This window comes from Zea mays, chromosome 2 (genome assembly GCF_902167145.1).
Source record: "Zea mays cultivar B73 chromosome 2, Zm-B73-REFERENCE-NAM-5.0, whole genome shotgun sequence".
Lineage (NCBI taxonomy): Eukaryota > Viridiplantae > Streptophyta > Magnoliopsida > Poales > Poaceae > Zea > Zea mays.
The window spans coordinates 240,218,490-240,289,609 of NC_050097.1; the positions used below are offsets into that span (position 1 = coordinate 240,218,490).

At 45.6% G+C, this 71,120-nt stretch overlaps 2 protein-coding genes and 1 long non-coding RNA gene across 8 annotated transcripts; 2 read left to right on the forward strand and 1 right to left on the reverse strand.

Annotated features, from left to right (window-relative positions):
• Window positions 1–7,360: 7,360 nt before the first annotated feature.
• Window positions 7,361–29,259, forward strand: LOC100383827 (Ubiquitin carboxyl-terminal hydrolase 13). Of its 2 annotated transcripts, none has more exons than XM_008670235.2 (32): window positions 7,361–7,597; window positions 7,891–7,969; window positions 8,750–8,897; window positions 8,993–9,150; window positions 9,268–9,533; window positions 9,617–9,835; window positions 9,937–10,045; window positions 10,127–10,242; window positions 11,306–11,404; window positions 12,802–12,911; window positions 14,414–14,488; window positions 14,586–14,664; window positions 14,743–14,889; window positions 14,964–15,044; window positions 15,131–15,250; window positions 21,920–22,042; window positions 22,824–22,901; window positions 23,250–23,338; window positions 23,430–23,538; window positions 23,703–23,771; window positions 23,853–23,963; window positions 24,540–24,595; window positions 24,684–24,861; window positions 24,945–25,046; window positions 25,125–25,196; window positions 25,294–25,359; window positions 25,473–25,538; window positions 25,622–25,705; window positions 26,405–26,521; window positions 28,462–28,536; window positions 28,635–28,718; window positions 28,800–29,259. In XM_008670235.2, the coding sequence occupies exons 1-32, from the start codon at window positions 7,571–7,573 to the stop codon at window positions 28,839–28,841; spliced, it is 3,354 nt and encodes a 1,117-aa protein (XP_008668457.1). In that variant the 5' UTR covers window positions 7,361–7,570; the 3' UTR covers window positions 28,842–29,259. The 2 variants fall into 2 exon arrangements, with proteins under 2 accessions (XP_008668457.1, NP_001349086.1); NM_001362157.1 differs by having other exon boundaries at window positions 7,432–7,597; window positions 7,888–7,969; window positions 28,800–29,227.
• Window positions 29,260–29,668: 409 nt separating this feature from the next.
• Window positions 29,669–30,833, forward strand: LOC111590838 (uncharacterized). The gene is made up of 2 exons (XR_002749997.2): window positions 29,669–30,424; window positions 30,512–30,833. It is a non-coding gene; the product is annotated as an uncharacterized lncRNA (long non-coding RNA).
• Window positions 30,834–30,933: 100 nt separating this feature from the next.
• LOC100194398 (uncharacterized) lies at window positions 30,934–51,579 on the reverse strand. 5 transcript variants are annotated; one of them, XM_020547460.3, is made up of 27 exons: window positions 51,204–51,484; window positions 51,029–51,113; window positions 50,195–50,321; window positions 49,286–49,377; window positions 49,096–49,190; window positions 48,397–48,488; window positions 47,245–47,298; window positions 45,341–45,393; window positions 45,096–45,163; window positions 44,776–44,851; window positions 44,564–44,647; window positions 40,829–40,977; window positions 40,262–40,379; window positions 40,060–40,176; window positions 39,712–39,932; window positions 37,777–37,866; window positions 37,551–37,662; window positions 36,036–36,146; window positions 35,813–35,950; window positions 35,666–35,716; window positions 35,482–35,594; window positions 34,434–34,581; window positions 34,236–34,340; window positions 34,043–34,144; window positions 31,807–31,879; window positions 31,564–31,730; window positions 30,934–31,467 (listed from the first exon to the last, which is right to left on the reverse strand). In XM_020547460.3, the coding sequence occupies exons 4-27, from the start codon at window positions 49,361–49,363 to the stop codon at window positions 31,345–31,347; spliced, it is 2,538 nt and encodes an 845-aa protein (XP_020403049.1). In that variant the 5' UTR covers window positions 49,364–49,377; window positions 50,195–50,321; window positions 51,029–51,113; window positions 51,204–51,484; the 3' UTR covers window positions 30,934–31,344. The 5 variants fall into 5 exon arrangements, 2 of the variants coding, with proteins under 2 accessions (XP_020403049.1, NP_001350209.1); XR_004855861.1 differs by lacking the exon at window positions 34,043–34,144 and adding an exon at window positions 33,467–33,990 and having other exon boundaries at window positions 30,993–31,467; window positions 49,286–49,369; window positions 51,204–51,579; XR_004855860.1 differs by having other exon boundaries at window positions 30,993–31,467; window positions 33,467–34,144; window positions 49,286–49,369; window positions 51,204–51,579.
• Window positions 51,580–71,120: the final 19,541 nt, after the last annotated feature.

Here is a 71,120-nt window from a genome sequence, read left to right on the forward strand (position 1 = left end):
ATTATGTTCGCGCCTGGGTCTCGGTACCCCGAAATCCGGGCGTGACAGAGAATATGAGAGGAAAGTACTTTCGGGATATATCTATTGTGAGGGTTGGTGGAGACAACAACGTCCCTGCCCCTGAGGAGAATGAAGTTGTGATTTTTCGAAGCTTCTTCAAGGCTGGGCTTCGGTTTCCTTTGAGTAAGTTCGTAGTTGACGTGCTGAAGACCTACAAATCTTTCTTCATCAGATCACCCACGAAGCCATAATAAGGATGGGGATTTTTGTATAGGCAGTAAGGAGCTAGGGGTTAGAACCAAGCGCAAAGTGCTTCTGCAATATGCACGAATTGCTATACGAGACGAAGGCCACGGGTAAAGAACAGTACCACAACAACTTCGGTTGTTATGGATTTATCGCCCGTCCCAACGCAAGTCATCCGGTGCCGACATTTCGGAAAAGATGGCCCGAAGCTTGGATGGAAGAATGGTTTTATGTGAAAAATGATTTGAAAGCAAGGGAAGGTATTAAGGAAGTCATTATGCGCCCCATCTGGTCCCGCTTCGGCCTCCGAAGGCCGAAGGTTGAAATTGATGACATCGCTGAAGCGTGTCAGAGGGCCTTCAACACTGTTTGCTCTTTTATTGGGACAAGAGATCTAATTCAAGAACATATAGCCTTCAGGGTGTGGCCGCTTGTAGAAAGCTAGGAAATGCCGAAGGAGACCATCACTAACTCTAGCGAACGTGATTTGGTCCGGCTGAAGTACACATTCAGGTTTGGGGATAAGTTCAATGAACCAAATGATGATTGGCTGAAGTGTATCGAAGCTACAAGTGATGAACTGCTTGGAGCGTACTCCAAAAAGGAAGATAACGCCTTGTCCGCAGTCTTCGGGGGTCGGAATAAGAAAAGGTTAAACAAGTATTTGATGATATTGGCTTCGTATACCCTGACTATTGTTACCCGCTGCGAGGGCAAGGGGTAAAAAGGAAGATTGCTGCTGTTGGAAAGGTTGCTGCTTCGGCCATCACGGCTGAGCCGAAGAGGAAGAAGATGAAGGTTCTGACTCACCGGCCGCGTTACATCGAACCGGCTGCGATACCTGAATTTGGCGAAGGGGCCTCGTCGGCCGCCAAGACAAAAGAAACTGTTTCTCCTGCACAGAGGATTGAAGATCTAGCTACAATGTCGAAGCTACCTTCAGCTGAGCTAGTTGAGACGAAGGCTGGTAAGGGTAAAGCTGAAGAGTCAAATATTGAAGAAATAAAAATGCCAGAAATTTTGAGCCCTTCATCGGAGGTAACAGTGTCGAAGGCACAAAAGAGTTCTGCCACAACTTCTAAGAGGAGAAGGATGGCAAATGTGCTAGATGTTATGCTGGAAACAACAAAGACCTTGAGCTCTACTCCTTTAAGAAAACTTGTCGAAGCTTCGAAAGCGCAACCCGAAGCTGAAACAAAGCAGGTAGAAGTCGAAGCTAAAACAAAGCAGGCAGAAGTCGAAGCTGTAGAGCGCGAGAGACGCATAGGTATTGTTTTGCGGCATCTGGCTTCGACATTTGTTTTTGTGGCTTCGGACTGATTAATTTTTTCCACTGTAGCTAAATTATCTCCGCCACCGGAACCGTTCGACCCCCTGGCCAATCCAGAAACGAAGGAAGCACTGGAGATCATCAATATGGCGAATCTATCGTTGACGAAGTTGTCAATAAATTGCTGAATGAAGTTGCGGAGAAGGTCCTGAAGGAAGACTAGTACTTATTATAAAAACATTTTCAGATGGTCAATGTGGCTTTGTTGTAAAAAGACTGTAATATTCGATGTGTATATCTTTGAATCTATTATGTAAATTATTTGTAATTGACTTCTTTGCGATGTATGAAACTTTTATGTACATACCGTTTTGAGCCTTCGACGAAAAAACACCTTCCCTTCTTTTCATGCTTCGTAAAGAAAAAGATCCATGCTTCGTGAGAATATCCATGCTTCGTAGGAACATCCATGCTTAGTAAAGACGAAGGATCCCTTCTTTTGCAACAGAGCTAATGAAGCTTTCTCAGCTTACTTTATGCCTTAGCACATTTTCATTTTTATAAAGCATTCTCTGAAGATCGACTTCGTATTCAATTCGTGTCATTGGTGCGATATGATGTATGATGTGATGATATGCGAGATGGTGTGATGATATGATGCAAAGAATGATGCTAATGCCGAAGACACACACCCACGCTGAAACACACAGTCTCTGCGTCCCCTTAGGAACGATCGGAATCTCTTTGCCGTTTATTTTTCGGCTTCACCGCTTATTTTTCGGTGTAAGTTCTGCATCCCCTTAGGAACGTCTTTTGAACTTCTTCGCCTTCTATTTCGGTGGTATAAGTTATGCATCCCCTTAGGAACATCTTTTGAACTTCTTCGCCTTATATTTCGGCGGTATTTGGCTCTGCATTCCTTTTGGAACGACTTTTGAGCAGAAAACATACACTGCGCTCCCTTAGGAATGACTTTTTGTAGCTTCGACAAAACTTACGCTGCGCTCCCTTAGGAACGACTTTTGAGCAGCAAACTTTTTGTAGTTTCGATGATTTTTAGCTCTGCATTCCCTTAGGAACGACTTTTGAGCTTCGACAAATTTTGAGCTTCGTAAGTCTATGAAGAAGATATATTTCATTCTGATAGAAGCAAAACTATTACAAGAAATTAAAACTAGATTTACATTAATTGTTCCTTATTCAAAAACAAAATAACATATAACATAAAAGTATTTCGGGGGTAGGATATCGCTCAATAAATGTGCTTTGATTCTGGCACAATACTATTGACTGTGCGAGCTTCGGATTCCTCCCTGAATTCATGTTGCTGTAGAGAGTGTTGGCGCCCTTCTGGCTGCTGGCTTCGGGAATAGGTCGGTTGTAGTGGTGGTGGGGGGTGTGAGTTGTGGCCAGGAAGCCTGTGAGTGGCTAGCCGAAGCAACAGAAGCTGCAGGATGATTGCCCACATACTCTAGTATGTAGGGAGAGTGGCACGAAGCAGTGTGCAAGACCTGCTTCGGTTGATTCTGCCGAGCTTCGGCTTCTGCGATCTCCTTTTGCTTCTGAATAGTGATTTGGCACATTCTTGTAGTATGACCCTTGTCTTCACCACAGAATAAGTAGTAGATCTTCCTAGGTTGATCCCCAAATCTTCCTCCAAAGAGCTTTGTTGTTGCCCCGAAGATTGTGAGGTGTATTGTGACCTCTGAGGCTGGCTCCCTTTGTCGTCGTTCTGACTGGAGCTGTGAATCGACCTGACATGCCTCGGGTGGATTCGTCCTCCGAAGCCCCTGGTCATCTCAGAGAATCTGTACGCTTCTTCCCTTCTTTGGCAGAAGTCCTTGTCAGCCCGAATGTACTCATCCATCTTCTGAAGCAGCTTCTCCAGGGTCTGTGGGGGCTTTCTGGCGAAATATTGAGCAGTAGGTCCTGGCCTAAGACCCTTGATTATGGCCTCAATGACAATTTCATTGGGCACTGTAGGCGCTTGTGCCCTCAGTCGCAAGAACCTTCGGACATATGCCTGAAGGTATTCTTCGTGGTCTTGCGTGCATTGGAACAGGGCCTAGGATGTGACTGGCTTCGTTTGAAAGCCTTGGAAACTGGTAACCAGCATGTCCTTAAGCTTCTGCCACGATGTGATAGTCCCTCGCCGAAGAGAAGAATACCATGTTTGGGCTACATTCCGGACTGCCATGACGAAGGACTTCGCCATGACTGCGGTATTGCCCCCGTACGAAGATATAGTTGCTTTATAACTCATCAGAAACTGCTTTGGATCTGAGTGTCCATCATACATGAGAAGCTGGGGTGGCTTGTATGATGGGGGCCATGGGGTAGCCTGCAGTTCCGCTACCAAGGGAGAAGCATCATCAAAAGTAAAGGTATCCTGGTTAAAATCATCATACCATCCATCTTCGTTGAATAAGCCTTCTTGACGAAGCTCCCTGTGTTGGGGCCTTCGGTCTTATTCATCTTGAGCAAGATGACACACTTCTTCAGTAGCTTCGTCGATCTTCCTTTGAAGATCGGCCAGCCGCACCATCTTCTCCTTCTTCCTTTGCACTTGTTGATGGATGATTTCCATGTACCTGATCTCTTGGCCCAACTCGTCCTCCTAGAGTGTTGGACTGGTGGCCTTCCTTTTCTGGCTTCGAGCCTCTCGGAGAGAGAGAGTTTCCTGATTTGTGTCCAGTGGCTGCAGCGCAGCAGCCCCTAGCGCTGAAGCTTTCTTCGGCGGCATGACGAAGGTTAGTGCTTGTCGAAGGTGGTCGAATGAGTTCACCGGAGGTGGGCGCCAATGTTGGGGACTTGTTATCAAATGCTATGAATTAAGAACAAGGCAACACAAAATGATAAATATTAATGCCCTTCGTCCTTCGAAGCATTATTTTCCTTAGGATATAATGATCTTCAGACGAAGGTTATGAAAGACATATCTTCATCATCACATTATATGTTAATAAAAGAAGAAGTATATGAAATATGGAAAACAACATAAACAATCATATAACACTATTAATTCATTCTCATTATATTACCATGGAAAGACAGAAGCTATATTGAATTACAAATGTACCTTCGGCTTGATAGAAGATAAAAGTACAAGCATGACACGCAAATGAGTACAAGTCAGCGTGAACAGTACGAGGGTATTGTTCATCTATTTATAGGCACAAGACGCAACTTGTGCAAAATTACATTCATGCCCTTCATGTTTACTATTGACATTAGGACAATCTATCAAGGACTAAATAACCTTTTCCTCTTTAAGTCAGTTCCTTTTCTGCTACTGAGCCGAAGCTTCCTTGCACATAGCTTCGGAACTGGTTCGACCTTCGTCCCAACCATGCTTTTCATACTGTGGACAACTTCATCCCAAGTCCGAAAGTTCCTGTACATATATTACACTTGGAAAAACATTGTTAATCATGTTTTTGAGGACCTTCGGAAGACGAAGGCCCCCGACATGTAGATTAAACCAAGCCAAACATGTCGAGGGGTAAATTAAACTAAAAAAATAGTTCAATGGATTATATGAAAATCGTCCATAGGTGAGAGGAGCAATTGAATGTTTTCCTTTTCAATATCACATATGTCAAACATGTTTTAAACTTTTACAATGACTTATGCTCTATTTAAAATGATCATTACGTCGATTTCAACTTGTTTATTGTATAACAAGCATAAATGTATTTTATATGTCGAGTGAGAAATCACAATGTTGTCTCCCGTGAAGTAGCTCGGGCGACATCAATCCCTAGCCACTGCCCCTTACTCCCTTCTCCACCTTGCAAACACTAGAGTAAGCAACCAAAAGTTCAAAGCAGCTTTGCGAGGATGGTGGTGACGAGTCCTTCTCATGTCCTTGCAACTCCATGCATGCAGGCGGAGACGCATCGACGAATGCCCACGCTGACGCTCCTCTCCTTAGGTTGTCCATTATAGATCATGTAAAATAAGTGATTTAGGCTATCTCCAGCAGATCCCCTATCCCACCCCCTATTTAAAACTTCTCTATACAAACAGTGTCAAACAGTATCATCTAAAGTTTAGTGTTCCCTATTTTCCACACTCTATTGGAGATAGTCTTACACTGTAGATTATAATGCATGTATACTAAAGTTTAAAATAAGGGATAAGTGTAGGGGAACTGATCCCCGTCCCCAAAGGGCCCACTTATTAGCATGAGAATGAAGGAAAGGTTCACTCGGAAGGACCTGCCCCTAGATAAACCCGAGGCGCCGAGCCAAGGACTAGGCGAGGTAAAGCCGCAAGGGAAGTCAGGCGCATTGAGAGGAACCCACTCGAGTGGATTCCGTGTTTGGCCAGGACTAACCCGCCGCGCCGCATTAACTGCACATGGCGTCGAGTCACAGAGATGACTCAGCCCACCTTCCACTCACAACCTACGGGCCACTAGGACCGCGGGCCACTCATGGCCTATCAAGCCTATGCCTGAGTGCGCTGGCCGTCTACAGACTTTGCAACATGAAGAGCTGAGCCGAGACCCAGGCTACGACAACTAGGGGTCGACACAACACATGACGACAATGATGGCACCAAAGACTCTTCCCCTCACGCCGCCCATCATAAATGAGCACGATCAAAGATGACCGGACGACCAAGACACATACGGACAACATAGCCTCACCTAGATACAACACTCAGTTTTATCTCGGCATAACATCTCCTTCTCGAGGAAGCTATCAGTGGCCGACCCTCGTCGAGGCCTATAAAAGGAGGAGGTCAGCCGCATGAGGAGGAGGCCGAACAGAAGGCAAAAGATAGAAGACGCATGCTCGACGAGACTAGAAGACCCGGAGGCTGGAGCCCAGGCATGAACCACCGTAACATCCAAGGCTTAGTCAGGACCCCGGTCTCGTAGTCTTTAGGTCTACCCACGCATAAGAGACTTGGGAGCTCCATCCTCTCTCGCCCGCTTGTAACCCCTACTATGAGCATTGATCAACAAGGTGATGGTAGATCAAGCCATCGAAGACTGGATGTAGGGACGTTCTGTCTGAACCAGTATAAATCCTACGTCCATTGAGCACACCGTCCAGACCACAGAACACACACAAGTTTACTTGTCGGATCTAGGTTCGAAACACCAACAATAAGATACAGAATGTAATATGATAGCTGCTAGAGACAACCTTAACCATACAGTTGGTAGTTGGAAGTCCGACTAAAAACTATGCAGAGTGAAGTTTGAAATAAGCGATATGGTAGATGATGAAATATGATAACTTCTAGAGACAATTTTTTATTCGGAAGCTCAACTGAAAACTAGTTCGACAAATACGCAAATTCGATGGTGAATCGCGTGCGAGAAGGGGGTAGGGATCCTATCCCTATCTTTTCTAGTGGCGCTATAGATGTACAACAAGCCCGAAAGCCAGTTCAAAGCATGTTTTTTTTGGACCGGTATAAGCTCGATCCGACACGAATAAGCGGACCAGACCTAGACAGGGAATCAAGCCCGACGCGCTGGCCTGACACGATCTGTTTAACGCTTGACGCGCTTCACCTTTTTTTACTAAACCGTGTTTTTCAGCCCGCTAAGCCCGTTTTTCGGTTCTCTTTTTTTCGTGCTTACCTCGTGACGTGCTAAACCTATTTAGAGAAACAAGTCCATAAACCTATCATACACGATCCAATTTTCTAATCGTGCACGGCGGACCGGGCTTAAACTTGGCCGCACTTTATCGGACCCGTGCCGAGTGGCAAACATCACTACTTGCGCCCAGGCGAGAGCCCATAATATCGCGGCCGTCCACTCAGCATGCCCCCTTGATCCCAGCCGTCCTTGATCCGGAAGCCTCCGCAGTCCGCACGAGGCCTGGAACTTTCCACGGGTCCAAAACCCCTCTCTCTCTATCGCTCCTCTCCCTTTCTCTCTCCGCCCCCCATCCCCTCGCGATTTCCACCTCCTCCCCCACCCCCACCTCCGTAACCCACTTCCAGGTGGGCCCCCCACATCGCCGCCGGTGACACGCACCTCCCTCCCTGCCTCCCCCGCTACCGACCACCACGTCCACGCCCCCGGTCATGACGACCTCGCCGCCGCCCGCCGAGGTAAGCGTGTGCCAGGGGGAATGTCCCCCGCCTCCGTGCATTTCCCGCCTCCTCGCGCCGGACCTGCCCGCCGCATCGGTCTGCGATGCCGCGCGCATCCCGGCCGTCAGGAGGGGCGGCCGCCGTCTCCCTAGGGCTCTGGGGTCGGTTTTCCGGGTCTGAGTTCTGGCGTGGGGTGTAGGGCTGGGCGTGCCCCCGCGCGCCCGTACGGGAATTCTAGGGTTTGGGGTTTTGATGGCTCCGCGGGAGCAATGGATCTGAGACTGTGCTTCTTCGTGTTTTTCTCGCAGCAGGAACAGCAGGAGGAAGAGGAGGTGCTGGTGCCGCATGGCCCGCACCAGGAGCTGCCCAATGGAGCGCAGCCAATGGAAGGTCTGGTTGGCCCATCTCGTTTAGCGACTAGTTCAGTTTGCCCATGACATTATTGCGTATGGCCTGTCAACTAGGTTGTTGATGTTCTGTGCCTTGTGGTGTGTAGATACTCAGACCAGCTGCCTAGATAGGCTGCATTTTGCTGTCTCCTATTTGCTACGACTTTTTATCTGATTGCTGTTCATGTGTGGTGTTTCTGCTACCCTGTACACTGATTATTTTTTAATCTTTTCTGCAAATGGCGTCCTTGTAAGTGATGTGGCCAGAGTTGTCACTGTACAATAAACATCATGATTGTTTATTTCCTTGTTCTACGATTTGGTATTGCTATTCTGTATGGATTTACAATGTCTTATGTAGTCTGTCCATTTTGTTATGCATTCATTGATATCTTAGATATTGTGTATGTAGGTGTTACTAGATTATTATTGTACTATTCCCGAGGTGTTAAGCTGGGTTAAAGCTGGATAGAGTGTGTGTACTCACACATTTGATGTCTTTATGTTGATGGAAGCTTTTTTAATTGCCATACAGCAATTGCAGGATTGACCGTAGTTGTGTTTGTTTTCATATGCAAAACCACATTGGCATGAGAACTCTGAGCGTGGGGGTGCATTTTGCAGTAGGTTAGAGTTGTTTCTGCTTGTTCTGACAAAACGATTTTGAGCCTTTATGCACCATAAACTTGGACTCCTTTAATTGTTTTCTTTGCTGCTTTTGTTTTGTGATATTGCATTTGACTTCATCAGCTATTTATGGTTTCTTCTTTCATTGTTCCAGTTGTGCCTGCTGAGCCAGCTGCTACCGTGGAGAACCAACAGATAGAGGATCCACCAATCTCGAGATTTACTTGGACCATTGAGAATTTATCAAGAGTTAGCACAAAGAAGCTCTACTCTGAAATTTTTGTTGTTGGAGGCTACAAGTGGTAAGTGCCTATTGCTTTCCATTTTACTCCGAATTAGTATCTCTGTTACCTTTTTTTTGGTATTGGTAATTGATGGAGTCCTTTCTGTTTTGCAGGCGAATTTTGATTTTCCCTCGGGGGAATAATGTTGAATTCTTATCTATGTATTTGGATGTAGCTGATTCTGGAGTCTTGCCCTATGGATGGACTAGATACGCACAATTCAGCCTCTCTGTGGTTAATCAGATTCACAACAAGTTCACAATAAGAAAAGGTCCATCCGTTTATCACGCCCTTGTTTTTCAACCTAGCACATTCCAAGATATCAATTGGATTCTATACTTTGGGGTTTCAGCAACAAACTTAGGTGTCTCACTTTTAATTCTTGCAGAAACACAACATCAGTTCTCTGCTCGAGAAAGTGATTGGGGTTTCACTTCATTTATGCCGCTGGGTGAACTCTACAACCCAAGTAGGGGTTATCTTGTAAATGATACTTGTATAGTGGAAGCTGAAGTTGCTGTGTGTAAAGTTGTTGAGTATTGGAGTTATGACTCTAAAAAGGAAACTGGCTATGTTGGTCTTAAAAATCAGGGTGCTACCTGCTATATGAATTCTCTTCTTCAGACACTCTACCACATTCCGTATTTCAGAAAGGTAGAAACGAGAAATCACATGCCACTGCCCATGTGCTCAACCTGTTCTGATAGATACAGCTAACTACAGATATCTCTTGCCAGGCTGTTTATCACATGCCCACCACCGAGAACGATATGCCCTCAGGAAGCATCCCACTAGCTCTACAGTCACTCTTTTATAAGTTGCAGTATAATGACAGCAGTGTCTCTACAAAGGAGCTCACAAAATCGTTTGGGTGGGATATGCATGATTCATTTATGCAACATGATGTACAAGAATTGAACAGAGTTCTTTCCGAGAAGTTGGAAGATAAGATGAAGGTTTGACATCTGTAAGGTCTTTTCTTTTTTATATCCTCCGGTGTTCTTTACTGAACCGTTGTAGCTCTGACTGAATTATGCTTGTAAAATGTTGATTCAAGGGAACTGTTGTGGAGGGAACGATACAACAATTGTTTGAAGGGCACCACATGAACTACATTGAGTGTATCAATGTGGATTTCAAATCAACAAGAAAGGAATCCTTCTATGGCAAGTGATGATGATGTTTCCACACGAGTAGCGAAGTTCTAACTGGACTGTTGTTTTACCTTGTTGTATATTCTAATGCAGATCTCCAGCTTGATGTCAAAGGTTGTCAGGATGTCTATGCTTCATTTGATAAGTACGTAGAAGTGGAGCGTCTGGAAGGTGACAACAAGTATCATGCCGACAAACATGGCCTGCAGGTTAGCATTATGGATCCTGTGATAGTCATACCCTCTTCCTCTCAGGCAGCATGACTGTATAATCACAAGACAATTGAAAAATATCAAGCTGAATCTAAGCAAGCTCGCATTTGGTTAACAATTAGTACCTAAATAGAATCCCTGAGACAAGGACAAACTTTGTCCTTAAAGAAACTCAGGGAATGCTACTCAACACCACAAATCATTCAAATCATATTTATACAGTTTGTGTTAGAATGCATCTGAGGTGTAAAAGGGGACATTGAAAATGCTAATTATTGACAAAGCTGTTAAGTCAAGGGAGGGTAAAGATCATCTTGTGCATCCTCAAAGTTCAAACTTCTTGACATTTCAAGGCAACCGTAGCATGCCATATAACATTATCCAGAGTGGGTAGATTTGTGGGGTAGTGTAATCATATCACATACTCATACTTGTTTCTAGTTCTGTTGGTTAGACTTCATGATGTTAACATTCAGGTCCTAGAGCCCTCTGAGGTCTGAGCACCTGTTTCCATAATTTTGCTGAGTGTATGCACATACTCCTTAAGAATCCAGAAATTACCAAAGCTATCCACCCGATAAAAAACTTGACCAACCTAAGTTACTAGGTTGAATTGTAAATAAATAGACAGCCAAAATTGAGTTTGAGGACTCAAACCTGGGTTGTGGCTATGTACAGGCGTCTATGGACCACAATGGGAGGCAACATGCTCATCGCTACTGGATGTCTTCAATTCCTTGTAGGTGTGTTAAGGTCTAGCGACTCTAGCGTGGATCCTAGTGGCGTGTGTTGATGTGCATGGGTTGTGTGTGGAGTGTGCTTGGATGTACGTTCAGATACTAGAACTTGTACTACCAGATCTGAGGAATAAAAAAGACCTCCCACTAGCTGAGCTAGCTTTGTTCCTAAACTAGTCCACCCTTATTTTTTATCTTAAACCAATATATACTAAATTAAGTTACTGCTATGGCACCCCTCCAATATCTGACAAGCTGGAACAAAAAATCTGTTTTGTCATTTCACTGTATGGTTTTCTTTTACAAAAGTTATGTTGTTTCAGGATGCAAAAAAAGGAGTTCTTTTTATCGACTTCCCTCCTGTTTTGCAACTTCAGCTAAAACGTTTTGAGTATGATTTCATGCGTGACACGATGGTGAAGGTTCGTATCACTGGACTATTTAGTTTTCCTTTTCTTCCATTACTTTTGCTTTTCAGGATTTTAGAAGCTCTAAAGTCATGATTATATGTGAACATGTATTCTTAGCTTAAGCAGAAATCTTAAGGGGCATTTAATATAAATAGAAATACTGCATAATGTGGGCATTGAGTTATTCTATTTTGGCTTAATTTACCTGCTGTAAAATTTTTTGGGCATCTGGTGTCATCCGGACTGAACACAGTTTGTTGGAAGTTTTTTATTTTTACTATTGGTTCCTGCTATGTACTGGATGGAGTGATGCTAAATTATTTTGGGCTAGTCAAACATAAGCTGCCACAAAAAATGACTATATTGTGATATATTGCATCGCACTGCTACCTGGGTAAGTGGGTATGCTACTATTCACAAATCACAAGTAACAATGATATCTTCTATTCTTCTAGGTCGACTGATAAAATTATTTTAGTCAATATTAGCTGGAAAATCTGTGCTGATTAAATACTAACTCGTGCACCTGTCTGTTACATTTGGAATCCACGGTAGCCATATGGAAAAGCCTAGCCTTTGTATCTTTTGTTTTCTTTGAAGTTATTATTTTTGGTGATTTGTTATTTTGGACTGGTGTACCACTGTTAAGTTACTTTTTAGATGACGCCAACAAGTGTGCGCTTGAAACTGAAGTTGCAATAGTACGACTTTATTCAAATGTTGTTCTTTTTAGTTAATGCAAACCTGAACTTATGTTTATATGCACTAACTTCTCAAAAAGCGCATTTCACATTTCAAACATCAATAAAGCCTTTTTGTTACAAGCAAGTCGAGTAGGCTAGAGATTAGATCCAACAAGAGCAAACACAAAAAGAGAAGGATAAAAGGATCTTAGGCCCTGTTTGGCACAGCTGGTGCTTGTTGAAAAAGCAGCTTATCTGAGAAGCTGGTGAAAAGCAGCTTCTGCTTATTGGCTGCTTTTAGTGTATTCTGAGAAGCAGCTGAACTGATAAGCTGCTGCAGAAGCTGTCTGTTTGGCAGAACCTCTGCTTAAATTTGTGAAGAAGCTGAAAATAAGCTGTGCCAAACAGGGCCTTAAAACCCATGTATGCAGAGCATGTCAGGTCATGGAAGCTGCAGAAGTATATGCTAAAATATGATCACAGTGCAAAAAAATATGCTCAATATTTTGTTACATCCTACACTTGCCAAGATATAGATTTTTCTTCTTTTCTTTTGTATGTGAAAATATTACTCCATCTTGGGCATGCATAAACATAAATGTGTTTATATGCAACAAAGGTCCTAACATATTTTGTTTTATTATGACCATATGATGTTTATCCTTTTAATTTTTATCTTTTAGCATAATAGCATGTTAAGGTCCTTACCATCTGTTGTAACCACAGATAAACGATCGTTATGAATTTCCACTCCAATTGGATCTTGATAGAGATAATGGAAAATATTTATCTCCTGATGCTGACAGGAATGTGCGTAATCTTTATACCCTTCACAGGTTAGTGATATATTTTTCAGACAGTTTTATGTTTACTTACATTCATTAAGATTTCAAATCTCAGTGTTTAGACGTGCCAAGCGTAGATATACTGGCTATCTGTTTCCAGAAGTGGTTTTTGTGAATGTCTGGCCTTGATTTTGCTTTCCCTGGACTCTGATAATCAGAAAGGAGATGTTGTTGACATAGAACATGGTTATTGTCATGTGTTACTTGGATTTTGTAGCTTGTTAGATGTTGATGATATTTTAGCTATTAAAGCTATAAGATGTGTAGTTGTTGATCTGATAGACAGCCATGGTAAAAAAGGGAGGTCCAAGTGCTACAATGAGAAGAGATGCTAGATGATTCAGTTAAAACTTAAAAGGCGTTAAATGGATGCATTTTGTGGTGATGCATTTCTGTCGATATAGGACGGCGATTAGACCTGCTATGTTGTATGGTGCAGAAGTTTGGCCTGCAAAAGACGACATGTTCAACAGATAAGTGTTGCAGAATTGCTTATGTTACGTTGGATTTGTGGCCATACAAAAAGGGACTGTTCCAGAATGATTGTATACGTGATAGGCTAGGGGTAGCACTGTATGAAAAAAAGTTTGTTTAACACCGGTTGAGATGGTTTGGACATGTTCAATGAAGACCTCTAAAGGCACCAGTGCGTAGTGGGATCTTAAGGCACGATAGCAATGGGAAGAGAGGGGTAGGGGAAGGCCGAAGTTGACACATGGGAAGAGACAGTAAAAGAAGATTTGAAAATATAGAATATACCCAATATTTAGCCTTGAATAGGAGTGCATGAAAAACAGCTCTTGGCCTCCAGCTGTAGTTTGCTGCATTAGGTATAATGTTGGCTGGTTTTAGGTTTTGTTGTTTTCGGCCGCCATGAGCTGGTTGGCCACAGACTTTTGTATTGGTCTATTTTATACATGTTTCTTCTTAATATATATGATGCGTAGCTCTCCTACGCTTTCGAGAAAAAAAGAATATGGGCTCCCATGGAACATAGGAATTTCACAGGAATGGTATAGTAATTTCACAGGAATTAGTTCAAAAACACAGGAAAAACGCAGGATTCAGGAATTTTTCCTTTGTTACAATGGAGCAGGTTGGAGAAGGGCGAAGGTTGTGAGAGATGGCAGGGGCTAAGGGGCTTATTTTCCTGGCAGCTAATCTTCCTCACAGCTAATTTCTGTTCAAGGGTTGTTTTTTTTCTGTTTTGAGGGGTTTAAACCTCAGTGTCATGGCTTGTAAGGGCTTCGGCCCAACTTTTTTCTTCTTCATTAAATATAATGATATGCAGCTCTCCTGCATATTCGAGAAAAACAATGGGGCCTAGGAGTGCATGAAAAACAGCTATTCATGTGCTGCACCTTGACTTGGTGGTTTCCGTTGGGTTTTAACTCTAGTCTACCCCAATTTGCTTGGGACTAATAGGCTTTCTTCTTGTTGCATTTCTGTTAATATTTTTATATCGATGCAGCTCATAACGATTACTCTTACAGTGTTCTTGTCCATAGTGGTGGTGTTCATGGTGGACATTACTATGCTTTCATACGACCTACACTTTCTGATCAATGGTATGCCTGCTTTATCTTAGAAACATCTTGCACATACTTGTTTGACGATTAGTTCATTTGTTCATGTCAAGTATTGACTGGAGCAAAAAAATTCCAGGTTCAAGTTTGATGATGAGCGTGTGACAAAAGAAGATGCAAAGAGGGCACTAGAAGAGCAATATGGTGGTGAGGAGGAGGTATGTTTCACTTTCTAAGGCTACTATTATTGACTTTGGTATCTTATAAACATTGAACGTATCAATTTCATGTTGCAGCTACCTCAGACAAATCCTGGCTTAAACAACACCCCATTCAAGTTTACTAAATATTCAAATGCATACATGCTTGTGTACATTCGTGAAAGTGACAAGGACAAAATTATATGTAATGTGGATGAGAAAGATATAGCGGAGCATCTTCGGGTAATTTGTCCCCCTAAGACTTGAGTTTCATGGTGTCTTCTTTTGTAGGCTCTAATGCCTAAATCTGCTCTCAGATTAGATTAGAAAATGACCGTGAAGAGAAGGAACGTCGGAAGAAGGAAAAAGCGGAGGCACACCTCTATACTATAATCAAGGTGTCACAGTCTACCTTTTGTGCATAGAGCATGAATTGTCATAGCTTCAGCATTTTTTTTGGTTATCTTACACCCATGTTATATAGGTTGCAAGGGATGATGACTTAAAAGCTCAGATAGGGAAAGACATATATTTTGATCTTGTTGATCATGATAAAGTCCCAAGCTTCCGTATCCAGAAACAGATGACCTTTGCTCAATTCAAGGTAATTACATGATGTGAGGGCATATCTTAGCATGTCTTATCAAAGGAATATGATATATCTTCAATTTGCTGGCTGCTACTCAAGGACTCAAGTAGGTTTACCAGTGTTAAAAGCACATTTTAGTTTTTTCTTAGGCAAGCCAACTGCTGTTCATAATTCACTAAAAGAAGAATTAAAGTGCTCCTAAACTTTAAATGTTGCAACAATGGATTACCTTTAAGAAATGTGTTTTGTTGCCCCATTTCACTCCTTAGGCCTTGTTCGGTTATTCACATTACATATGGATTGGAGTGGATTGGTAGGGATTGAGATGGATTTTGACTTGCTATGGATTTAAACCGACTCAATCCCATCCAATCCACATGGATTTACGTCAAAACGAACAAGCCCTTAAGGAATCATTCTTATGTTGATCTAAATGGCTAATAATTTTTTATTGTTTATAAGATATTGTTAGGAGAATAACCATTGGATTAACAGGGCCAACCCTAGAGGGTGGCTATATAGAGTTTATACATGGGCCACATGGGCTTAGGGGGTGTTTGAATGCACTACAACTAATAGTTAGTTGGCTAAAATTTGTTAGTGGAATTAGCTAGCTAATAAATAACTACCTAACTATTAACTAATTTACCAAAAATAGCTAATAGTTGAACTATTAGCTAGGGTGTTTGGATGTTTTAACTAATTTTAGCCACTAACTATTAGCTCTAGTGCATTCAAACACCCCCTTAGCCTCATGGGCCTAATCCATATACTCTAACACCCCCCCGCAGTCTGAACTTCCGTCGCAACGGAGTTTACAGGCTGGACTCGAAAAGAAGTACATCACACAATAGGATCCCTCCACAAACTCAACTAGCCACTACTGATGTTGAGGCTGGAGCGGAACTCGGCGAAGGTCGAGGACGGAAGACCCTTGGTGAAGATGTCGGCAAACTGGGAGGTGGTCGGGACGTGGAGGACCCGAACAGCACCGGCGGCGACATAATCGCGGACGAAGTGTAGATCGATCTCTACATGCTTGGTCCGCTGGTGCGGCACTGGGTTGGTGGAGAGGTAGACCGCGCTGACGTTGTCGCAGTAGACCAACGTGCTCCTGGGGAGAGACTGTGAAGCTCGGCGAGGAGCTGCCGGAGCCAGGCAACCTCCGCCACGCCGTTGGCCACGACACGGTACTCTGCCTCGGCACTCGAGTGGGAAACGACCGGCTGGCGCTTCGACGACTAGGACACCAGGTTGCCGCCTAAGAAGACGGCGTAGCCGGAGGTGGAGCGCCGAGTGTCTGGGCACCCGACCCAGTCAGCGTCGGTGTAGACGACCAACTCAGAGGAGGTAGACCGGTGAAGAAGCAGCCCGTAGTCGACGGTGCCCCAGAGGAGGCGCTTGAGAGCCGCGAGGTGGGGCTCCCGGGGATCGTGCATATGGAGACAGACCTACTTCACGGCGTAGGAGATGTCCGACCTGGTGAAGGTGAGGTACTGAAGGGCACCGACAAGACTCCTGTAGCCCGTGGGGTCCGCGACTGGGTCACCCGTGGCCTTAGAGAGTTTGGCCTGCGTATCGACTGGGTGGAGCAGGGCTTGCAGTCACTCATCTGGGCCCGCTCCAGAATGTCAAGAGTGTACTGTCGCTGGTGAAGGAGGAGTCCTGAGGGGCGAGGCTCAGCAGTGACCCCCAGGAAATGGTGAAGCATGCCCAGATCCTTGACCGAAAACTCCCGCTGAAGTGCGTCGACGAGGCGGCGAAGAAGTGACGGACTGGACGCGGTGAGGACAATGTCATCCACGTAGAGAAGCAAGCAGGCAGTCTCTACTCCATGATGGTGGACGAACAGAGACGTGTCTGACTTGGCCTCCACGAAGCCCAGTGTCAACAGGAACATAGCCAGTCTGGAGTGCCACGCCCGGGGGGCCTGCATGAGGTCGTAGAGGGACCTGTTGAGCCGGCAGACCATGTCAGGGCGAGAGGAGTCCACGAACCTCGCCAGCTAACAGCAGTAGACGGTCTCGGTGAGGGCGCCGTGCAGGAAGGCGTTCTTGACGTCGAGCTGGTGAACTGGCCAGGAGCGAGCGAGGGCCAACGAGAGCACCGTGCGGACGGTGGCCGGCTTCACAACCGGGCTGAAGGTCTCATCGTAGTCGACTCTGGGGCGCTGAGTGAAGCCCCGAAGAACCCAGCGAGCCTTGTACCGCTCCAGGGTTCCATCGGACCGCCGCTTCTGCGTCCAGATCCACTTGCCGGTGACGACGTTGGTGCCGGGCGGACGGGGCACCAGATCCCACGTCTGGTTGGTGACGAGCGCCGCATACTCCTCCATCGCCCGACGCCAGTGGGGGTCCAGCAAGGCGGTGCGGACGGAGGAGGGTACCGGAGAAACCTGCGAGTCTCCGGTCGTGGCCGCCAGGACTCGGGGCGGCAGGGTACCAGCCGCGTGTCGCGTCACTATCGGGTGGACGTGCCGCGGGTCGCGGTGAAGGAGCGGTGGGTGGTACACCGACGTCTCGACACGTGCCGCGGGTGGCCGCGACGGAGGTGTAGGTGTCCCTGGCGGGACTGGGCCACCGGCGGTGCCGCCGGAGGAGAGGTCACCGGTGGGGACGACGGCGGTGGAGGTGAAACCCGGTGGCGGCAACCAGCGCTGGTAGACGCGCACCGGCTGGGCGAAGCGTGCCGGAGGGACCGGCGGTGGCGGTCCCGCGGCCGGCGACATGGGCACCGGGGGCTGGCGCTGGTAGACCCGCACCAACTGGGCGAAGCGGGACGGAGGGGTCGGTACCGACGGCCCCGCAGGCGGTGCAGTCCCACCACCCCCGCTCGGCCCGGGGGCGATCGAAGACGGGGCCCCGCGGAGAGGTGACACCACCGTAGGCGACACCACCGGACCCGGGCAAGGCACCGGGCCGGGAGTAGGACCGACAGGCGGTGAGCGAGTACCTGCAGAGAGAGGAAGGATAGGTGGCTCGACCACCACGTCAGTCGGAAAGAGAGAAAAGAGGTCAAGGTCAGGGTCGGAGGAGGGTGGTGTGGTGGAGGAGTAGGGAAATACGGACTCATCAAACACCACATGGCGAGAGATGAGGACCCGACGAGAGGAGAGGTCAAAGCAGCGGTAGTCCTTGTGGTCCGGGGAGTACCCGAGAAACACACAGAGGGTGGAACGAGGTGCTAGCTTGTGAGGAGCAGTGGCAGCAGTGTTCGGGTAGCAAGCACACCCGAAGACACGGAGGTGGTCATAGCGCGGAGGGGTACCGAAGAGTGCCTGGTGAGGAGTGGGGGCCGGGCACGCAGTGGAAGGGAGACGGTTGAGGAGGTAGGTAGAGGTGTGGAGGCCCTCGGCCCAGAAGCGTGCCGGTAGGTGCGCCTGGAGGAGAAGAGTGCGGATGGTGTCGTTGGTCGTGCGGATCGTGCGCTCAGCCTTGCCATTCTGGGAGGAGGTATACGGGCAAGACATACGCAACTGCATCCCGTGGGAGAGAAAGAAGTCGCGGGAGGTGGAGTTATCGAACTCCCGACCATTGTCACACTGAACGACCTTAATGGTGAGGTCGAACTGAGCGGACACCCAGGCGAAGAAGTGGCGGAGGGCGGGGAAAGCCTCAGACTTGGCACGCAAAGGAAAAGTCCACACATAATGAGAAAAATTATCAAGCACCACAAGATAGTATTTGTAGCCTGACATACTGGTAATAGGTGAAGTCCACAAATCGCAGTGTACAAGATCAAATGCATGAGTAGCATGCGAGGAAGAAGAAAAAGGAAGACGAACATGGCGGCATAACTGGCACGCATGACAAAGATGCTCATCATGTGATCTAGTACATGGGATAGTGACACTACGAGTAAGCTGCATCAAGGCATCGCGTCCGGGGTGACCAAGGCGACGATGCCAGGTGGTAGAAGACGTGGTGGCAGCAAAAACAGCAGCAGTGGTAGGTGACGAAGACGAAGAAGAGGTGGCGTGCAGAAGCCGAAGGGTGTAGAGGGGGCCGGTGCTGTCACATCTGAGGAGGGGGCGCCGAGTTGCCGAGTCCTTCACAGTAAGACCAGAAGAGTCAAACTCGACAGAACAAGAATTATCAGCAGTAAAACGGCGAATAGAAAGAAGATTGTGGACCAAAGAAGGAGCGACAAGAACATCGGGAATGCGAAAAGAGCCGGGAGGGCCTGCGACACCCACATATGTGACAGGAAGACACGAGCCATTCGCCATCATGATGGACGAAGTGAGAGAGGAAGGAGGGCGAACAAAGGTGAGTATACCAGGGTCGGGAGTGGTGTGGTAGGTAGCACCGGTGTCCGCGATCCACTCGGGACCCATTGGTGGAGTCAGAGTGGGAGTCTGGAAGGCAGCCGGGGCGGTCGCGTCCCAACCAACCAGCCCGGACGGTGGAGCAGCCGGCGGCGTGGGCCACGACGAAGCGGCAGGCGTCGAGAGGTCCAGGGCGACGGAGAGGCGAAGGCGAACCCCGGCGACGCACCAGCGAACATGGCCGCCGGGGGACGAGCCTCAGAACCTGGCCCCTGGAACGGCCACATGGAGATGCGCCCTGACCACATGTGGTGGAAACTGGGCCAAGGCGCACCCTGTTAGGGTCCCGACGTCGGTGCGTTGCCACGGGCACCACTGCCAGAACCACCACCACCACGGCGGCGACGGCCACCACCGCCCCTGCCTCCGCCACCTCGACCCCCGCCCTGCTCGGCCCGGGTTGATGAGGGCCAAGGGCAGACTGTGACGGAGTAAGTGGACGGGTCGGGGTGATAGCCGCCACTGCTGTCGAGGAGGACGAGGACCCCGGGCCGGAGATCGATGCTGACTGAGCACCCAGAGTGATGTCCTCCAGGGCAAGGTCGTCGCGGACCAGGAGGAAGGTAGGGAAGGGGCGCTTGCGCATGATCAACGACCGGAGGTTGGTGTAGCGATCGCTGAGGCCGCGGAGGACGTTGAGGACGAGCATGCGGTCCTCCACGGGGCAACCCAGATCGCCAAGTGAGTCCGCCATGGTCTTCATCTTGCGGCAGTACTCACTGACGCTGAGGTCCCCCTGGACGAAGATGCGGATGGCCGCGTCGAGGCGGAGAGCCCGGGCCTCGGCTTTGTCCAGGAACTGGCCCTCGGTGGCTAGCCAAGCAACCCGAGCGTGAGGAAGGTTCCGAAGGAGGCTGTGGAGGTCGACGGAGATCGTCCCCACGATCCAGGTGGGCACGATGCTGTCGAGGCGGACCCACGCGGCAGTCGGCGCCATGCCGGTGGGGTCGCAGAGGACGTGGTCATCCAGGGCGTAGCGGCAAAGGGTAAGGAGGAGTAAGTCCCGCCAGCGTGTGTAGGACGGCGACTCTGGCTCCAGGATGACAGGAACCATGAGGCGAATGTTCTGGACACTCCCAGCCTGAAGGTGGAGCTGAGCCACGAGCGGGTTAGTCGGGTCATGCCAGAGCACCGTGGGGATGGTGCGGGGCTCGGTTCCGACGGTCAGTGCGGTCGGGACGCCGTACACGCCGCCCACGGTGTCAGAGGAGGTGGCCTCGCCGTCGTGGGCCGCAGGCGAGGCAAGGAGCTGTTCCGCCGTGGCAATCTGAGCAGCGATAGCGTCGGCGGCCTCACGCTCGCGCTCCCACACGAGGGCCGCTTCCCGCAAACGTGCCTGTCGCGCCGCGTGCTCCGCGCGGGCAGCGGTGAGGGCAGCGACAGTGTATCCCTGGTGGGCGACCGGTGGAGGAGGCGGCTGATCGATGACAGGATGTGGATCGACGACCAACGGCGGGGGGATTGGCGGGGGAGGGTCCTCCGGATCTGCAACCCCCGCGGGAACCGCAGTCGCCACAACAGTAAGGGCAGAGGCGGTGCTCGCAGCGGTGAGGGCCCCACCGGCGGCGCTAGGTCCTGACCCCCACTCCGGCCCGAACGCAGGGGAGACCGGGGGAGCACGTGCGACGTAAGGGGCGCGGGGTGGAGCAGCGGCGGCGCGGGCCCAAGAGGAGGAGAGGGGAGGGACGACGTGGAAGTAGGAGGGGGGAGGAGGAGGTGGCTGCTCAACCATGGGGGGACGGGTGGCGGCGCGGCAGCGCGGCGGGCAGAAGCAAGGGGGCTTCGGCGCCGGCGAGCAGAGGGAGTTGGGGCGCGGCTGGCACTATCCACCAGAGAGGGGCGGAGCTGAAGGGGTGGCCGGAGCAGGGGACGTGGCCGGCGCTGAGGAAGACGGAGGTTGGGGCGCGGCCGGCGCTATCCACCAGAGAGGGGCGGAGCTGAAGGGGCGGCCGAAGCAGGGGGCGCGACCGGCGCTGAGGAAGACGGTGGCGGTCGGGCCGACGACGGTGGGCGCGGCCGGAGCAGGGGCCAACGACGGTGGGCGCTACCGGAAGCAGCCGGACAGCGCAGGGCGCAGGGCGTGGGCCGTGCGGGAGCTGGGGCGGCGGCGGCCAATAGGGAAGAAAACGCTAGCCGCCAGCGGCTGAGGGGTGAGGGAGGAGCGAAACCCTAATCTGATACCATGTTAGGAGAATAACCATTGGATTAACAGGGCCAACCCTAGAGGGTGGCTATATAGAGTTTATACATGGGCCACATGGGCTTAGCCTCATGGGCCTAATCCATATACTCTAACAGATATATGATATAATTTCATAGTTGCTGTACTGATTACTCATCCATGAAGTGCTTTACAGGAGGAGGTAGCAAAAGAGTTTGGTATTCCTACACAGTTTCAACGATTTTGGCTGTGGGCCAAGCGACAAAACCATACCTACCGACCTAACAGGCCATTGTGTCCTCAAGACGAAGCACATACTGTAAGATGATTTCGTTACACATTGAGCTGCTCAAAACACAAAAGGATGTCTTGCAATTGTTCCTTCTAGTTTCTTTTTAATATATATATGCTCTGCTGCACTCTCTGGGATTATAAGGTCCTGATTTTCTTAGTTTGATTAGTACTTATTATGGTTGAAACACTTCACTTGAGTACCGCCAATGTAGCATCACCTGTTAAATGGTATACACTGGGGGGGGGAGCTAAGTTGCTCTATATTTTGTTCACTTCCTAACACCTATCAGGTTTGGTTCAACCATTTAAGATCCATATGATAAAATCTTTACCATCCATCCTACTCCAACATTAATAATTCACATCGCAAATGAGATACTTTGACGCTGTTCTATCCATCGTACAAATCCGTATGCTTTTTCTTTGTTGTAATATAAGTAAATTGCAAACCTCTCTCCACCACTTTAAGCTTTTGGGTTGAATTGGTCGCTGCATGCATCTTAATATTGTATGGAAGCTAGAGGTCTTGAGTTAGCGTGTTTAAGTAAAATAATTGCTGCTCGCTCTTGTTCCACGTCTAAAGCCTAAGGGAGCCTCCACGTTGGGGGGGGGGGGGGGTTGGAATAGAAGTGAATTGTCCACCTCTCCTCATTAGCTTAAGCTTTTTGGTTGAACTGGTCATTGCATGCAGCTTAAGATTTTCTTGAACTCAATTTACTGTGGGGTTTATTGTTGAGCTGCTACTTCTATGCCTTTTCATCACTGTAAAGGAGCATTCCGGTTCTAAAGGAGAGCATGTTATGTAGGTTGGGCAGCTAAAGGAACTGGTGAACAAGGCCCACAACGCAGAACTGAAACTGTTCTTGGAAGTTGAACTTGGACTGGTAATAGCTTCTTTCATGATTCTAGGTGCGGAGGATGTTTGGCTGCCAGCTGCCACTCCTCCCTTAGGTTAGTTTGATCATACTAGTAAGGTGTTTGCTTGCTAAACATAAGTTAGGGATGCCGAACTTGTTTCCAGCTTGGCCTCACATATGATAGGTACAAAGAATTGTGTCATCATTTTTTTTCGCTGCACTGTTGGCAAGTTAAGCAGGAAATAATGTTTGCCTCACTTGAACATCGTTAGATATGAACAAAAGGGTCTACATTTTCACACTTTTTATTTCACCAACCATTAATATAGTTTGAAACTGATAAGATCTGTTCTCATTCTTTTGCGGGCAATGTAGGACCTTAAACCTCTTCCTCTTCCCGACAAGACTAGAGAAGATATATTTCTTTTCTTCAAACTCTATGAACCTGAAAAGGAACAGCTGCGGTACTTTTCATAGATTCCAACTAACTACTGTTTGACACCCTCGATACTTTATTTTTTGTTGCATATTTACTCTACTGGATGGATTTTTCAGGTATGTTGGTAGGCTTTTTGTAAAGGCTTCAGGAAGACCACAGGACATTCTGCTGAAGTTAAGGATGTTGGCAGGTTTTTCACAGGATGATGATATTGAACTTTATGAGGTTAGTCTGTTTTTTTTTGGAAAGCCTACATTGCCAATGCTTATGTGTATGCACATTGTTCTTGTTCATTATCTTATTCTTTGTCTGTGATGATATTTATGTTGTTTTCTTATTATTCCATATTTCCATTTCATTATCTTAACACATTTTTTCATCAACCTTAGGAAATTAAGTTCGAGCCCAATGTGATGTGTGAATACATTGACAACAGGCTTCTGTTTCGATCTTGCCAGGTAATGCTGAGTGTCAGGTTGTTTGTACTTAAATCATACTTGTTGTGATGCTTTCTAACGTGGACCCATTCATGTTCGCAGCTTGAAGACGGGGATATAATTTGTTTTCAAAAGCCTTCAAAACCAGATAGTGCAGACCGATATCGATTTCCTGACGTCCCATCCTTTTTGACGTATATACGTAACCGGCAGGTATCTAGGGTGCATTTATTTTGTTTTACAGATGTTAATATATTTTTGTATAAACTTGGTCAAATATAAGAGAGTTATTTTTTAGGACAAAACTAAAACAACCTACATTTTGGAATGGAGTGCTATAATTATGAATTCAATGCTATTTGAGATTTAATGCCCACAACATTGTACATGAAAGTAGGCCCACAACATTTATTTTGTTATACTGTGTTATGTTTTCTTCCTTCTGCTAATGAAATGATACACATCTCTCCTGCGTGTTCGAGAAAAAACATTGTACATGAAAGATCTAAAAGACAACATTGTGCTAAGATTTTGTGCCTATTTACCTGTCGATGGTCAATTACAATTTACAACTCAAAGTTGTGGGGAACAATACACCATTTCTCCAGAAAAGAAAACAAGCACTTTATTTAGCATCTTTGTGATTATTTTTTATGATTTTGCTTGTAATCTTTTTTGCTACTTTTTGCATACTACTGCTATACTACTGCGCTCTAAATTTGTCTGTGATAGTGTGATTTACATCTTAATGTCATTATATAATATAATTCATTCTGCTGTAATATTTAGGTGGTGCACTTCCGTTCATTGGAGAAGCCCAAGGACGACGAATTTTGCCTTGAGATGTAAGAACTTGGACTTGCTGTGATTAGCATTGTGTGATATTCTGTACTGCTAATGAAACCTTTTCCTTTCCCCCTTCTTTGTATATAGGTCAAAGATTTTCACATATGATCAAGTCGTGGAAAAAGTAGCTGAAAAACTTGGCGTGGATGACCCATCGAAAATTCGTCTTACATCACATAATTGTTATTCGCAACAGCCTAAGCCTCAACCAATAAAGTACAGAGGCGTTGAACGTCTACTGGATATGCTGATTCATTATAACCAGGTTGCTACTCTGAGTTTTGATCTATGTTACAATTGGTTTCCATGCAAGTAAAGTGAAAAATAACGTATCTTTTCGTCTACCAGACTTCTGATATTCTGTACTATGAAGTATTGGACATACCACTTCCAGAATTACAAGCGCTGAAGACATTAAAAGTTACCTACCATCATGCCACAAAAGATGAGGTTATTTTCCTGGATTTTCTCAATTGTGGTTGTTGACCTTTGTATGTTTGTTTGGCCTAAAATATGTTTTATCATCAGGTGTCAGTTCACAGTATAAGATTACCAAAAAACAGCACTGTTGGCGATGTGCTGAATGATATCAAAACGAAGGTATCTATTTACTACCCTTATTTTGTATTTCGATATACTCTAATTATAGGGCCCTTTGCATTTGTGAAGTTAACTTATGTCTTCTATATCATATCAGGTTGAGTTGTCTCATACCAATGCTGAGCTAAGATTACTTGAGGTCTTTTATCACAAGATATACAAGGTGCTAAGTTGGATTTAATTATGTACTAGTATGCTTTATGTATGTGCTAGTTAGGGGCATGCAGGCAAAAAGAGTATAGGCTATTGTTATTTAACCTGTAATAGTTCCTTTAGGTATTTGCACCAAATGAAAAGATTGAAAACATCAATGATCAGTACTGGACACTGCGTGCAGAGGAGGTATGTTATTTCGTGCTTCACAACTAGATTGGATTTCTCATTTGTCTTCTACTTACACGACTACTTTTGCCTTCTATTTCTAGGTTCCAGAGGAGGAGAAAAATCTTGGCCCCTTCGATCGTTTGATTCATGTATATCATTTTACAAAAGACACTCAAAACCAAACGGTAATGATGGAAACTTGGCTAATGTCCATCTGAATGTCACAGTCCTGTCATTATTTCTAACATGTGTGTGTATGTGTGTGTGTATAATCAATACAGCTCGAGTTATAGAATCTAGTGGTGCAATTCTTTTGGTCACATTACCACATTTAGTCCATAGTGTTAGAGTGGACGCCCTAACTAGTTCATCCCAAAAGCTTAAGCTGTTACTGTTAGGAGAACGTAGGAAATCCACTTATACACTTCAACACCCCCACTCACGTGCAGCCAAAGAGAAAGAAGCAAACGTGGAAATAAAGGGGCGGATGCATAAATAAAGCCTCTAGGTTTCAAACTCGATACCTCTGGCTTTGGTACTATGTTAGGGTAGACACACTAACTTGTTCAACCCAAAAGCTTGAGCTGTTAGAAGGTAGGAAATCCACTTATACACTTCAACATCAAGTAGTGTTGGACGACTTTGGTTACATTGCTTTTCTCTAACTCTGTTACCTCAGTGGTGTGCCTTCAAATATCCTTTCGGAGATGGTCTCAATACTCTCATTGCCCTGGGTGCCTAGGTGCTATGGAATCATAGAAATAGATATGTGTTCGATGGCCTCTCTCCTAGCCTCTCTCATAGAAATAGATGTGTGTTCAATATAGGTTCAGTCTTGTTTATATAGTTAAAACTGTACTGAATATTGGCCTTGTTCTCAACAGCAAGTTCAGAACTTTGGAGAACCTTTTTTTATGGTTATTCGTGAGGATGAGACCCTATCTTCTATCAAAGAACGTATACAGAAAAAGCTTAAGGTTCCAGATGAGGATTTCTCAAAGGTAATTCTTTATATGTTTCCATGTGTAGGTTCCCGACTTCCCGTTATGTTTTGTTCTTAAACCATTTTAGCGAAAGGGCCTCTAGCTGAGTTGGTTATGTGGTCTGAGTAGCACTTCTCGGGTCTCGAGTTTGACTTTCTAGTGAATTTTAGGCTGTTATTAGGAAAAAAAATCCCCTCGGCTGTCCCACGTCAAAGCATAGGTCTAAGACCTGGCTCTGGTCACAATTGTCCTCACATAGGCTATTGTGCCACCGTGTATGGGTGGGGCAGGTTTTCTCGACCTATGTGATATCTTACCTCCACTGGTTGAGTTCTTTTTCTTAAACCATTTTTGTCTTGCTTGATCTTGTTAAGAAGTGGCAAGGGCTGAGTATCCCCGGACCGCAGGGCCTCGACTACGCAGTTCGTAATCGCGACCCGTCTTCTCCGGCGAGGTTTTGCCCCTCGGCCGCATGCTTTGTTGGTGAGTGGAGAGGAGAGATTAGAGAGAATAAACTTTGCTTCCTTTCTCCAGCTGGCTGGTTACACATATATATATGGCCGATCGGCCCTAATAAACTGGAGATAATTACTCCTTAATTCTAGGGATAGCTATCTTATCTTTCCTAACAACCAGCCCCCCCAAATCTTCTCCTTAATTCTAGGAACTTGAAACAGATAGTAATCCTATCTATCTAAAACAAACCAGTTCGCGCGCCTAACTGCCCGCGCGTATAGCGCGCTCTTCTGACCGGCGCACGTCGCGGGCGCGCGGGCGCCTGGTGTAGGTGCGTCCGCACATGACATCTCTCCCCCCTCGAGGTCTAGCTCATCCTCGAGCTGAAAGTCAGGAAACCGGGAGCGGAAGTCGTCGAGATCTTCCCATGTAGCTGATGAGGCCTGCTCGCTGCGCCAGTGCACGAGCACTTGGCGAACTCCGCGCGCCAGGTGAGCTCACTCGACCCGGATGGGTTCTGGAACCACTGCGCCATGGTGGACTGCGGGCAGGTCAGGCGGAGTCCCGACGAACTTCTTGAGTACGCCAATATGGAACACATCATGAAGACGCGCGCCGGTGGTATTTCCAGGCGAACAACGACGTCGTTGATCCTCTCTAATATATATGGCCGATCGGCCCTAACAAACTGGAGATAATTACTCCTTAATCCTATGGATAGCTATCTTATCTTTCCTAACAACCAGCCCTCCAAATCTTCTCCTTAGTTCTAGGAACTTGAAACAGATAGTAATCCTATCTATCTATAACAAACCAGCGTGCACGCCTAACTGCCCGCGTGTATCGTGCGCTCTTCTGCCCGGCGCACGTCGCGGGCGCGCCGGCGCCTGGTGTAGGTGTGTCCGCACATGACAAGAAGTGATGTTGAAACATGCATGCTGCCCAAGTGGCAAGTTTTCAACACTGAATTTTGCTCTCTAGCTTGCCAAGGTTTCAACCTCTGGAGACCACATAGGTGTTAGGTGTAGCCCACAATACCTAGGTGTTAGGTGTAGCCCACAAATCCACAATAATTGCTGCCTAGGTAACTAGCGCCTAGCATTTCTATCCTTTTAATATTTTCAACTTCTCAGAATGCTGACGATTAAAAGATCTGGTAGGACTAAAGAAACGTCAACAGAGAAGTCTTCGACATTTTCAGCTTGGTGTCGGTTGTCTAAACTTATGCGATTAGGTAGCTAGCTTAAGACTCGAGTCCTTATCTTGGTGATTTTATGCATGTGAAAGCCACAGTGTCGGCAACCTCTGTGGTCTTTGTCGGTCAGAGTTCATGGTTTTCTGCTCCAACCTTGTGCTTCGATTGTCACGTTACTGGTTCACAATTACTGAAGTATTATGCACTTAGTGTGAACCATCTGGTTCGGTAACGTTGGTTGGTTTCAGTGCTGGTTAACATTTGCTTGGTAACATTCTCTAGTAACCAAACTTTGCTATTTGGACAGTGGAAGTTTGCATACATTTCACTCGGTCGTCCTGACTATTTTGAAGATTCAGATACTGTAGCCCTAAAATTCCAGGTACTTTATATCTGTTCGCTGAAGCATTTATTGTCTATAGCTTTATGTTGGTAGCATTTTAACTTCATCTTTTTTCTTCGGCATTTAACCTTATTAAGAGAAACATGTATGGAGCTTGGGAGCAGTATCTTGGACTGGAACATCCGGACACGGCTCCTAGGAAGGCACACACGGCTAATCAGGTACGGCTATTACATTGCTTTGCATTTCTGGTGGTCCTTTTTTTTGTGCTCTGTAATACCTATTATGTGTTCATTTTGCAGAACCGGCATTCATTCGAGAGACCTGTAAAAATTTATAACTAGGCATGTTAGAAATTGAGCGATGAGCTGCCGCTCAATACCAAGCCAGGCTGAAGTTGCTGGCTTGAAATAGAGAGCATGTTGCTCAGGTTTTTCGATGGAGCTGTGGAACTAGTTCAGAGGAGACTGATCGGGCGACTTGTCATCTTTCCTGTTTGTTTTGCTGCCCCGGATATATAAAGTTGTACAGAGATGACCCCACCAGACAATTGTCTTTAGTAGATAAGATAACTTTTTACAGTCGAGTGGCCGATGTTTTAGTCGATCACTCTGTTCTGCAGTTGGTGGTGGTGCTAGGTGGCCTTGAGCTGTTGAGGGTACTTGTCTTTCGACTCTTTCTGTATATTATTGACGCGGCGGATGTTTGTAATTCCAATGATACATTTCTTACTTGCTGGTTTCCGGTGCTTTCCTTGCTGCATCATTCTAATTTGGCATTATAATTTAGAATTGAGCGATGTTCATCACCACTTCCATGATCTATTCGCAGCTGTTCTTGAGCCACTTACAAACAGCTTCACTTATGATGATTCCATCCTATAGGAATGGAAAGATGAAATGAAGCCGAAAATAGTAGCTTTTTACGGTTTCATCTTCATTTGTGGGTTCTCTTTGTGTTACCGTGTATGTCGTGTAATGGGCTAGGTCCAATATATATAAATATAACACTCAACCCTAGCTAGGGTTAGGGTTTAGAGTCCAATATGATACTAGAGTTAGGTTAGTCGTCTTCTTTCCAATCTTGCCTAGGTTACTCGTCTTCTTTCCCAATCTTGTCGATTATAACAGCTGCTACAATTTATTGCTGGCCGCTTCTCTGTGCCGTCTACGTGCCTTTGCCGCCGGTCACCTCCCCTAGCGCGGCCTTCTACGCACCCCTCCCTCCCCGTCATGCGCCCCTCCGGCGCGACCTTCTCATTGCGGGCCGCTGGCCGTCGAACACCTCCCTCGGCACGGCCTGCTGCGCGCGCTTCACTGGTCTCCCCCGTCGCGTGCCCCTTCGGCATGGCTCCCCATCTATGGGCCAACCATTCGCCGTCGTCGCAACTGTCCTCGTCGCCGATGCCATGTCTGATCGCCAGCCGCGCGTCTCGGTGCCATCGAGGTTCTTCCCCCGCCCTAGCCTCGTCCTCATCGTCGTCGGCGCCACCACTCCGGCCTCTGACGAAACATATGCCTAAATCCCATCACCGGTTGTGCCCCATGCTTCTAGCGTGCTTTCTGCACGCGTCGTCATCAACAGTGCCGCCCCTACGAGCGCAGCCGCCCCCAGCATCGCCGCGGGCTCCCTCCCCTTCTCCGGCGTTTTGCCCGGCGAGCCCATCGGCGCTGCGAAAGTTGGCCTCTTCACCGGTGGTCTCGGCATGCTTCCTGACGCGCTTCCTAGCGACGAGTACTTGGCCCCTCCTGCATCCCTCACTGCCCTCTACGTGGCTGCGCTATTTTGAAGCGGAAGCCCGTCGTCTCTCACTCCAGCGCTGAAGTCGAGTATGGCCAACGGTGTCACAGAGGCGGCATGGCTCCGGCAGCTGCTCCAGGAGCTACACAACCCACTGTCACGAAGCACCCTCGTGTACTGTGACAACGTCAGCGCCATTTACCTCTCCACCAACTCTATCCATCATCAACGTACCAAGCATGTTAAGCTTGACCTCCATTTCGTTTGTGAGCAGGTTGCTGTCGGAGATGTGCGGGTTCTTCATGTCTAGATTACTTCTCGATTCGCAGACATCTTCATTAAAGGCCTCCCTACATCGGTGTTTGAGAAATTTCGGTTCAGTCTCAAACATCTCGTGTGGCTAGAGTTTCAACTGTAAGGAGTTAGAGTTACCGTGTTTATTCCGTGTAATAGGTTGTTGTGTAATGGGCTAGGCCCAACCAACATCTCTAATATAAATATAACACCTAACCCTAGTTAAGGTTTACAGTCCAAAACTGTGGTCTTTATGATGGCATGGGTATGTTTTGAGAAAATCTACATACATTGGCCATCAATTCACCACCAGTTCCATGATCTATTTGAGGTCATTTTTCTCAAAATTCAAACAGAATGGTCCATTGGGTTCATTTTCCTTATGATCTCTTTCCTTTAGAATCAGCAGAAACCGACTGACGCCCGAAACAATAGTCATTGATAATACATGTGCACCGACCTTACAGATCATTCATATCTAATAACGTGCGCCCACCTTACAAAATATGAATATTACTAACAATGGCATCAGCAAAACTTCAGAGGCAGAACAAAATTTACCTCAACTAAGGGCATCCCGAAAGGCTCTAAAACCATAAGTCAGGAATATAAATTATATGCCTAGCCGAATGTATGTTTTAAGTTTCAAGAGACAACAGATATGAACTAGAAAGAATGTGTGTTTCTGCTGGACAAGGCACAACTTCGTTGCCAATCTATCATATCCTTCAACCAAAAACTATTAACAATCAGTTTTGTCCTGCGTCATCGATCAAAATGGCATCCTGGTAGAGTCCCCGTGGATTACTGTATTTAAGTGGTAATGGTTGATTGCAGAAAAGTGAGACGATTTTTAGTTAGAGAGATCTTCTCGTCTGCCTCAGACGCTTTTTCACGAACTCCGCGAACAATATCTTCAGGGGCCTTTTCAACAAACTGCACCCACAAAAAAAAACTATACGATTAGAAGGGATGGAAAGGACCTTGAACAGTAAGAATATCTGAGGGAAACCATCAGAAATAGGCACATACACTTGGGGAATTGAGTCGGGCAACAAGAGCATCATACTCCGACTGCATCTTGGAGAGGCGCTTGGAGAGCCGCTTAACCTCTTCAGACACGTCAACCATATCAGCCAAAGGTAGATACGCCTCCAAACCCTCATCAGCAACAATGTGAACCGACTGGTTTGCATCGCCTGCCAATATAGGATGCAGATAGTTGTTGGCAAACTGCACAAAGCAAGAATATATTTGGATAGACAAGCGACGTACCTGGTGCTGATTCAGTAAAATGTACGTTCTGAACGTCAAGCTTTGAAAGTAATGCTAGGACCTGCTTCTCCCTCTGCATGCACGATGAAAAAGAACGTCAAGCTTTGAAATAGATGCCACACATTTGTTAAGCTTACTGTGTGCATGCAGGAAAAATAAATAACTCAGGACTTCATTTTTTATAAGTTATAACTACTTTGTTTTCTCGGAAACGCATAACTATATTTTTCAAATACTCTGCATCACGACAGTGAGGAAACCCTTCAAGGATGTATGGTATCAAAACATGTATATGCATCAGCTTGAAAAGTTGAAACAACAAAAAGATCATACAATAGGCAAGGGGACCCCCTCTCCCCGATGCTCTTTGTCCTAGTGATGGATGTCCTCAGCAGCCTTTTTAGAGTGGCAGAAGAGAAGGTATTATTGTCTAATCTTGAAGGAGCTAATGTGAAGACTAGATTATCTCTGTATGCTGATGATGTAGTCTTGTTTGTCAGGCCTAGAGAGGAGTTAAACTGTGTCAAACTCATTCTTGACTGTTTTGGAGTTAAAAGAGGTATTATTGTCTAATCTTGAAGGAGATAATGTGAAGGATGTATGGTATCAAAACATGTGTATGCATCCTTGTATCTAATCTGCACAAAAGCTGTGCCATCCCAATAAGCTGTGAGGGGGAAGTTCTGCAAGAAGGGTGTAATATTCTGCAATGTTCCCCTTCCCTCTCTTGCACTTATTTGGGACTGCCTATTTCAGATAAGAAGCTAAACAGGACTACTTTGATGAAATGGGTCGATAAGATTGCAGATAGACTACCTAATTGGAAAGCTAGGCTCCTTAACCTTGCTGGGCGGACAGCTCTAGTGCGTTCTGTTCTTTCAGGCTTTCAGCCATCCCAGTATATCTCTTCATTGCCTTGAATGTTCCTAAGTGGGTGATTAAAGCCATCGATAAAGTCAGAAAAGGATTTGTGTGGAGAGGGAGAAAGGAGGTGAATGGAGGAAGCTGCCTTGTTGCATGGGATAAGGTCACAAGACCTTTAAAGCTTGGAGGGCTTGGAATTCCTAATCTGCAGCACATGTGTTGGGCTCTTCAAGCCAAATGGTTGTGGCTACAAAAAACAGATCCGAACAGGCATTGGCATGGCTTGAGCATCCCCATTCAGCAGCAGGTCAAGGATCTTTTTGCAGCCTCGTTGATCTCTCATGTGGGAAATGGCACTAATACCTTATTCTGGACAGACAAATGGCTTAATGGTTGTTCCATCAGAGAGCTTGCTCCAGAAGTGGTGTCCAAGGTTGATAAAAGAGCTCTTACCACTATGTCAGTGGCCCAGGCCCTTGTGAACAGGCAATGGATAGCTAATATCAAGACCCCCCTATCTCTGATAGGAATTCAACAATATCTTCTCTTATGGGATGCTCTAGGAGAGGTGCATCTTCCTCAGGATGTTGACCGCCATGTATGGAGACATGAAGCCTCGGGGCTATTTTCTTCTAATTTCTGTTACAATGTCTTATTTCTTGGCTCTACTGTTTTTGAGCCTTGGAAGAGGTTATGGAAGACCTGGGCCCCTCCAAAATGCAAGTTCTTCCTTTGGCTGGCAATTAGGAACAAATGTTGGACAGCTGATAGGTTGGAAAAAAGAGGGATGCCTCACCCGGATGTTTGCCCCATGTGTGATCAAGCCCAGGAGACAATTCAGCACCTTCTTTCTGCTTGCATCTTTGCTCGGCGATTTTGGCACAAAATTCTTTCTGCTCTTGGCTTGGGACACCTCACTCCTACAGCTGACGAGGAGTCTTTTGCAGAATGGTGGAGAAGAATGAGCCTCAGGGTTTCCAAGAACATGAAAAAGGGGCTTAACTCCTTGATCATCCTGGCCTCCTGGGAGCTTGGTGTCTATGGATCCAGAGAAACAGAACAGTGTTTGAAGGGGAGTCCCCCTCATTATCTAGAATTCTTCGAAGGTTCCTGGATGAATGTACTAGCTGGGCTATGGCAGGAGCTGAAGAGCTAAAGCACCTAGGCTTAGTTGCAGCTCTTAGCGAGGTAGGGTCAAGTCTTGGTTCCGGTTTGTAATGTCCTACGGTTGTGTGTAGGATCCTTGGGGAACTTGCTCAGCAAGATGCCATCTTTTGTATGGCTTTTCTTCCTCTCTTTTATATAAGATGCGCAGTTCTCCTGCGCATTCGAGAAAAAAAGTGTCACTAACAAAATGGATCTGCACACTTACTGATACGTATTCCAGGACATCCGCAGTAGCAACAACAGAAGCTGATATCCGTTTAGCTGGCTCAACAGAATATTCTGCTCGAACATTTCTGATTCCTCTTATCTGTCGTCATGTTAGCATTCAAATAAAATGGCTACAATGAACAGTAGCATCTCTCGAATTGAGATTGTAATATTCAAGTGCAAAGCTTTACCAATGATTGCAAATTCTGGAACCGTTTGATGGACCTCAAATCTTTAGGAAGGTCAGTGGTAGGCCAGGGAGTAACCATAAGTGCTTGTTTTCTGTATGGAAATGCCTGAAATAAGAACAATAATAATATTCTACTGGTGATGCTGATGAGAGACATGATAGATTATCTAAGTAATAATCAACAGTTATGTGCTGATACCTGCCATAATTCTTCAGTGACGAATGGCATGAAGGGATGCAATAACTTCAGTATGTTTTCAAACACATACACCAGAACACTCTGGGCTGTAGCAGCAGCGATCTTGTCACTCGAGTGGTAAAGCCGTGTTTTGCTAGCTTCAATATACCTGAATTACAATTAATTGATGAACTCTTAGTATAAAAGAACTGAAGCTTAATTCCCTTGGTTGTATTTGGAATCCAAGATTTATCAAAGAATACAATAATTCAAGTACAGTGGCATGGTAGACCTTATGTTATTCTAGCCCAAAGCTACATCTTTCAGTTCATTCCTAAAGAGCAGCAACATGAGATGAATAAAGCAATGTATCAAAAGGATTCTACATGCACAAAAATGACCAATACCATGAACGATGTTAATAGCCAGGAAAAAGAAGTCCTGAGACGGGCAGACACCCTTGTATCAAACCAGATATAAGGTTTAGTCCATGCATTACTATCAGCTCCTGGTTTCTAGCAGGTAATGGAGACAAAAGCTAGCAAATTTTAGCTACCTCTATCCTCATCATTGTCAAACAAGATTTATTAGGTACACCATGAAATATACTACCTCCGTTCTCGAATATTTGTCACCCGCTAGTTCATTTTTAAACTAAACCGCGACAAATAAAAAAGAACAGATGGAGTATTTTGGTAGTGAATTCATTTGATACTGTATATGTTAATGCATTTTTCTATAAACTTGGTCAAAGGTAAACAATTTTGACTTAGAACAAAACTTGTACGATTTACAATGTGAAACAAAGGGGGTATATAGTTCTCAACAATAGGCAGCGATGGAACCAGAAAACTTATTGGAGCATGTCCATGTGGTTAAGAAATGCACAATGGAAATAATATGAAGCTCAGAAGCTCTCTATTTTACAGGGAAGTGACGTTCCTTTTCCCAGATCCCTGTATCCTCGTCATAGTCAATGAGCTAAAAGCACTACACTATTAGGTCAAGCCAAAACCATTTGAATAGTTGTAAATAATCTAGTTCATTCTAGGGTTTTCCATAATCTTACCAATCAGCAAAATCCCCCCAGAAGTAATCATATATTTCTCTAGCAGCATCTCCGAAGAAAAACTTATCATAGCTTCTGCTGACCTTATCGATGAGTTCATGTAGTCCTGTAACCTGGATTATAGTTTATTCTTGTCATCAACAAACTACATAGAGCCAATAATTTAACATAATAACAGACTTACCACCCAGCATTCTGGCAATGGCAGTTTCTGGAGTGATGCTTCTGAGTCGAACTGGACAAAAAGATACAAATGTATTACCAACAGTTTAAAACCTAGAATCAAAAAATAGTGAATGTATCGTGTGCAATTTGAAGTTAAGTAAGCAACCTTATTAGACAACAAGACATCCCATGCAGAGACATCATTTTTATCAGGCAAGTTCTGTAACAAAAATTTCCCTGCGTTCCACAGCTTGTTTGTGAAAGCCTTATTTGACGTCAACCTTTCTGTAGAGAGATTGAGGTCCTGAAGTAAAAAAATAGTGTATTCACAACAGACAATTTAACAGCACAATAAATAACAAAGTAAGAAATACTGTAAGGAAACAAACCTGGCCTGCAGTGCCCAAAGATAGTGTAAATCTCAAAGCATCTGTCCCGTACTCTTTGATGGTATCTAGGGGATCAATGACATTCCCTAATGTCTTCGACATTTTTCGACCCTGGGAAGCACCTTGTAATTTAGCAACTCAGAAGAATGTTCAAGCTAGGACCATACCAAAGATTTCACAAGGGCCTACCCAATTGAGCTAACATGTTCATCAGGATAAATGAGATTGAGACTTGCTGGATTTCACAAGGGCCTACCCTATTGATCTAACATGTTCATCAGAATAAATGAGATTATGAGACTTGCTGCCGAGCATTCTACAGACTATAGTAGAGAAAACATAAGGCCCACACAAAAGTGCATCCCTTGTAAAAAAAACTCGACATGCGGGGGTTAAGACAACCCCCGGGCATTATATTAAGAATAAGATCTTCTCACACAGGTTGAGAAAACCCCTGAACCCATGCCCTACCCATACACAGCGGCACCGTAGCCCATGTGAGAACGACTGCGAACGAGGCCAGGCCTTAGACCTATGCTTTGGCGTGGACAGACAAGGGGATTTTTTTAACCACAATCTGAATTTCGCTCGCGCGGGGAGTCGAACCCAGGACCTGAGGAGTGCTACTCAGACCACCTAACCAACTCAGCTAGATTTGTACCCCATTGATGTATCCTAAGAGGTGGGCAGCATGTGACAAACAGGCAATGGTTGCAGCAAATAGTAGATCGTAGCCTAGCAATAGGATAATGATGTCATTTAGGGGCATTTAGTTTGTGGAACCACCCATCCTACATGAGGCGGTGTATCATGAGTTCATCTCATGAAATTTTGTGAAATGACTCCATTTCTTGTAGTATATTATTTTGCGAGAGGTGAGGACGTGAGGTGATGGTGAATCAATCCATAACGTTCCACAGACCAAATAAAAAAGTGAGTGAGAAGACGATGGCCCACTCAATTCCTCAAATCAAACAGGCATTACAACATGCTTCCAAAAAAAATACGTCTTTTTCATATTCTTATTGTCATGGGGCGACAGCCCATGGTATGGAGGCCATAGGAATAGGCTCAGGGTTAGGATTAGTGGATAAAGATTAAATAAGATTGAGTTAGTTACTTGGAATTAGATTAGATAAGATTGAATTAGTTACTTGGGATTATATTAGATAAGATTGTGTTAGTTACTTGGGGCCAAGTCTTCCTATCTATATAAGGATGGGTTGTACCTCCTTAAGGAGGAATCAATCAATGAAGAAGAATTAGTCCCGAATCTCTCTAGTAGTCTAGTCCCCCCCCCCCCTCCCAAGCCGACTCCACCGGCTATCTTCCCTGCGCTGTTTATCGCCTTATGAACTAGGAACCATAACTTATTTAGATTTTTTTTCTCGAACGCGCAGGAGAACTCTTATTTAGAAATTTGATCATGTTGCTTTTGCATCACAAGAAAAAAATAGCCATGATTATTGGCCCCTGAAAACAACGAACCATAAGCATCATTGTGCCCCATCTCACCTCAGCATCCCGGATAAGACCATGTAGATAGACATAAGAAAATGGTACTGATCCTGTGAACTCAATTCCCATCATGACCATTCGTGCAACCCAGAAGAACAAAATATCGTGGCTGTGAAGGAAAGTGCCAGGCATCAATGTAAAGAACAGAAACTTGGCAGCAACACAAGTATTAATCTACTGAAAGAAGAAAAGATAAATCAAAATGTTGCCAAAACTAACATACCCTGTCTCCAGAACAGTTGAAGGATAAAAATGCTTATAATCCTCCTTGGAAAGATCAGGCCAACCAAGCGTGCTGAAAGGCCACAGAGCACTGCAGGACAATAGCAACAATTGAAAACAACAGAAACTATAGTGCTTTTTATTTTGACAGGTAAAAAAACAGTGTGAACCCAATTATGGTATTGAAACTGTATATTTCAACAAAAAACTCGGCCGGGGAGGGAAAGACCGCCCTCCCGGTATTATATTAAGAAGAGACCGAAACAATGGTCCCGGCCGAGAAAATCCCCGAACCCTGGCCCCCCATCACTAACGGGCCGGCGTCAACTGTCGACTCTGCAACGGCCCAACCGGAGGGTGGCGCACAGGACATCGTAACCCGAGAGCGGATGGGGCACAGCGAGGGGATTTTTTTAACCAAGCCTGAAAATTCGCTCCCGGGGGGAATCGAACCCAAGACTTGGAGGTGCTACTCGGAAGTCCTTAACCACTAGGCTAGAGGCCCATCACTAACGAGCTAGACTCGTGCTTCAACCAGGCTGACAAGCTTTTAATGAGTAGCTTGATTAGGCTCATCCCTGCGTTTTCTCTGGCTAGTCGGTTGCCTCCCTATCTTGTTTGAGTTGTTTCCATTCAGTCATTCACTGAAGGGTCTTTTGGCCCAAGGCCCAACTACAACCCAAGCAAATCAGCAAATTACATCCCCCTAGAGTCTGACAGAACCTTGAGATGCCACTACCCATGTTGACCTCAATACCTCATCATGACCAAGGCCTAAGTGGCAAGCAAGCACCAAATCTTCCCCTTCATCTCCATTCCTTGTCTGGCTGTGTACCAGACTATCATGCACACTCCCTAGAATCCCAATGGCTATTTTCTTTTCTTCTCTTGTTCCTTTCTTCCTGATTCATCCATTGGAGCAGATCTTGAATCTTGGTTGATGTCTTTTTTGAAATCTAATGGTTCCATTGACAGTTCCTCTTCCTCTCCATGATTCCAACCTCCCAGCATAGTTGTCGTCTGGCGATAGATATGCATTACCGAGCTTCAGCGAAAGCGAACTGAACTCGAGCTTTGTTTGAGTTGAGCTTATAGTCCAGCTCGACTATAAGCTCAGCAACTAAAATGGGCCTCTCGAGCTTGACTACATAGTGTGACAGTCTGGACCCCGCGACCCTGGGCTCGCTGAGCTCGGTTTGTTGACAACCATGATACAAGGGCTAAACGAACCTAACACCTGGCAGGTGAGGCTCCCGCCTTTTTGAACAGTAATAATACAAATAAGCTCCATGTCGATCAGTCACATACTGCAGAGAAAGGAGAAAGGGCATACTCCACAGTACAAGTAGTTCAAAATATGCAGGTCATGAAATGTTTACTGTTATTCAAGGAAAACCCATAATAAATCTTCGAAAATTTACAAGAAATGTGTTTATGAAGCTGATGCTTAGTCCCAAAAATAGAATTTTTAGTTTTATTTAATGAATCCATCAATCCAAACACATTTTCTGTTATGACGGGCATCCCATACAGCCGTCGCAGCCACAAGATAAAATGGGTAGAGTTTGTTAGATTAGATAGAGTTTGTTAGATCGGATAGAGTTTGTTAAGATCAAGTTCCCAAACTAATCTACTGTTCATCTGCACTAATGTTCACAGCCAACTACTGTCCATGCGTGAACAGTGCCACACCACGGCGCCGCCCCTGCCAGCAGTCCTAATCCTGGGACGACGGCGCCCAAGCGCCGGGGTCCTAGTCATAGACCTCAAACCTACCACTCGTACTACCTCCGTAACCCTAATTCCAACATTTTCCTATCAAAGTAAAAATCCTTGCAAAACCCCAAATTTACAAATAAAAATATAATCGTGCAATAAACTAATACATAACGCAGAAAAACAATTGGGACCACAAATTTCGCAGAGGAAGACAGACCTTGAGAACCAAGTATCAAGAACATCAGGGTCTTGATATATTTCAACTGATTTTCCATATTTTTCATGAGCTTCTGCAATCGCCTCCTCTTCGGTTCTAGCAACAATATAGTCTTCTTCACATTTCTTTCCAACAATATACCAAACTGGTATACGATGACCCCACCACAATTGTCTACTTATACACCAATCCTTTATGTTCGTTAGCCAATGATTATAAATCTGCAGCACAAGCACACCAAAAAAAGAAAGGGCAATGTGAAAATACATTCGACAGCCCTGATTTTGCCAGTTCATAATCATATGAGCAGATAACTCTCTAAAGAGTAAAAATGAATTCATGCAATACCTTCTCAAATCTCTCCGGAAGAATGGTTAATTGCCCCTTTTCAACAGCATGGAGAGCCTTTTCAGCCAATGGCTCCATCGTAACAAACCATTGCTTACTAATCAAAGGCTCAATAACCTAGGATCAAACGGAAGTAGGTCCATCAAGCCCTATGGAAAACATCAACAAAAGAATATCACTAAGAACAGGAAAGGGGTCACACTTCACCACCCCGTTGGGACCTAGGGACTCGAAGTGTATATGGTTCTTTCTTTACTGCTAAGTTAGTCTCAACAAGGTCAGACCACAATTTCTCTCGGGCTTCAAATCGATCCATACCACTGAAACAAGAAGAAAGTTAGTATCAGAAACATGTGGCGCACAAAGCCATAGAAAGGATTTCTGTAAAAATATAGCACTTCCTTTTCCACATGCATCAGTTAAATTAATTAATCCCAACTTTGTACAAAAGCTCAAAGCAACAAATAGCGTGCCTCTCTCTCAAACTTTCTAGAATACAAAGTCCTGTAGGTTATGTTAAGCAGGTCCCATTAGGTTGTTTCAGTGTCATTAAATAGAAGGCATATTAAGACTATGACAGAGAAGCATATATGGTCCTCAAACAATGAAGCATATATGAATCTGAGTAGCCAAAATTCAGTGTCTTTGTAAATGACGTGACATGAATATAAAGAAGAAATTGCACAGAAAAAAATGTGAACTAGCAAATGAATCACAGATAAGAAAACTATGGTTTTGTTCACCTGAGTTTGGAGAGAAAAATACATACCTGTATATTCCAGCAACATCATTGAGCGTACCATCTTTGTTCATAACATTAAGAATTGGCAGTCCAAGCTTTCGAGCAATATGATAATCGTTATGATCATGTCCAGGGCTAATCTTCAGCACCCCAGTTCCAAATTCTGGATCAACATACTGTAAATCATAGAATCAGTAGTATTTAACAGAATAACAGGTATGCAGTGGCTGTTCACTGGCCTCAACTCCAATACTATCCTGGGAGCATGGACTTTGTGGAATATTCGGAATCGGTGTGTTTGATGCTCAATCTCCAAACCTAGCTAGAGCTCTGTTGCTGGCTAGTGAGGACTGAGGAGCTTCTTTATTGGAGCTTGGCAGGGGCACGAGGTATCAGTAACCTCCTTGCCTAGGTGGTTGAATGGGAGTTTGAAAGGGAAATGTGTCGCTGGGCCATTTCCATTATGTTTCGGTGATTAGAAGCTGAACACATATTGTCTTGTCTAAATATTAGCTGAGGCTTAAAGTGATGCAAATGAAAAAGCAAGGTATGATTCTAGCCTTAGTAAATTGTTTTTTGGTACTAACTTTATACTACTAAGTGCTATGAATCTTCTCAAAGTGAGAGAAATTGAATTGGAGAAGTTTGGCGAAGGCAAGCCAAACCTGCACCAGCCTGCGGCGCACCGAACTGTCTGGTGTGCATCGGACAGTGTCCGGTGCCCAGGCTGGTACGCTCGGTGAAAAGGTCGCTCTCGGGAAAAAGACAGGGCGTCGTGGCTATAATTCACCGGACTGTCCGGTGTGCCACGAGGCCAGTGGCTGGCAACGGTCGCCTTCGCCAAACAAGGAAGAGAATCGCGCACTGTTCACTGTCCGGTGGTGCACCGGACTGTCCGGTGCGCCGACGGACAGAAGGCAACCAGAGCCTTCCAAATGGAACTCCAACGGCTCCTAGCTGCCTTGGGGCTATAAAAGGGACCCCTAGGCGCATGGAGCAAGACACCAAGCACCCATTGAACATCCTACAACGCCTAGACTTCGCAAGCGCGCATTTGATTCATTGCGGTAGAGATTTGAGCACTTTCTTGAGCTGTGACTCCGTTGCGTTGTTTTGTGTGCTCAGTTTTTTACTCGTGTGCGTGTTGTTGCTACGACTCTAGTTTTTGTGTGTGCTTCTATTCCCTCCCTTACTCTTGTGGGTCTTGTGATCAATCTTGTAAGGGTGAGAGACTCCAACTTGTGAAGAATCCTCACAAAGGGAATACTTGAGAAAAGGAAGAAAATCGTGGTACTCAAGTTTGATCTTTGGATCACTTGAGAGAAATTGAGTGCAATCCTTGACCGAAGGAGGTCACCACAACGTGGAGTAGGCATTGGCCGAACCACGGGATAAAATCACCGTGTCACTTGTGCATCTTTCTACCGTGATTGTTTTCTTCCATAGAGTTCTCACTTATTCACTTGCGCTATTGTTCCTAAGTTTAATACATTTTGTAAAGGAACAATCAAGTGAAGGATTCTCTTCTCTATTCATATCACCTTGGTTTTAATCCCACTAACATTTATTATAAACCAAGTTTGTGTTGTTTAGACTTGATTTTTACAGGATCACCTATTCACCCCCCCCCCCACTAGGTGCTCTGAGAGTTGATTTTGGGTCAAGGTCACCTACTTTATGTGTCAAGGGCTAGTCTTTTAATTTGGACAGTGGTGTGAGTGGGTGTGCCTTGTATGGGTTTTTATCCCAGTTTTTCCTTAATATAATGATGTGCAGATCTCCTATGTGCTCGAGAAAATAAAACTATTTAATAGGAATCATGCAACTAACAGAAGACACAAAAGGGCATTTCTAAAGAATGCATTTGTCTTAAACCCTGATGAAGGCTATAGTACCTCCCTTATGAAGGCTATAGTAAAACTGCAGCAGCAGGTCAGACGGTTCTTTAATCTTTCGGTCTTAACTGTGGTCGGAGATGGGACCAGTACTCTATTTTGGTTAGATAAATGGTTGAATGGGAAGGCTATCCAAGATATTGCACCAGATGTTGTCTGTTTGGTGGACAGTAGAGTCAGCTCTACCAGGACGGTTGCTCAAGCTATGGATAATTGGCAGCGGGTTAGTGATATTGGGAGTCATCTATATCTGATTGGGCTGCAGCAGTACTTGAAGTTATGGGATGCTCTTGGGGAGGTAACGCTTTCACAGGAGGCGGACAGGCTTGTTTGGATGCACACTGCATTTGGGCAGTTCTCTTCTAGGTCTTGCTACAGAGCCTTCTTCATGGGGTTCATCTCCTTTGAGCCATGGAAAAGATTGTGGAAAACCTGGGCTCCCCCTAAATGCAAGTTTTTCCTTTGGTTAGCTATAAGGAATAAATGTTGGACTGCTGACAGGCTCCAAATGAGAGGATTGCAATACCCGGTGTGTTGTCCCCTATGTGATCAGGAGCAGGAAACAGTCCAGCATATCCTCTGCACCTGCAGTTTTACTAGACAATTTTGGCATCTCATTTTGTCGTCCATCGGGCTTGGTGACCTCACTCCGTTTGTTGTTGAACAGTCCTTTGCTGAGTGGTGGGGGAAGGCTTCTAAAAAAGTGCAAAGGTGCAAGAGGAAGGGTTTCAATAGTGTCATGATTCTTGGGGCTTGGTGCTTATGGCTCACTCGTAATAAGGTTGTTTTTTATGGAGTGAGCCCTTCCAATAGCTCGATTAAAAGGTTGTTTTTAGATGAATTGATCAGTTCGAATAAGGCGGGAGCAAAGCATTTAGACAGTCTGGGGCCTTTTGTCACCTTAAATAGGGTCTAGTAGGGCCTGTCAGCCCCCCCCCCCCCCCCCTGTTTCACCTTTCTTGGGTGCTGGAGAGGAGGCTTGGGTGTTTGGTCTTGGTTTTTTGTTTTTTTCTTTTCTGCGCTCAGGGCGTTGTATTTCGGACCACTTTGGACCTTTCCTCTCTTAATATAATGGTGCGCAGTTCTCCTGCGCGTTCGAGAAAAAAATATATATAAGACAATTTTGTATCAGGAATACCAAACTATTTCTAAATGTCTTCAGCCACTTTTATACTTTCTTTCTCTTTTGTACATTTACATCAGCCATCAGGAACCTTGTGTTACTATTTGTTCTTTCCACGTCTAGATTGGCACGTCGATGCGTGCGCGGATGTTTCCGCGCGATTGGATCGATTTTTTCAAGTGAGGAAAGATTGGGAGTTGATATAGGGATTAGGGAGTTGTTGGAGGCAGTTTTTTTCAATCTTGCTAAAAAATCTAGATTGACAGTGGATTTTGGAAGCTCTTGGAGATGCTCTTAGCTACAGAACCAGTGAAGTAGAAAGCATCAGTAGCACTTTCTTGACTTCAAATAACAGCAATCACATAAAATAATAGAACAGTGGAACAATATTAATGAGTTGTTTTTGGCATCTTGTGTTGTTATGATTTGATTCATGTTGTAATGCCCTTTGTAAAATCGCTTCAAACATACTCCCTCCGTCCATTTTTAATTGTCGCTCACTTTCCGAGAAGTCAAACATACGCAACTTTAGCTAAATATATACAAGAAAATATTGATATTTATGATACATAATATCATTAGATAGATCGTTGAACCTATTTCATAATAAACTTATTTGGAGATACACATGTTGCTAATATTTTCTTCAAACCTAGTCAAACTTAAGGAAGTTTGACCAGCATGAATACCATAGCGACACTCAAAAAGGGACAGGAGTAAAAAAATATTCAGTTTCGAACTTACCCGATCAGCAATAATAGGGACATGTCTCCCACATGTCAACGGTACAATAGCCAATTTGCCAACATATTGTGCATAACGCTTATCCTGTATAGCCAATTGACATATTAGTGAAAAGGTTTTCTAATAAACTAGCTGTTTGAGAAATAAATAACTCGACATAGTTCTAACAGAATGTAAGAAAACATTACTGTAGAACACTGGAGAACTCATACCTCCGGATTAACAGCAATTGCAACATCACCAAATATTGTTTCAGGTCTTGTGGTTGCGATAGTCATAAAATCATCCCTGTGCCAAGTATAAACCAAATATTTCTAAGCAATTTTCATCAATATAGGGTGCCAATCATGTTGCTCAATTTCTCATATTATAAGATAAAAAGTTAAATTGTACATCGTGCAAAGTCATTCTCCAGAAAATGAAAATTCAAATATAATGAAACAAGAATCTGGTGGGAAACGAACTCAACAATGAAATGTCCAATGACAACCAAATAATGAAATGTCTTAATGCAAGGTATAGTGAAAAATACCTGGTTCCGCCAGCAACACGGTACTTGATGAAGTACAAATTTCCAGGTTCTTCAGAGTATTCTACTTCCTGATTAGAAAAAACGTGTCAGAATCAAATCTTGAGTTTCAAATGCAGAATCGTCGATAATGTGTTGAGCTTTGAAGCATTTATGTGTACTGTTATCGAATTTCCTTTTGTTTGAGTTTACACTAAATATCAATATATGTTTAACTAATTGAAAGGAAGAAAAATAATTTCACATACTAAATCAGATACTGCAGTTTGCAGGTTAGGAGACCAGTTGACCAAATAAGATCCTGTGAATTAAAAAAATTTGTTAACCAATATTTATAGAAGTGATTTAATGTAAAACAAGTGCACTCTCATGATAAAATCATAGGATTCAACGTAAGCATTCCTAAATTTCTATCCAACAAGAGTGTTGCTTGCTCGAAGAATAAAAATAATAAGCATGGACATCCTCAAGATGACACGCAAACATTAAAAAGGGGACCATACGTGACACTTAAGACAACGCAGGTACAGTACGAACTGCCAATAGCATGTCTTTTTATCAGACCAATGCATGTTTATTACGTTGCAAGGAACAAATGGTTCCTTCTTTCCATCGAGTTTCAATTTGGTAGAGATTAGTTGCTCTGAACTTTCAGTCAACAAATATGACCATCATGTGACAAATGTTTAGACTGGATATGGATGCTATAAAGTGCAAAATAGCTGTAAGACATTACACATGACACATAAACCACTTTCTTTAAAAACACCAATGCAAGTGATATGCAGTAATGTATCATTTTAGGAGGCAAGTTTCAGGAAATCTAGATGTAGCTCCTACTGCTTCTGAATACAAAAAATAGGTACACTCTAGTACAGAGCATGTTAATATAGACAAGAAGAAATAATGACCAAACAAATTATGTAGTTGTTTAGTGGGGGCTAGGGTTAAGGGAGGACAAGGGACCAGCCAGGGGATCTCTGCCCACGGCCGAGCAAGAAGATGGTTTTCCCTGGGTCCTCCCGCATCTCTTCTTCAGTAAGCGGGCTGCGGAAGATGGGGGTATCCACTTGGGGCTGATAGAGAGCGATAGCCTGGTGGGTACAATCTCAATCGAAGGAAAATAGGTGTAGGTTGTGCTTTCGCAATAGTGTAGTACTTGAGGCAGAATCCAGCACCTAAAAATTAGGCATGATTGATACAAAGCTTATCTGTAGATGGATAAGTGAGTCTCCAACCTTAGCTAGTGTGTACAAGGCACACAGCCAAGGGGTATGTATTAGCCAGACCTAGAAATTCATTACCATGATTCCCCATCAAAGAAATATGTTCCTTCTCTTCCTAAACTCTAAAGCTTGATTCAATAAGAGATGTGTGCTGTCCATATTCATAGCCAGGCATAGTACAAGATGCTAACAGACTCAACCCTACCTCTAACTGACCTTATCCCTAACTTAATCTAATCTCTTAGCAAGTCAAATCCAAATAATCAAACTAATCTGCAGACACTCGAACACCTTGACAGTAGTACAACAGAAGAACATAAGAAAAAACAGTAGTGGCTTGTTTGGCTGCAGTGCTGCACTCCAATCCATTCCATTCCACGTGGGTTGGAAGGGATTACGGTAAATTGAAGTGCAGCCAAACAAGCACTAAGTGGAATATTTTGCCCCATCTCTGTGCTTTGTCTATAAGTAATTAAAATCCTTAACTTCTCAAAAAAAAGGAGAAATGGTAGTTGAAAATGAAAAGAAAATCTAGAAGATATGATCTTGAGAATGCTCCTTTACAGGTACATCATTGGCCAAGTGTTTTGTGATGCTTCTGTAGCTGTACAACAGATTCCTCATCAAACTCAAACTAGAATTAGCATATTCCTTCTCATTTGATATTTCGCTGCGCATGGGCTATATGCATCATTTTTTCAGGATGCAATCTGACATGGCTTGGGTCCATTAGAGGCAGAAGCCCAGACACTGTTATTAGGAGCCAAGTTGGCTGCTGCACTAACCTACAGATGATCAAATTCCTCACTGACAATGACATGGTGGTGCAGCTGCTCATCAAGGTCTTTGCGCCACAAATATCTGCTTAAGATCATGCGCACGCACACACTCCTTTGTAGTAGGACAGCTATAAAAAAATATTCTACCTTGATATATAAGCCCTTTATCATGAAGCCTAACGAATGCTTCAGCAACTGCACCTGCAAAATAGAACCACCAATGCATTAATTGTACAGAACTACATATAGCCATCTCTCCAACACACATCTTTTTTCAAATATGTATAAGAACTGTGTATCATTGTGCTAATAGATAAGACAGTCCTGTGCAATGCCCCTAAGGCCAAAAAAAGGAGGAGGGGAAAGAAACAAAAACTAGATTAGCAGCACCCCACAGAAAGGAGTAAACACAACAAATCCAGGAAAACCTAAGTATGTCATGTTAGCGAGTGCTATTTTAGGCAGCTTAGGTGGTACGGCTGCACAGGCTTGTTGCCTTGTGCGCCTGCCCCTAGTATGGTTAGTTGGTCTCAATAGGCAAGGATCTCCCTGATAGGATTGTGTAGGATTGTTTCCTTTTCCTGTCGACATCCTTGCCTATATGTACTTGAGCCTTTGCTCCCATAAATCAACTATCATATTTTCTGCTAATTCATTGTCTCTCATGCCAAAGAATTCCTAACTCTTTTGGTCCAACACTCAACTTACCAACGCTGTAGATTTTAAATCATATGATGACAACAGTGTCTATCAATGCTTCTGCAAAACCTAGGTCAAAGCAAGGTCCTAAAAATCGATGATCAGTTTGTTTGGCCATCCACCTGGTAATGATTAGCTGATTATACAGCCTAACCAGCCCAACTATGCAGCCTGAATAACAATTAAACAGTAACATGCGGAAGCGCTTTCCTTGTGTATGACATAGTAAAGCTTCTTTTAGGACATTGGGAAAGTCTACCAGTGTCCAATGTCCATAATCACACAAGGAAACTTCAGATCTAACAGAAAGAATAGAAGGTCAAGAGTAGTAGAGTGCTTAGTTCTCATTCATGAAAGAAAGAAGACCACACCATCATCATGATCCTGAACTATATGCAAGTTACACAACAACACAATGGATGCATCATGCACCCCGTTGCCTCAATATGATAATTTCAGTAGAAAATAGGCAAGAAACAACTATATATATGAAATCCTTTAAATCAGGAAACAAGCTAGTAGCTTTCAGATAAATTAATGACACATTGATACGGAGAAGTACTATACTAAATACAAAACAGCACCACCAGCAACACTTACGGCTCAATTGTTCATCAAGAGTGAAACGCTCACGACTCCAATCACAAGATGCACCCAATCGCTTAATCTGATTAGTGATAGTACCCCCATATCTGAAAGGGAAACAGTTTTTAGAATGAGAACACATTCTTTTGTAGTCAATCCATCTTTAATAAGAATCAAATCCCTGATCTATGAAAGCTCTTATGAAACTAATGAAACAATCATAATCATTGGTCTAAAATCACTAGTTGATCTAAAACAATCAATGATGATATTGTGTAACCTATCATAGTAATCTTTGATCATAACTTCATGAAAACTAACTTCATAGTGAACTGGTTTAGAAGCATAATGAAGAATAACTGGAAATTTAAGGATAGGCACTCCCTCGTTCCAAATTATAAGATGGTTTGGCTTTTCTAGATACACATTGCTTTTACTATGTATCTAGACATAGTGCATAACTACATATCTAAGTGTATAGCAAAAGTTACGTATCTAGAAAAGCCAAAACATCTTATAATTTGGAATTGATGGGGTATTATTTTAAGAAACACAATATAATTTGAGACTTGAGAGGTAGGGGGAGATAGAAAGAGAGAGATGAGTAAACAATCAGAAGTAATTGACGGCAAGGGTTGCTTCAGATCAGCAGAGCCAGTAGTTTTAGGTTGCATAAGAAAGAATTCACAAATTGGTCAAAGAAAAAAGACTTACTTCTCTTTCCACTCCCAAACTTTTTTGGTGAACTCCTCTCGCGTCATATCTGTCCTCTTGACACCTTCAGCGGCCAGCATCTTTTCCACAACCAACTGAAACATAAATGCAAAAGGTTAAAAGGGGAAATAGTCAAATACACAAATACTGATTGAACACAAATTTTCTATATGTGACAAAATCTACAGACCTGAGTCGCAATCCCAGCATGGTCAGTGCCAGGTATCCACAGCGCAGGTCTCCCTTTCATTCGGAAATATCTAACCATTATATCCTGAGTCACTTAAAGAAATGCAGATTCTTTAATAAGAAAGATAGCATAGAGGCGAACAAAAATAGAAGGATGCAAAATTGAGGTTTATCAGCTTGCATAGTACATGCTGCCATAAGGATGTTTTTATACACAGATTATATAGGATTCTAAAGTAAATCAATGAATTTAAACAGGTTGACTATTGTATGACAGTTCACAAGCACTTGGTAGAGATATACTTCATAAATCGCTAACGCTTCATAATGCTAGTATTGACTAGTGTTCGCTTTATTACTATCTAGTATCTGTAACTCATTTCATGGCCCATTTAAAGAGATCAGTTTGCGGAGCAGTTGAAGTCTTGAAGATAGCGAAAGATTCACCCAAATGAACATACATATATGCTCATCTTAGTAGACTCCTATTTGGAATTACAATAGTAGTAAGGGGCAGGCAAAATAATTAAGTAGGGACTAGGGGTATGAAATCAAGAGTATGGGAAAAAAAATGACCAAGCTACCCCTATTTAATCACCTCAGAAAACATGAGGGAGTAATAGAGAATAGTTATTGAGTACACACAGGTGAGAGAGGAAGTAATAGAGGGAACAGAGGTAAAACAGCAATAAGTTCATATGTGAGCCTTAGCTTATACCTTAAAAGAAAGTGGATAAACAGTGAAAGCTATGTAATTTGAGATGGAGGGAGTACATCAAAGGTGAAACAAATAAGTGATATGTTGATAAGGTGAGATATGTCGCTAGTCTTAAGATTAATTGTTAAGCCAAATCAGATTATATTTAGTGAACAGAATAAGTACAATAGAATTAGAATTTAATCATTCAACCTCAAGTGTGACAAACATAGCATGGCCCATATGCAGTGATCCGGTAACATTTGGTGGTGGCATCGGGATGACAAATGGATCTCCTCCACGGTCAAAGTTAGGCTTAAAGAATCCTTGAGATTCCCACCTAATAAAGCATCATGTATAAGGAAATTGTGTTGAAGCACAGAAACAACTACAGTGTATTACATCATAAAAGCATACTCAGCTCAAACAGAAACAGAAGTGTATGCAAGTACCAAACGTCAAACTCATAGATGTCTGTGGAGCAATGTTCAAGTACTGTTTCCTTTTCCTTCTAATAAAAGACAGGTTATACTGCCATCCAAAGTATATTGATTAACTTTTTGCTATCCTAAGCTACATGTTTCCAAAGCACCAACTAACACTCGACTTGTTGCTAATGGAAGTGCGGCAGAAATTAGGTTCAAGCATATAATGCCCCCATGCAAGCCATTAGCTGCCAACGTACCTATACTGGTCAACTAAGAAGATGCCAATTTACAAATATGAAAAAAAAAATGAATGACGCTACACAGAAAGCTGGGAACAACTGACAATGCACCGCCACGTCAGGACTTTAATGAAACCCATATGCCTTGCCCTCTCAACCACAGCTCATGAGTCTACATGAAGAAATGGACAAACGAGCACCAAAATCATCTTTGCAAACCACTAACCACAGATGTAAGTACACGCTGATCCACTTTCAAAATTGAAGGATAACTGCTAAATAGTACATTAGTACTGCGTCAGAGGATCTGTGCAGGTGGTCAAAAAAGAATCCAAAAACGAAAGAGCGAGCAAAAATTGCTCATGAACACGCGGAATTACCATTTGTAAATTTTCTCCTCGTTGGTGAAGTCGAACGACTTAGCGACCTCCGGGGAGTTGAACACATCCGTCTCGGAGGCAATCGCTGCAACGGAGCAGACCCAAGCAATCCAGTCAGCTGACAAGCCATTCTCGGCGCAGAATTAGTTAACAAGCTAGACGAACCCGCCGCTACCTGCGGAGAACCTGCGGGCGACGCGGCGCGGGGCCCACGCCGGGCGGCGGCAGGCGGCGGCAGAGAGGAGGAGCGGGTTGAGCCGGCGGAGGCAGGCGGACGAGGAGCATGAGAGGAGAGCGGAGGACGGGCGCGCGAGCGCCATTGGCGGTTGGCGCGGCCTCGCTTGAGATAAACCCTAGTGGGCGCGCAGGAGGGCTCGGATGCCGCTATCGCTGAGAGGGAGCCTGTGAGGGAGGGGTTTGGATTCGGGATAACGCCGGACGGCGGCACCGCGGGAGTGTGGTGCTGAGCAGCCTGAGCAGCTGGCTGTTGGCGTGTTGGGGCTGTGGCGACAATATTGCATTTTTAGGCCCCATTTGATCTCTCGCTAGCATTGTACTTTTTTGTTAAAATTTAGTTTTTAGAGAACCAATCTCTTTCGATCGAGATTCAACTAAAGAAAGTCTTTAAGAGGTTGTTTGGTTAGGCGTGTTTGGCCGAGTTAGATATGTATTTGGTTTGTAACCAATATTGTGGCTATATTTTACTCTTGTTGTGTAGGTTACACTCGTCAAAACTTGTAAAAGTGTAGCATTATTCTTTTAGGTATACCAAGGTGTGGCGCAAAAATTAAGTGTATAGTCTTAGACTATTATGACAGAAAATGTATGGCAATTTTTTACACCGTAGATATACAACTAAACATACCCTAAGGCTCTCTTCCTTACAACATCAACAAAACGGGTCCAGTTTTCTTGTTTTAGCAAAAAAAAAATGACATAAATATGATGGCCACCTTTGATTTCTTATGACAGATAGCATATTTCAAACATTTTTAGTAAATTTCATCATATGTGCCTCTCAAAGACATTGGAAAATACCAAAGTATCTCTGGCAAATAGATCTCATAAGACCATATGTTTTTTCTATTATCCGGTACGTTCTTTCCGAAGTGAGAGGTGTGTTATATGTCTTATGGTTCAACATCTGGTCTAGGTTCAATGCGATACGATAGTCATCAAGGTTCTCAATGTGGGCCATGGTCCTAAGATGCTCGGAGTATGGGTTTTCACGTAGTATGTCGACTATCTGTTTAATAACCTCTTTGTCTTTCTGTTGACGCTCTTCGCGGCACTTACGATATCGATGCTCGAAACTGGGATCATCATAAAAGTAAAGTTCAAGGTGTTTATGCTCTGTCCCACCTTGTCTAGACCAGTGTTCTCTTCGGTTTCTTTGCTCCTTTCTTTTGAACTCTAACTTGGACAGTCTGGTGCGCTAGACAATACTTACTCCCGCCGATACTTATGTAAACAATCGGGCCGAATAGATCCATGTGGAGTAGCTCAAGCGGTCTGTCGGTCGTCATGATGTTCTTGTGTGGATGATGGGTACTAACTTGCTTCCCTGCTTGACATGCGCTACAAACTCTGTCTTTCTCAAAATGAACATTGGTTAGTCCCAAAATATGTTCTCCCTTAAGAAGTTTGTGAATATTCTTAATCCCAACATGGGCTAATCGGCAATGACAGAGCCAACCTATATTAGTCTTAGCAATTAAGCAAGTATCGAGTTCAGCTCTATTAAAATCAACTAAGTATAGTTGACCCTCTAATACTCTCTTAAATGCTACTGAATCATCACTTCTTCTAAAGACAGTAACACCTATATCCGTAAAGAGACAATTGTACCTCATTTTACACAATTGAGAAACAGAAAGAAAGTTTGTCGGGTACCGTAATTAGGGGTACCCCCAACAGTCCTAAACACGGCTGGTAACCACCATCAGCACAAGCTGCAGAGACTGATGGGCATGATTCAGGTCAAGGCTTCGTCTACTCAAGGGACACGATCTCGCCTCGCCCGAGCCCAGCCTCGGGCGGGAACAGTAGTCCCAGACGGATTCACGCCTCGCCCGAGGGCCTCCTCAAGCAACGGGCACACCCTCGACTCGCCCGAAGCCCAGCTCGGTCAGGCTTCGTAGTGAAGCAACCTTGGCCAAATCGCCTCACCAACCGACCGTATCGCAGGCGCATTCAATGCAAGGATCGTCTGACGCCTTATCCTGACACACGTGCCTCAGTCGGCAAGGTCGAAGTGACCGCAGTCACTTCGCCCTTCCACTGACCGACCTGACAGGAAAACAGCGCCGCTCGCCCCTCTCCGACTGTTGTGCCACCCGCCAAGGTGAGGCTGACAACAGCTAAGTTCAGCCTCAGGCGCAACAGGAAGCTCCGCCTCGCCCGACCTTGGGCCTTGGCCTCAGGAGGAGGTCTCCGTCTCGCCCGACCCCAGGGCTCGGCCTCAACCTCGGCCTCGGAAGGTGGTCTCCGCTTCGCCCGACTCCAGGGCTCGGCCTTAACCTCGGCCTCGGAAGGAGGACTCCGCCTCGCCCGACCCGTGGGCTCGGCCTCAACCTCGACCTCGGGAGGAATCGCGTCCTCGCCCGACCCCGGCCTCGCCCCCAGGAGGAGTCTCCGCCTCGCCCAACCTTGGGCTCGGACCGACCGCGCCACAGGGGATACATCATTACCCTACCCCTAGCTAGCTCAGGCTACGGGGGAACAAGACCGGCGTCCCATCCAGGCTCGCCCCGGTAACAAGTAATGATGGCTCCCCGCGTGCATCCATGACGACGGTGGTTCTCAGCCCCCTACGGAAGCAAGGAAACGTCAGCAAGGTCCTAGCAGCCCCGACAGCTGTGCTTCTACAGGGCTCAAGCGCTCCTCCGACGGCCACGACACCGCGTGCACAGGGCTCTAGCACCTCTCCGACAGCCACGTTGGCATGTACACAGGGTTCTGGCACCTCTCTACCGGACACGTTAGCGCATAGCTACACCCCATTGTACACCTGGACCTTCTCCTTGCACCTATAAAAGGAAGGTTCAGGGCCCTCATGCGGGAGGGTCGCGCGGGAGGACGGGTTGACGAACAGGCTCACTCTCTCTCTCTCCCTCGCGAACGCTTGTAACCCCTACTGCAAGCGCATCCCCCCGGGCGCAGGATAACGCGAGCCGCGTTTTCCCCCTTGTGTTCCATCTCGTGCCAACCCATCTGGGCTGGGACACGCAGCGACAATTTTACTCGTCGGTCCAGGGACCCCCCAGGGTCGAAACGCCGACAGTTGGCGCCAGGTAGGGGCCTGCTACGTGTTGACGAACAACTTCCCGTTGAGTTCCAGATGGGTAGTCTCCAGCAACCTCTTCAGCCCGGGACGCTGCTCCGTTTCAGGAGTCTCGAGTTCATGTCCCTCGACGGCAGCTACGACATGGTACTCCTTCCCCCGCAGCGCGACAGCGACAACGACGGCCGTCAGCTCGCCTGGCGGCGACGAACTCGACGACGTCTTCCCCCATTGCGGAAGAGCAGCATCCGGGTTTGTCCCGTCGCCTTCCTCGCCACAGGAGGAGGAGGCGGGGCAACCGTGGCCAGGCAGGAGGCGGCACCTCGTTGGCTGTCGAGCGAGTCGACGACACTGGCACCCCAGCGGGGGACATGTCGGGCGTTGTCCTCGTGCCTGAGACGATGACGAGTGTCGTTTCCCCGCAACATGCCAGCCCCAAGCGGACAGATGACACCAGCACACTCACAGAGGGCTTGCTGGGCGTTAGCCTCGTACCTGAGATAACGGTGCAGTCCGTCCCCGACGCGACTTCGACACCGTCCATCAATCGAGAGGTATCGTCCGTTTTCCACGCCCTATGCCTTTTAGATTCAGCTTCGATCCACCAAGCGACCCCGCTTCGATGAGCGCTTTCATAAAGGCATATCCTAACCTTCCGGGGTACCATATGTGGTCAACCTGGGACCGACTGACGGCCGTCTCGACCTACGGGCCCCCGGGTTCCGAGGAAGAAGACGAGTCCGACTCTGGTTGGGATTTCTTCGGGCTCGGTAATCCCAGTGCCATGCGAGACTTCATGACCGCATGTGACTACTACCTCTCCGATTACTCCGATGATGGCCACAGCCTTGACGACGAGGGTTGTGGCCCAAGTCGCGAATGTTTCCACGTCAATCTAGGGGGTCACGACGAAGGCAACCACCTTGGTATGCCGGAGGATGACGATCCCCCTGGGCCTGCGCCTCGCGTTGACATCCTGCGGGAGCTAGCTGTGGTCCCAGTCCCTGCGGGGGTCAGGACACACAGCTCGAGCAAATCCGTGAGATGCAGGCCAAGCTCGACGAGGAAGCAGGACAACTTGTGCAGCTCCGGCAAAACATCGAGCAGGAGTGGGCAGGCCGAGCACTCGCCGGAGAAGCGCGTCATCAGGCCCGAGACGTCCAGCGCCGTATCACTAACGATGCCAGGGCAAGGCTGCCCCGGCCTCTAGTGGGGTCGGCCAGAATCTGGCTGCAGCGGCAATACTACTCCGAGCGATGCCGGAGCCATCCACCACCGAGGGGCGGCGTATCCAGGGAGAACTCAAGAATCTCCTGGAGGATGCCGCGGTCCGACGGGCCGAGAGCTCTGCCTCCCGAAGGCAAGGGTGCCCCCCAGAGCATCGCGCGGCGATTTCCCGATTCATGCGGGAAGCCTCGGTCCACACCGGGCGCACGCGGGACGCAATGCCTGCAGCCCCGGGTCGCCTCGGCAACGAGCACCACTGCCACAACCGTCGAGCCCGCCTCGATGAGAAGGTGCGCCGAGGCTACCACCCAGGCGTGGGGGACGCTACGACAGCGAGGAGGATCGGAGACCCTCGCCCGAACCACCTGGTCCACAAGCCTTCAGCCGGGCGCCGTTCCTGACCCGGTTCCGAGCCCCGACTACTATCACCAAGTACTCGGGGGAAACGAGGCTGGAACTGTGGCTTGCGGACTACCGGCTGGCCTGCAAGCTGGGTGGAACGGATGATGACAATCTCATCATCCGCAACCTCCCCCTGTTCCTCTCCGACGCCGCCCGGGCCTGGCTGGAGCATCTGCCTCCTGCGCAGATCTCCAACTGGGACGACCTGGTCAAGGCTTTCGCTGGAAACTTCCAGGGCACGTACGTGCGCCCTGGGAACTCTTGGGATCTCCGAAGCTGCCGCCACCAGCCAGGGGAATCCCTGCGAGAGTACATCCGGCAGTTTTCGAAGCAGCGCACCGAGCTGCCCAACATCACCGACTCGGATGTCATCGGGGCGTTCCTCGTCGGCACCACTTGTCGACGAGTAAAATTGTCGCTGCGTGTCCCAGCCCAGATGGGTTGGCGCGAGATGGAACACAAGGGGGGAAATGCGGCTCATGTTATCCTGCGCCCGGGGGGATGCACTTGCAGTAGGGGTTACAAGCGTTCGCGAGGGGGAGAGAGAGAGAGTGAGCCTGTTCGTCAGCCCGTCCTCCCGTGCGACCCTCTTGCATGAGGGCCCTGGACCTTCCTTTTATAGATGCAAGGAGAGGGCCAGGTGTACAATGGGGGTGTAGCTATGCGCTAACGTGTCCGGCAGAGAGGTGCCAGAACCCTGTGTACATGCCAACGTGGCTGTCGGAGAGGTGCTAGAGCCCTGTGCACGCGGTGTCGTGGCCGTCGGAGGAGCGCTTGAGCCCTGTAGAAGCACAGCTGTCGGGGCTGCTGGGACCTTGTTGATGTCTCCTTGCTTCCGTAGGGGGCTGAGAACCGCTGTCGTCACGGACGCACGCGGGGAGCCATCATTACTTGTTACCGGGGCGAGCCTGGATGGGACGCCGGTCTTGTTCCCCCGTAGCCTGAGCTAGCTAGGGGTAGGGTAATGATGTATCCCCTGTGGCGCGGTCGGTCCGAGCCCAAGGTTGGGCAAGGCGGAGACTCCTCCTGAGGCCGAGGCCGGGGTCGGGCGAGGACGCGATTCCTCCCGAGGTCGAGGTTGAGGCCGAGCCCACGGGTTGGGCGAGGCGAAGACCACCTTCCGAGGCCAAGGTTGTGGCCGAGCCCTGGGGTCGGGCGAGGCGGAGTCCTCCTTCCGAGGCCGAGCCCTGGGGTCGGGCGAGGCGGAGACCACCTTCCGAGGCCAAGGTTGAGGCCGAGCCCTGGGGCAGGCGAGGCGGAGACCTCCTCCTGAGGCCGAGGCCCAAGGTCGGGCGAGGCGGAGCTTCCTGTTGCGCCTGAGGCTGAACTTAGTTGTTCTCAGCCTCACCCTGGCGGGTGGCACAGCAGTCGGAGAGGGCGAGCGACGCTGTTTTCCTGTCAGGTCGGTCAGTGGAAGGGCGAAGTGACTGCGGTCACTTCGACCTTGCTAACTGAGGCATGTGTGTCAGGATAAGGCGTCAGACGATCCTCGCATTGAATGCGCCTGCGATACGGTCGGTTGGTGAGGCGATTTGCCTAAGGTTGCTTCACTACGAAGCCTGCCCGAGCTAGACTTCGGGCGAGTCGAGGGTGCGCCCGTTGCTTGAGGAGGCCCTCGGGCGAGGCGTGAATCCGTCTGGGACTACTGTTCCCGCCCGAGGCTGGGCTCGGGCGAGGCGAGATCGCGTCCCTTGAGAAGACGAAGCCTTGACCTAAATCATGCCCATCAGTCTCTGCAGCTTGCGCTGATGGTGGTTACCAGCCGTGTTTAGGAGTGTTGGGGGTACCCCTAATTATGGTACCCGACAACCTGATTATACTCCTCTCGACATAGAGAGGCGAGGAGTATAGTAGTGGCTTGGGAGTTGAAGTGCCGGATTTGGGCTACCTCGTCCGAGTCGTAGCCTTCACCCCCCACGGATTGTACCTGCGCTCCAAACTCAACAATGTCCCAAATGGTAGCGTGGAGTGAGGTTAGATGATGCCTCATTTTATCACTCCACATACAATAATCTTCACCGTAAAAAACCGGTGGTTTGCCTAATGGGATGGAAAGTAAAGGAGTGTGTTTGGAAATGCGGGGATAGCGTAAGGAGATCTTACTAAACTTCTTGTGCTCATGGCGCTTAGAAGTGACGGACGGAGCGTCGGAGCCGGAGGTGGATGGCGACGAAGAGTCGGTCTCGTAGTAGACCACTTTCTTTATCTTCTTCTTGTCGCCACTTCGGTGCGACTTGACGCGGGGAGGTGATTCCTCCCTTCGTTTGTCGCCGGACTCTCTTGATGGAGCCTTTTCCGTGGCTTGTGGTCGTTTCCATCTCCCTATTGGCGGATTCTCTCGACATCACTTCGAGTGGTTAGACTCTTAATGAAGTATCGGGCTTTGATAAATTTACAAACTTAAAGCACAGCTAACAAGCCGGGTTAGCGTTAGAAATAAACCTGAGTCCGAAAGAGAGGGTGAAAACAAATCACAAGCAAATGAAGAGAGTGACACGGTGATATGTTTTACTGAGGTTCAGTTCTTGTAAACCTAATCCCCGTTGAGGTGGTCACAAAGACCGGGTCTCTTTCAACTCTTTCCCTCTCTCAAACGCTCACCTAGACCGAGTGAGCTTTTCTCCTTGATCAAAACCGGGTCACTTAGACCCCTACAAGGACCACCACAACTTGGTGTCTCTTGCTTTTATTACAAGTGCTTGAAGAACAAGAATGGGGAAGAAGAAAAGCGATCCAAGCGACAAGAACTCAAATGAACACGAAAATCTCTCTCTCACAAGTCACTAAGTGTCTGGAGTGGTTTTGGACTTTGGAGAGGATTTGATCTCTTGTTTGTGTCTTGGAGTAAAGTCTAGAGCTATTGTGTTGAATGCGATATGTTGGAAACTTTTATCTTGGATAGTGGTGGTTGGGGGGTATTTATAGCCCAACCACCAAAACAGTCGTTGGGGAGGGCTATTGTTGATGGGTGCACCGGACAGTCTGGTGCACCACCGGACAGTGTCCGGTGCGCCAGCCACGTCACCCAACCGTTAGGGTTCTGACGGTTTCGACCGTTGGAGCTATGACATCTTGGTGCACCGGACAGGCACTGTTCACTGTCCAGTGCGCCTTCTGGCGCTGCTCTGACTCTGCGTGAACTGTGCGCGCACTGTTCACGTTGTCAGCCGACCGTTGAAGTCGACCGTTGCGCTGGCGACCGTTGCTTTGCTTGGCACACCGAACAGTCCGGTGAATTATAGCGGAGTGCGGCCTCAGAAACCCAAAGGTAAGGAGTTCAGCCTGTACGGACCCTGGGGCATCGGACAGTCCGGTGCGCCAGACCAGGGTTCTCTTCAGTTTCTTTGCTCCTTTCTTTTGAACCCTAACTTGGATCTTTTTATTGGTTTGTGTTGAACCTTTAGCACCTGTAGAATGTATAATCTAGAGCAAACTAGTTAGTCCAATTATTTGTGTTGGGCATTTCAACCACCAAAATCATTTAAGAAAAGGTTTGACTCTATTTCCCTTTCAGTAACAATTTATCTTCACTACACATCTGGCAGCACTATTGCCAAATATGCATGTCTCCTCTCTAGATATCTGTTGATTAAACAAGTCTTCGGGTTTTGGAATTCATTATCAGGACCCTGGTTCGCTGTGTAACGCACCGGGACCTCACCTCTTTGTAAAGACCATATTTGTATCATCCAAAGCACCAATACAATCCTTAAAATATGGATACACTCATCTATCACCACCTAAAGACCATATAAAAAACCTGAGGTCTAATAAAACTCTTTGTCATGTTCATTAAAGAGTGAAGGCCATGTCTGGTTTTCTGTAGATTATAGAAATACATCTTAGACGTTACTTCACAAAATGAGTTTTACACTTGATTCTTGAATTTTATTTCTCTGGGTAAACTGAGAATAAAACCTCAGATGAATAAAGCTATGAATACTATGAAACCTCAGATGAATAACTGAGAATGAAACCTCAGAGTAATAAACCGATTACACTAGAGATCCAAATCAATTGACCCAGCTAACACATCACCTAAAGACCATATAAAAAAACCTGAGGTCTAATGAAACTCTGTCATGCCCATTAAAGAGTGAAGGCCACATTTGGTTTTCTGTAGATTATAGAAACTACACCTTACACATTACTTCATAAAATGCAATTTACACTTGATTCTTGAATTTTATTTCTCTCGGTAAACTGAGAATAAAACCCCAGATGAATAAAGCTATGAATGTTATGAAACCTCAGATGAATAAACTGAGAATGAAACCTCATAGTAATAAACCGACTACACCAGAGATCTAAATCAATTGATCCACAGTTCGTATGCAATAACCAGAGAATAGTATGAAATTGAATATTATGAAACAAAATATTGTGAAATACTAAAGAAATATTGCAAACTCACACACCTTCAATGTCAGGGGATGTATTGCGTACCAAAATCCACAGGGCGCGTCGAAGAATGTGGAAGATCCGAGGAGGATGGGGATAGTCTAGATGGAGTCGATTTAGGTTTCTTAAATAAAAGTTTTCCAAGGTTTTCGAATGGCTGGAGATTGTCATAGGGAAGGGGAGCGACGAAGGCACGCACAGTGGACCTTCCATCGATTGTGCGGGGTATTGGGGAAGTGGGCAGGCGTGCGGTCCTCGTCACATCAAATACAAGCGGTCGTCGCCCCATCGTAGGGTTATTGGATGGCTCGCCATTACAGGAGAGGGAGAACACGAGATCTACAAAATCTGGGTCTGGGATGACGAGCGGTGCACAGACGCGAGATTGGCGGGCAGAAGAGAGCGACGCGAACATGATGACGGCGAGCGGCGCGCCGACGCGAGAATGGTGGGGTGTGGAGGGTGAGGGCGGAACATTTGGGCCACTGACGCACTTCCATGAACAGTGCGGAGGCGGACCTTCCTGTTGAGCACCAAAAGTGGCGGATGGTCCGACCCTTGGACCCGGACAGTCTGTGTGCCCCGCCATTAGATTAACTCGGGTGATTATCCTTATCTCGTGTGTGGTTATCCATCTAGTCATGTGGAAGTTGTTGGCTATCTCCTAGGAACAGGTCTAGACCTCCTCCTCTATAAATATAAAGGGGTACAACAACCCTCGAACACATTCCAATCGAACCAATTACTTTATTTACCTTTCCTGCCCTAGGAGTAGATATAGCGTAGTTCTAGTTGTATCCTTCCGCATATCCATCTCCACCCCTATTCGACTCTACGCCGTCTAAATCCGTCTTAGGTGGCCTGCCGACCCTAAGACGACCCTAAGATCTTACCCATTTGGAGTGGGCAAGATCTAGTTGTCCATCTAATGCCTCTTTCTCGAATTGATCTCTTAATTCCTAAGCGACTTCACGTTGTCTGGGGACACCCTGGGTGACCTATCAACCCAGGGCGCCCTAAGATCTCTTCTCCAGGGGGCGAGATCTAGGTTCCAGCGAGGAGGAGGAAGACGACCCTGCGCCATCATGGACCGTTTGACCCTATGTGTGGACCGTCCGGTGCGAAGCAGGGAAGGTGTCGCTCCTGCGCCCAGGTCGTGGACCGTCCACGCCGCTGCAGAGAGCACCACCAGGCTGTACACCCCGAGTGATTGGCGCTGCCCAGATCGGTGCCAACACTTACATCGACTGTGCGGAGGCGGACCTTCCCCCCGGCCCAAATCGAATACGTGTGATCCTCAACGCGCACCATTACAGGAGAGGGAGGACGCGAGAATGGTGGGGGGAGGGCGAGGGCGGAGGGCCGCAAACGCGATGATGGCATGCGGTGAGGACACAGGCGCGACCTCTATGGGGATGGGGCGGTTCGTGGTGTAGGCTGTGGACGCCTACAGTCCATGCTTAAAAGTAGTAGAGATATAAGTAATACTAGGTATATGCCCGTGCGTTGCTACGGAATCGACATGATAGAATACACTGATATGCAAAAGCACTAATTGTTATTCTATAGTCTATTTGTAACACCCGGTTTTAAAGGACAAAGTCGGGTGCATCTCATACATGCGCCAAGAAGACAACATATATAATAACAGAGTGTATAGAGATCAATGTCATAAAACATCAGAGTAATTATTACATAGCGGAAGACTTATTACAAAAATAGAAGTGTAAACATAAAACGAACTAAGGATCGTCGGCGCCAATGTCGACTGAGAAACGCCACCTAGATCAGATCAAACTCCTCGCCTTGTAGCTTCTCCTGAACCACCTGCTCATCTCCTGTGGGGGGGTGTGAGACAGCAAGAGTGAGCTCACATACGTTCATAGCTCAACAAGTCGTGGGGAATAATGTGGCATGAACTCACCAAAGGTGGGAGTTCATGTGAAGTGTAAGGCTGATCAACAAAGTAAGGGCTGAGGCTGAGCATTGCTTTTAGAAGTTGGTCAAAATTTTATTAGCAGTTACTAAGTGTAAGTAATTACCAAACCATAGTAACAATAAGTAAAAGTAATAATAAAATGATCCCAAATGCAATGATATGACAAATTAAGTTTAAGTTCCATAATTTAATCATGTGAGGGTCCGAGCCGCTCTTGACCGTGAGCACGGCTAGTATACTAGTTTTACACTCTGCAGAGGTTGCGCATCTTTACCCACAAGTCGTGTATCCCATGTCGCCTGGGTTTGCAAGGCCCTTAGACACTACCGAGGTGAATGGCTAGGGATCCACTACGAGGCCTTTACAAAGTTCCACTAGCTTCCGAAAACCCGCTACAGTTTATAGGAAGATCCAGTACAGGGTTCCTGGCTGACAGCCATCGCAGCAAAATCAACCAGGGACCTCCCCGCACTGACCTCTCCCCTACTGCCCTTGCCCCTTTCGGGTAAGGTAGTCTTCCACTAGCTTTCCTAATTAGTCAGCCAAGGGCGTCCCATTATACCCTTGTGGTAGCACTGTTTTCCCCGGGTGGTCGCTCCATGTTCCCATTAATTTAATGATCTTAACATGAACAGTAATAATAACAAGATAATAACAGAATAATCATGAATAGTGTATCTCCATACCCAATCCACATAAAGCAATAGCAAGTACTACCCAAAAATGTTTCAGGGGTGAACAAGGTATAGAGGTAATCAAAACTGGGGTAACATAATGGCTCCCATCAAAATTAACCTATGCAGATCATTAAAATTAATAAGAACATGGCTGGGAAAAGTAAGTGATCAAGGGCACAACTTGCCTGGCACTTGAGATTCCAGGTACCAATTTGCTTTTCACGAACACATGTCCTCGCGCTAGTCGTAGCAATACAAACAAACATGGTATAGATAAAATTAACATCACACCAAACATAAGAATAATCTTTATAATAATAATGATCTACGCGAAGCTACGAGACTAACGCAACTTGAACGGATCAAATCGGAGTTAAAACGGAGAAGTTATGAATTTCTAATGATTTTATGTGTTTTGTATAAGATTAGATTAGAAAAATAGATTTTAAAGTGGCTTTCATGTAAAATCAGAGGTACTATGTGATAAATAATAATATTATAGAATTATAGCAATTGGAACGGGCTCGTTTGGACTTAATATGAATTTTCTATGGATTTAACAAGATTTTGGAATTGTTTTTATATAAGAAATTCATTTTATAACTCATTTTTCTGTGATTTCCCATTTCTCTGGACTGGGCGCAATATTTACAGAAAACACAGGGACTTCCGTGAAAAACGTCCTAAGACTCAGAACCACATCCATACGGACGGCGGGTAAAATCCTTGAAAGGTTGAGAACTCTTTTGAAAGACTGCCAGAGCCGAAGGGGTATGAGTGTGCATTGGCCGCTGGATTGAAAACCAAGGGCTAGGATTAGATCATACTTAAAATGAAGCGGTATGCTATTATGGCCGTCCGATTGGAGATCTATGGCCCCCATTAAAGTACCCGATCAACCCATCCGGTCCATCCAAGGCTAATCTAACGGCACAGAACCGATCACCAAAGGGTATGCATCCCATCTGATCTGGATCGCTTGTTCCAGAATCAACGGTCATCATCGCGACTGAGTGAAGCGGGACGCCTTCTAATCTAGACCGTCCCCGCTACATCTGAAGGCTATCCTAGCGTCTTCCTCCTCTGCACACCTGAGCACGACGGCGCGCATCAGGGTTGACCCCATACTACCGGCGAGCATTGACCCCATGCCTAAGTGCCCGGTTTTCTGCTACGAAGAGGGATACATGATGCGGAGGCCATGAGGTGCAATGTAGTGAACTTCATACCGTGATTCGTGTAGCAGTTCACCACGCCCACGGAGGATGACGGATCTGCGGCGGTGGTCAACATCGGTGAGAAATCACGGGTCCCCCGATTGGTAATCCCACCAATCAAAGCCTGGAATGCCCTCCACGCCACCCGGCGAATCCCCCAGACCCACTGGTTGGAGTTCGAGCAGCAGCGCTGGCGAGTTCCACGGCGGGGACGAAGACAATCGCGATGCGGCCGCGGTCTGCTCCGGCGACCGGCGAGAAATTAGCCTCCGCTGATTCCCTCCACGCGGCCAACACCGACACCCTCGTTCTGTGCGTGGTGGTGAATAACCCCCCCTCGACCAGCTCCAGGGTTGGATCGCTGGTAATCCCCAAGCGCTGCAATGGTGGCCACCAGATCACAACCTCCGCCGACCCACTCTCTCTTTATCCATCGCGAGCTCTCTGGTTCTATGGAGGTGCATTGAGGGACAAGCCGATCTCCGCAGCCCGAGTTTTTTTTTATGGGCAGGCACAACCCCACCATGATTCTGTTGCGCCATGGGCGCGCGGACCTCGGCGAGTTTGTTGCTGCGCGCGTCTGATTCGGCGGAGAAGACTTTGCTGACCAGGGGGGCTCACACGTCATCCATGGAAAGGAAGGAGGTGGAGAGGAGGGAACGCGCAGTGCGCGACGTGAGGGAGCAACTGGGCCAGGAAAATTCGGCCCAGGGTGCCAAACGGACGATTCTCTTTCTATTTATTTATTTTTGTATTCATTTTATTTTCTCTTTTAATTTTCAAATTTATAAGTTTGAATTCCTATTCAAATTCAAACTCCTGGTTGTGTTGTTTTCCCACTAAATACTCATCCTTGACATGGTCGGGTAAATTTATGTATTTATATTCACATTGTGATTATTAGTGCTTCTCTTTTCTTAATTTCTAGAATCCTTTTAGATTTTAAATCCCACTTTGGACCTAGACATACCTATATATTTTGTACATTAGTTTTATCTTGTCACGAAAATGCACACAAAATGAAACCTCAGCATGATGCATAATTTAGTTGGAGTATCATTTGTTTTAATTAATCACTCTTAATTATAGGTATGCTCTTGCTATGAGGAATTTATGACACACAAAATAAGAATATCAACTATATACTCATTGTATTCATTTTTGGGTATTACAAATCCTACCCCCCTTAAAAATAATCTCGTCCTCGAGATTTAAGAAGATCTAGGGAAAAGGTGGGGAAAATCTATACGAAGCTCTTCTTCTCTTTCCCAAGTTGCTTTATCTTCACCGTGGTGGCTCCATTGCACTTTGCACATCTTTATAACCTTATTCCTTATGACTCGAGTCAATGTATCAAGAATCCTGATGGGGTACTCAGCATAAGTCAAATCCTCTTGAACACTAAGGTCCTCCATTGGTAATTGTTCTTCAGGGACAAAGAGACACTTCTTAAGTTAAGACACATGGAATTCATTATGCACATCAAATAGATTATCTGGTAGCTCGAGTTGATAGGCCATCTCTCCAACTTGCCTAAAAAAAATTCTGAATGGTCCAATATAGCGAGGAGACGATTTGCCCTTAACTTTAAATCTCCTCATTCCACGAAGTGGTGACATCTTGAGGTACACTTGATCACCTTCCTCAAACTCTGGTGGTCTTCTTCTACTTTCAACGTAGCTCTTTTGTCTGGTCTGATCTACCCTCAAATTCTCTCGAATTATACGAACTTGTTCTTCTGCCTCTTGAATGAGTTCAGGTCCAAAGATTTGTCTTCCTCTAGTCTGATCCAATTTAGAGGAGTCCTGCATTTCCTGTCATATAGAGTCTCGAACGGTGACATCTTCAGACTGGCCTGGTAATTATTATTATATGAGAACTCAGTGTAAGGTAGACCCTTGTCCCAACTACTACCATGCTGAAGGGCACAAGCTCTCAACATGTCTTTCAATACTTGATTAGTCCTTTCTGTCTGTCCATCAGCCTGAGAATGGTAGGCCAACTAAAATTCAACTTCGTATCCATATTCTCATGAAAACTTTTCCAAATTCCGGAGGTAAACTGCGATCCTTTATCCAAAATGATCTTCTTCGGTACACCGTGTAGAGATACAATCCGAGCCATATATAACTCTGCCAATTGAGATACCTTATAAGTAGTCTTGACCGGAATGAAATGAGCCACTTTGGTCAATCTATCCACAATAGCCCATATAGAATCATATCCTTTCGAGTGTGCGAGGCAATCCAGTAATGAAGTCCATATCAATCTCTTTCCACTTCCACTCGGGTATCTTTAGTGGATGCAGTAGTCCAGCTGGCCTCTGGTGTTTAGCCATAACTCTTTGACACACATCGCACGTAGCCACATGTGCAGCCACATCTCTCTTTAGTCCATACCACCAATACTTTTGCTTTAAATCCTGATACATCTTAGTGCTCCCAGGGTGGATAGAATAAACTGAATCATGTGCCTCCTTCAATATGGTTTCCCGAAGACTTTCAATGTCGGGAACACAGATCCGATTCTTGAACCAAATCGTGCCTTGTTCATCCTCCGTGAACTCCGGGCCTCTACCCTCTGTTATCAGATCCTTGATCTCCTGGATTTTGGCATCACCAATCTAACCTTTACGAATTTCTTGCTCCAAGGTAGGTTCCAATTTAATAGTCACTCCTTCCGTATGTGTAACAATTCCCAGGTTGAGTCTCTCAAAATCTTTTGCTAATTCATCAGGTAGCTGGGCAACGAAAGCGGAGTGAACATGTTCTTTCCGACTCAAGGCATCTGCAACCAAATTCGCCTTGCCTGGGTGATAATGAATCTCCAAGTCATAATCCTTAATGAGCTCCAACCAACGGCGTTGCCTCAGGTTGAGATCCTTCTGAGTGAATATATACTTCAAACTCTTATGGTCCGTGTACACTTGACACTTGGTTCCCATGATATAATGTCTCCATATCTTAAGTGCGTGCACAACAACTGCTAATTCTAAGTCATGAGTGGGGTAGTTAAATTCATGTTTCTGCAACTGACGAGATGCATAGGCGATCACATGTCCTTCTTGCATGAGCACACATCCTAAGCCTTGGCCACATGCATCACAATAAATATCAAATCCTTTTCGTAGATCTGGCATAACCAACACTGGTGGTGACATCAATCTCTTCTTTAGTTGATCAAAGCTATCTTGGCACTTCTCATCCCACTTGAACTCTCTTTCCTTCTCCAGAAGCGAGGTGATAGACTTAGCAATCTTAGAAAATCCTTTAATAAATCTCCGATAATATCCTGCAAGTTCCAAGAAACTCCGGATCTCAGTAACTATAGTGGGTATGCTCCACGCCACTATCTCCTTGACTTTTAGCAGGATCCACTGATATTCCTCCATTAGAAATGATATGTCCAAGAAAGGGCACCTCGCCAATCCAAAACTCGCACTTGCTGAACTTGGCATATAGCTGGTTATCTCGTAGCTTCTGTAGCACCAACCTTAGAGGTTGTTCATGATCACTTTCACTCTTAGAATAGATAAGAGTATCGTCGATGAGAACCACGACGAATCTGTCCAGATACTCCATAAACACCTTATTCATCAAGTTCATAAAATAAGCTGGTGCATTGGTTAATCCAAACGACATAACAGTGAACTCATATAATCCATATCGAGTTGAGAAAGCCGTCTTGAGAATATCCGATGGCCTAATCTTCGTTTGATGATAACCCGATTGGAGATCAATCTTCGAGAATACCCTTGCACCTCTCATCCGATTAAATAAATCCTCAATGCGGGGTAATGAACACTTGTTCTTCACAGTGACATCGTTAAGGGACTTATAATCCATGCACATCCTTTGTGATCCATCTTTCTTCTGCACAAATAGAACTGGCGCTCCACAAGGTGAAGAATTCGGATAAACGTACCCAGCCTTTTATAATTCCGTTAATTGCTTCTTAAGTTCCTTTTAGTTCTTCTACGGACTTCCTATATGGCCGTTTAGAAATAGGAACAGTCCTAGGTAAGAGATCAATGACAAACTCAACTTCCCTATCTGGTGGCATCCCTGGTAACTCCTCTGGAAAGACATCCAGAAAATTCTTAACCGCACGGATGTTGTCACCAACAAACTTCCCATTTACTAAGAATGTCGCTAGTCTGGTGGCGGTAGTTACTACAATTCCAACTTTAAATTTTTCTCCTTTGGATCTGGTGAGTTCTATGGTTCCTTTAGCACAGTGTATAGACTGCCCTTCTTAACCATGACATACCAAGGGTCACATCTATAGTGCTCTCTTCTAACACTATAGGGGTAGCCCATCTGGGTTAGAAACATAGGGTACGAAAGAAAGGATTGTAGACAAGGCAAGTAATTACGAGGAATGTTACTGCGAGGACTTATTAGCTAAGTAGATTAGTGTGTTATCCACTAAAGCTAATACGTTACCTTATGGTGGTACATGCTAAGATGCCCGTCTATACTATTTCAATCAATCAAAGAAGCAAATCAGACATTGATCATCAGAACAATCAACCAACATTTTTAATAGAGAAAATAATTTTAATTTCGTCTTAGGTTCCCTATCTCTTAGAAATATCATAAGGGTAGAATTCCAAGGTGTGAAACCCATCTTGTCTCAGAGTAGAGGAGGTAAGAATAATCAGAGTGGAACAGTAGAAGATGAGACTGGATCAAGATAAGTATAGAAAGAATCAGAGTAAGGTAAGTGTAGGATGAATCAGAATAAGATAAGTAGGTAAGGGTTGTCCATTTCTATCTAGGTTTCGTCCTACAGTCAACATTTCCTCTGATACCACTTCTGTCACACCCGGTTTTAAAGGACAAAGCCGGGTGCATCTCATACATGCGCCAAGAAGACAACATATATAATAACAGAGTGTATAGAGATCAATGTCATAAAACATCAGAGTAATTATTACATAGCGGAAGACTTATTACAAAAATAGAAGTGTAAACATAAAACGAACTAAGGATCGTCGGCGCCAATGTCGACTGAGAAACGCCACCTAGATCAGATCAAACTCCTCGCCTTGTAGCTTCTCCTGAACCACCTGCTCATCTCCTGTGGGGGGGTGTGAGACAGCAAGAGTGAGCTCACATACGTTCATAGCTCAACAAGTCGTGGGGAATAATGTGGCATGAACTCACCAAAGGTGGGAGTTCATGTGAAGTGTAAGGCTGATCAACAAAGTAAGGGCTGAGGCTGAGCATTGCTTTTAGAAGTTGGTCAAAATTTTATTAGCAGTTACTAAGTGTAAGTAATTACCAAACCATAGTAACAATAAGTAAAAGTAATAATAAAATGATCCCAAATGCAATGATATGACAAATTAAGTTTAAGTTCCATAATTTAATCATGTGAGGGTCCGAGCCGCTCTTGACCGTGAGCACGGCTAGTATACTAGTTTTACACTCTGCAGAGGTTGCGCATCTTTACCCACAAGTCGTGTATCCCATGTCGCCTGGGTTTGCAAGGCCCTTAGACACTACCGAGGTGAATGGCTAGGGATCCACTACGAGGCCTTTACAAAGTTCCACTAGCTTCCGAAAACCCGCTACAGTTTATAGGAAGATCCAGTACAGGGTTCCTGGCTGACAGCCATCGCAGCAAAATCAACCAGGGACCTCCCCGCACTGACCTCTCCCCTACTGCCCTTGCCCCTTTCGGGTAAGGTAGTCTTCCACTAGCTTTCCTAATTAGTCAGCCAAGGGCGTCCCATTATACCCTTGTGGTAGCACTGTTTTCCCCGGGTGGTCGCTCCATGTTCCCATTAATTTAATGATCTTAACATGAACAGTAATAATAACAAGATAATAACAGAATAATCATGAATAGTGTATCTCCATACCCAATCCACATAAAGCAATAGCAAGTACTACCCAAAAATGTTTCAGGGGTGAACAAGGTATAGAGGTAATCAAAACTGGGGTAACATAATGGCTCCCATCAAAATTAACCTATGCAGATCATTAAAATTAATAAGAACATGGCTGGGAAAAGTAAGTGATCAAGGGCACAACTTGCCTGGCACTTGAGATTCCAGGTACCAATTTGCTTTTCACGAACACATGTCCTCGCGCTAGTCGTAGCAATACAAACAAACATGGTATAGATAAAATTAACATCACACCAAACATAAGAATAATCTTTATAATAATAATGATCTACGCGAAGCTACGAGACTAACGCAACTTGAACGGATCAAATCGGAGTTAAAACGGAGAAGTTATGAATTTCTAATGATTTTATGTGTTTTGTATAAGATTAGATTAGAAAAATAGATTTTAAAGTGGCTTTCATGTAAAATCAGAGGTACTATGTGATAAATAATAATATTATAGAATTATAGCAATTGGAACGGGCTCGTTTGGACTTAATATGAATTTTCTATGGATTTAACAAGATTTTGGAATTGTTTTTATATAAGAAATTCATTTTATAACTCATTTTTCTGTGATTTCCCATTTCTCTGGACTGGGCGCAATATTTACAGAAAACACAGGGACTTCCGTGAAAAACGTCCTAAGACTCAGAACCACATCCATACGGACGGCGGGTAAAATCCTTGAAAGGTTGAGAACTCTTTTGAAAGACTGCCAGAGCCGAAGGGGTATGAGTGTGCATTGGCCGCTGGATTGAAAACCAAGGGCTAGGATTAGATCATACTTAAAATGAAGCGGTATGCTATTATGGCCGTCCGATTGGAGATCTATGGCCCCCATTAAAGTACCCGATCAACCCATCCGGTCCATCCAAGGCTAATCTAACGGCACAGAACCGATCACCAAAGGGTATGCATCCCATCTGATCTGGATCGCTTGTTCCAGAATCAACGGTCATCATCGCGACTGAGTGAAGCGGGACGCCTTCTAATCTAGACCGTCCCCGCTACATCTGAAGGCTATCCTAGCGTCTTCCTCCTCTG

Coding starts and splice junctions, on each gene's coding strand:
- LOC100383827 (NM_001362157.1), top strand. CDS start 7,571: ATGACGACCTCGCCGCCGCCCGCCGAG. Junction 25,706..26,404: donor AAGACACTCAAAACCAAACG/GTAATGATGGAA, acceptor TGTTCTCAACAG/CAAGTTCAGAACTTTGGAGA. Junction 26,522..28,461: donor CAGATGAGGATTTCTCAAAG/GTAATTCTTTAT, acceptor CTATTTGGACAG/TGGAAGTTTGCATACATTTC.
- LOC100194398 (NM_001363280.1), bottom strand. CDS start 51,348: ATGGCGCTCGCGCGCCCGTCCTCCGCTCTCCTCTCATGCTCCTCGTCC. Junction 36,147..37,550: donor GTCTTATCCGGGATGCTGAG/GTGAGATGGGGC, acceptor GGTGCTTCCCAG/GGTCGAAAAATGTCGAAGAC. Junction 31,731..31,806: donor TTTTACTGAATCAGCACCAG/GTACGTCGCTTG, acceptor CTATATTGGCAG/GCGATGCAAACCAGTCGGTT.